The sequence below is a fragment of the Dermochelys coriacea genome, chromosome 1 (genome assembly GCF_009764565.3).
Source record: "Dermochelys coriacea isolate rDerCor1 chromosome 1, rDerCor1.pri.v4, whole genome shotgun sequence".
NCBI lineage: Eukaryota > Metazoa > Chordata > Testudines > Dermochelyidae > Dermochelys > Dermochelys coriacea.
The window spans coordinates 4270118-4340986 of record NC_050068.2 but is presented as its reverse complement, the minus strand read 5'-3'; the positions used below and the strand labels follow the sequence as shown (position 1 = coordinate 4340986).

General features: G+C 46.7%; 4 protein-coding genes and 3 non-coding genes across 8 annotated transcripts; 1 reads left to right on the top strand and 6 right to left on the bottom strand.

Moving 5' to 3' along the window:
* Positions 1–6903: 6903 nt before the first annotated feature.
* Positions 6904–8466, bottom strand: LOC119846307 (putative olfactory receptor 52P1). The gene is made up of 2 exons (XM_043502936.1): positions 8337–8466; positions 6904–7877 (listed from the first exon to the last, which is right to left on the bottom strand). Exon 2 carries the CDS (start codon positions 7831–7833, stop codon positions 6904–6906), a length of 930 nt encoding a protein of 309 aa, XP_043358871.1. The 5' UTR covers positions 7834–7877; positions 8337–8466.
* Positions 8467–20487: 12021 nt separating this feature from the next.
* On the bottom strand, positions 20488–45539 carry LOC119860936 (olfactory receptor 52B2-like). 2 transcript variants are annotated; one of them, XR_006277524.1, is made up of 3 exons: positions 25606–26358; positions 22449–23663; positions 20488–22267 (listed from the first exon to the last, which is right to left on the bottom strand). XR_006277524.1 is itself a non-coding variant. In XM_043503974.1 (3 exons), the coding sequence occupies exon 3, from the start codon at positions 23617–23619 to the stop codon at positions 22669–22671; it is 951 nt and encodes a 316-aa protein (XP_043359909.1). In that variant the 5' UTR covers positions 23620–23663; positions 26374–26496; positions 44600–45539; the 3' UTR covers positions 20488–22668. The 2 variants fall into 2 exon arrangements, 1 of the variants encoding a protein (XP_043359909.1); XM_043503974.1 differs by lacking the exon at positions 25606–26358 and adding exons at positions 26374–26496; positions 44600–45539 and having other exon boundaries at positions 20488–23663.
* Positions 40770–41839, top strand: LOC119846261 (putative olfactory receptor 52P1). The gene is given in 2 exon segments (XM_038379678.1): positions 40770–41019; positions 41022–41839. Coding segments are annotated over 2 exon segments (1068 nt in total).
* A 3105-nt stretch (positions 45540–48644) lies between the features above and the next one.
* Positions 48645–53932, bottom strand: RPS11 (ribosomal protein S11). Its single transcript, XM_038415132.2, has 5 exons — positions 53806–53932; positions 53239–53370; positions 52284–52359; positions 50673–50802; positions 48645–48818 (listed from the first exon to the last, which is right to left on the bottom strand). The coding sequence occupies exons 1-5, from the start codon at positions 53818–53820 to the stop codon at positions 48695–48697; spliced, it is 477 nt and encodes a 158-aa protein (XP_038271060.1). The 5' UTR covers positions 53821–53932; the 3' UTR covers positions 48645–48694.
* Positions 49763–49857, bottom strand: LOC119850284. The gene has a single exon (XR_005290809.1). It is a non-coding gene; the product is annotated as a small nucleolar RNA SNORD35 (small nucleolar RNA).
* On the bottom strand, positions 51763–51853 carry LOC119850285. Its single transcript, XR_005290810.1, has one exon. It is a non-coding gene; the product is annotated as a small nucleolar RNA SNORD35 (small nucleolar RNA).
* On the bottom strand, positions 52531–52624 carry LOC119850286. The gene has a single exon (XR_005290811.1). It is a non-coding gene; the product is annotated as a small nucleolar RNA SNORD35 (small nucleolar RNA).
* Positions 53933–70869: the final 16937 nt, after the last annotated feature.

Below are 70869 nucleotides of genomic sequence, written 5' to 3'. Positions count from 1 at the left end.
GACACTCGCCATGCTGGACAGCAACCTTTATGATTCTCCTGAACAGTCCTTGAGGACTCTCAGGTTGGCCAGGACTCCCAGACATTCCCTCAGCTCCATGAACAGCAGGTGGAGCAAAAAATAGAGCATGGAGATCTTGGTCAGTTTTATTGCCAATGAGGCACTGTGCTAATGCCCCAGATCAGTGGTTACAGGTGCACTAACACATGTATGCTAAAACAATGGACCGGCTCAGGGAAAGGTGGGACTTTCTATTCTCCCCTCATTCAGAGAAAGACATTGCCTCTGAGATACATCTTTATACACAGATGCAAACAAGTTAAGTATTACTCCTGATGTATCAGGGTGCCACCCTCTAATGTATTGAGGTGCCACCCATTGACGTATCCAGGAGCCATCCATTATCTTGTACATGTTAGTTTCATCAAACATCTCTATCCATTATGCCATTATCCTGACCTTATCCTTAAGATGGGTCAGCGCCTTCCTGTTATCTTTGAGTAATGGGTTTGGCATCGAGGTATTCTGGTATCAGCTTTCTGGAATGTGTTTGCATACATATCTAGTGCCTAGCACTACTTAGGAATGTGTGTTTCTGCAATATCAGCCCTGTTGCTGCCAGATTCTGTGAGCCGGGCCTGCCCCTTTCTCACAACGTAATTTTGCTTTATAGCTGCAAAGTTTTGACTACTTTAAACCAGGTCTCAGGCCTCACACCACGCCTCTACTGCAAGGGATCACATTTCAGGCCCTTTTCCTACTACACAGCCTAGCAACTGATGATGGCCTTCTTTTATGTGTGTAATGTACTGCCATCTGCACTATGTGTGGGAAATGATTCCATAAGCTATGGAACCAATAAGATATGGGACCAAAAACCATTTTCAATTGATCGTTGCAGCATAGTGCTGCATACCGCCGATGCAGTAGTAATATTTAGTCGATTAGCCTCTGAGAAGTAACTGCCACCCTGTGGAGGACAAATGATGTGACCCAAAATTAATTCAGGCCAAAGGGCACGGAAAAGGATTTCTTTTCCCAGGATACTGCCATCAACAGTATTTGCCAGTATCTCTTTGTGAGGTCTAAAGTGGATATATGTCTGGCAAATGTTCCCAAATGTTCTAGTAATTCATCTACTCTCTGCATCGAGTAAGCATCAAAGTTCAATATTGTTTTGGTCTCTCAGAAATCAGTGCGGAAACCAGTTGTACTATCCTTCATCAGAACTAGTACTATGGGACTTCTTTACTCACTGTGTGATTTCTTCACCACTCCCAGGGCCAAAATCACCTGGAGTTCATCTCACAAGGTATCCCACATTTTACAAGGGAACAGCCATGGAATTTCCCTGATCTGTTGCCATGGGGCCATTTCAGTATGGTGGTATTTTAGGTAGGTGTGCCCTGACGGGGTGAGAACACAGCTGTAAAGGAATCAAACAACTTCTACATCTGGATCTTTTCTTCGGGCTACCGTCCCTCCCCCATGCTTTCAGATGTTTCCAGGAGTTCTCTTGTGTGGGGAGGGAGGCCACTAGATAATGTCTCACCCCACCTTATGTAGAATTAACATAGAGTGGGAATATTTTGTTCCAAAACCAGTTCCCAGTCCACTACAGGTAACCAAAATGGAGTTCAGTGTCATGTGGTCTGTTCACATTCTTTTGCATGCCCTGTTGAATCATAGCAGCGATTATCCACAGGCCATCTGGAGTGATCTCAGGAAGGCTCACCAGGTGGGGGATAAGCTTCTCCAAACACCTATTGTTTCCCCTAATGGCCCATTACCCTGAATAGGCCCTTCACAACTCGTTGTCTATACTGGAAGCATTTTGCCTAGTAGGTGTCATTTAGGTGTAACTACATTTGAAATACAGATACACAGTCAATATTCATACCTTCACATACATAAATGGTACATGCACACCAATAGGATAATCCTTTTCAGCAAATCATAACTTTTCCAATGACACCTGACAAAACATATCTTGAACAAAATATATCATAACTATATCATAATAATACAACTATGAAGTATGTGGGGCACAGTGTCACAATGAGGTCATGAGGAGGATCCCCTCCTAGGCTTTTAAAAGATTCAAATGATAGCAATAAAGCACATTAGAAAACAGAATATCAACTATACATACAAAATGATACAGTCTAAATTATCTGTTACCACTCAAGAAAGAGATCTTGCAGCCATCGTAGAGAGTTCTCTGAAAACATCTGCTCAATGTGCCACAGCAGTCAAAAAAGTTAACAGAATGTTAGGAACTATTAGGAAAGGGACTGATAAGAACACAGAAAATATAATAATGCCTCTATATAAATACCACACCATGAATACTGCATGCAGTTCTGGTCACCTCATCTCAAAAAACATCTATTTGAAATGGAAAGTGTGCAGAGAAGGGCAACAAAAATAATTATGGGTAAGGAACAGCTTCCATGTGAGGAGATATTAAGAAGACTGACTTTTCAGCTTGGAAAAGAGACAACTAAGAGTGGATATTATAGAGATCTATAAAATTGTGACTGGTGTGGAGAAAGTGAATACGGAAGCTTTGTTTACTCTTTCACATAACAAGAGAACCAGCGGTCACCCAAGGAAATGAATAGGAAGCAGGTTAAAAACAAAGAAAAGAAAATACTACACACAACACACAGTGAACCTGTGGAACTCATTACCAGGCATGTTGCACTGTGAGCCCACATATAGAGTATCACATCCAGTTTTGGGCCCCCCACTTCATAAAGGATGTGGACAAACTGGAGAGAATCCAGTGGCAACAAAATGATTAGGGGGCTGGGGCACATGACTTATGAAGACTGGCTGAGGGAACTGGGCTTATTTGGTCTGAAGAAGAGAAGAGTGAAAGGAGATTTGATAGCAGCCTTCAACTACCGAAAGTGGGGTTCCAAAGAGGATGGAGCTAAACTGTTCTCAGTGATGGAAGATGACAGAACAAGAAGCAATGGTCTCAAGTTGCAGTCGGGGAGGTTTAGGTTGGATATTAGAAAAAAACTATTTCACTAGGAGGGTAGTGAAGCACTGGACTGGGTTACCTATGGAGGTGGTGGAATCTCCATCCTTAGAGGTTTTTAAGGCCTGGCTTCAGAAAGCCCTGGCTGGGATGATTTAGTTGGGGTTGGTCCTGCTTTGATCAGGGGGTTGGACTAGATGAGCTCCTGAGGTCTCTTCCAACCCTAATCTTCTATGATTCTTTGATTCTAAGGCCAAAAATATAACTGGTCCAAAAAAGAACTAGATAAGCTCATGGAGGATAGGTTCATGAATGGCTGTTAGCTAAGATGTTCAGAGATGCAACCCCATGCTGGGTGTCCCTGGCCTCTGACTGCAAGATGATGCAACTGAATGACAGGAGTTGGATCCCTCAATAATAACCCTGTTTTGTTATTTCCCTCTGAAGCACTTGGCATTGGCCCCTGTCAGAAGACTGGATACTGGAGTAAATGAACAATTGGTCTCACCCAGTGAGGCCATTCTTATGTTCTTATCTGAGTCTCCTTTTTATTCTCTGCTTACCGGACCTCATAACCGATGGGACCCACATGCCCCACTATCTCAAATGGTCCCTGACATTGAACCAGTAATTTTAACAGTAAACTTGGTGTTAGGGGCTTATTCCTTCACCCGCTCACTTCCCTGGTCCTTCTTGCATGAACAGAGAGCAATAATACCTGAAGTCCAAAGGTGCGAACAATTCGATGTTTATTGGGGTGAACTTTCAGCAAGCATGATTCCAGTTTCCTTCCTTAGTGTCCCCCTTCCCAGCTCTGACAACAAAGATCCTTACCTGTGTCCCTGTTCCCATTCCCTATTCCCATTCCCCCCTTTAGCAAAACATGATTCCAATTTCCCCACCCCCATTCCCCATTCCCTTTCCCCCCCTTTCTTCCTGATTGACTGCAGACTATATAGTAAAACTTGAGTTCTGCTTAGTTATACCATAACCAATCATTTTCCTGAAATTTAACTAACCAATCCTAACATATTGTAACATGATTAGCCAACTAATTATATCCCACCACCTTAATTAGTTCACACCCAGCAAAAGTAATTATACAGCAGACAGGAACAATCACAGAACCAGACAGAGATTACACAGACAAACAATAGGGAAGTGGAGACTACAGTGATAGAACAAACACAGAAATGAGGATTTCACATCCCAGCTATATGATAAGTGAGTTCTTGCCAGGCAGGATGCTACCAAACTAAGTTTCCTTTTACATTTTCTAGGCACTTCCCTTTCTCGGGAGGCGATAGGCGTTATCAGGACAGGATTGTATCCTAACAGCCCAATAGCACCTGATTTCAATGTGACTAGGTTGGGATGTGAGGAGGTGACCGGTCGCTTCCCAGCTTATGGCTGCCTCTGTTGTTTAGCCAAAGGCCTTAGTCTAAGCACAGGGCCTCAGACTGTTGCAGTGAGACGAGGCCCTTGCACCGGCAGACAGTGATTTCGATTCTTTCTTTTATTCCTCTAGAACTAGCCAAGTGATAAGGATACACCTACATTCTTAGAGTCTAGGCCTTTGCAGACAGGCCTGAATATCTATATCCTAACACTTGGTAATAACAATAACACCCAATCACTCAGTCTGAACACTTGCAGCTGGACCCCTTGATTATAGGCCTTCTCTGTACCTGTTGTGCATTTAGCAAAATTCTTCTAGAAAATGCCCACAGAGGCTTGAAGAGATTTCTCATTTAAAGAATGTATTGTACTATGTTCATTGCCTGGGGTCTTTGCTCTTTCATATTTCTGCAAGCAGGTCTGAAAAGCCTCAAGGCTGCTTCCCAGACAGCAGTTCAAAGGGAGAAAACTTGGAGCCTTGAGGCCTTCGTGATAGCAAAAAGGAGTTCGACCTTCACGGCCCTCCTGTCAGGCAACGTCTTCTTCCACTGGGCCTTCTTCCCATGGCCCCACCTTGCTCTCCCAGCTGCTCATCACGCTCGGCTGCCATGTTACAGTAGCATGGCCAGTGTCCACTACAGTGGCTCTTGCCCAACAGGTCCCTGCTGTAGCTCATCCCTGGCTCCCTGCTGGTTTGTGATGTGCTAGCTCCCGGCTCTGGTCTGCTTCAGCTCCACCTCCCCAGCCATGCCTCAGTACTGCTGTTCTGCCTCTGGCCCAGCTCTGCCTTCTGGGCTGCTTCTCTGGCCCCTCTGGTTCTGGCTGGGGTGGCCAAATTCCTACTGCATTAATAGCCCAAAGTCACTAAAAAATTCACCTAAAAGTCTATACATCAAATAACAAATGAAAGCTTTCTTTAGATACCTAGTACACGTTTGATTTTTTTAAAAGCTAGAAGCCCCAGTAGGAGTTCGTCCACATTATCAACAAACCTTTGAGATGACAACCAAATTCAAAATCAAAACCCCAGTACTGATACCTGTATTCCAATTGACGGTTGGCAGGTGTTTCAAACAATAAATGGTAAAAGATGGCATTAAAAGTAGCCCAAAATATATGTAATGAAAAAAACCCAATAACATTATTATATTATTTATTTCTAAATGCATTCAATGATGGTAATCAATGTCCACATTTTGTGTTGAATTATTTTGTTACTGTTAGTCTTTATATGGTTTATCCTCCAGGTTTCCTGACGGATTGGATGTAAAATAATCAGATAAATTTTGCTCACTGGATCACCATACATGTGATAAAGAAGTTCATCATTGTAGAGTTTCTTTCTTTTCTCTTTGGCTATCTGAAAGTATAGCTTCTGTTCATCAAACTGATCAAGAACCCTGTTCTCACAGGAACTAATGGAAAGCCACTTTGCATCAGAAAGCTGCAGTATCTTCTGGTAGTCTATGAGTTAGGGAAAGGCCGAGTGACGGGATGTGTGTGGCTGTGCGGATGAAGGGTGACAATGAAAGAGGTCAGGGGATGGTGAGAGAGAGGGAACTCAGCAAAGGAGATATTGCTATATAGTCTTGCTTGTCAGCCAGAGATAGAATTTTGAGTTTGACTTTTTGATACTCTTATATCTTATACTAATATGTGTGAACAAAGCAAAAAGACCTTGTGTGTGTTACTTCTGCCTGGCCAGATGGGTTTGTTAGTAAAATGGGAAGAGATAAGGGATAGAACTAAAAATGTTACAGGGTATAATGGGAGTATAATATCTGAGCATACACTGAAAGGCTGCCTGGCTCCTTTCTCAAGCCAAGGTCAAACAACTCATTAGAAGGGGCAAGGGAGATTGAGGGGGGGAGGCATAAAAAACACTAAAGCCAAAGAAAAGACTGGTGTTGGCCAGAACTCAGCCTCTCTCCTTACCCCTCCGATGGGATACAAAAGTAGTTGGATGAAGACCCAAATTCATGACTTTCCAAAACAGAACATGACCATAAGTTGTAAGGGGTGGGATTAGGGGTGTGCACTGCAGGTATATTTGGGCATGCGAAGGAGGAGGAGGTGGAAAAATGGGAATGGGGAACGGGGACACAGGCAAGGCTCTGCGGTGTCAGAACTGGGAAGGGGGACACGGGATAAAGGCTCTGTGGCATCAGAGCTGGGAACGGAACACTGGGTAACGGATTCTACCAGTGTGTAGAGCTCTGGACATGCTTGCTTGGAACTAACCCCAGTAAACATTGTATTGCCTGCACTTCGGACTTCTGGTCTTCTGCTTTCTGTCTGCATGACAAAAACCAGGGGACGGGTGAAGGGAAAGCCTTCTACAGGAGGGAGCAGTGTTTGGTGAGGAAGTGATAAGCCATTAGGTGTAAGGAACTTCTCAGACAGTGAACTTCCACAATGCTCCTCTCAGACAAACTGGGATAGAGCACACTTGATTAATGAGGTGGCATGCTTTCCCCCTTTTGTCACATAGGTTTAAAGTCAGTGGCCCCCGGTGATCACCTTTTGCAAGTGTATTTGCCCACTTTCTCGCAAAGCTCTTTGGTTTTGACCCCATAAATGATAGAGTTGAGCATGGTGGGGATGAGGAAGAAGAGGTCGGCCAAGATAATGTGAATGTGGAGAGCGATGCCCTGACCAAATCTCTGTGTCAGACTGGAGAAGAGGAAAAGAATACAAGACGTCAGCATCACACAGATGTGTGTTGTGCAGGTGTTGAAGGCTTTCGGGTAGGCCTTCTTGGAGGAGATTCTGAGGATGGCCCTGATGATCAGACCATAGGACAGGGCAACAAGCATCAGATCTAACCCAATGACAACAAAAGCCATCACCAGGCCATAAGTCCTGTTGACTGTGATGTCCCCACACGACATCTTCACCACAGCCATGTGGTCACAGTAATTGTGGGGGATAATGTGGTTGGCACAGAATGGCAGCCTCCTCAGGAGCAAGGGCAGAGGAAGAGCAAAGAGAACAGCTCTTACTAAAGCCACTAGCCCTAGCTTAGCTAGTCTTTTGTTGGTGAGGATTGTGGAATATCTCAGAGGGCTACATATGGCGACGTAGCGATTGAAGGCTATTGTCACGAAGATGGCTGAGTGCATAACAGAAACTGCATGAAGGAAGAACGTCTGGGTGAGGCAGTTAATTCCTTTCAAATTGAACCAAAATATACACAGTGCCTTTGGCACGACAGAGGTAGATATGCCTATATCTGTGATTGCCAGCATGGAAAGCAGCAGGTACATCAGCTTGTACAGGGTCTGCTCTTTACCTACAACAAACAGAACCGTGAAATTTCCCAAAAGACCGATAATGTATAATGTAGAGAAAGAGATGGAAATCCACATATATGCATCTTCCAGGCCAGGGATGCCCATTAGGATAAATGCTGAAGGGTCAGAGTGGGTGAAGTTGAAAGATGCCATGAGGTGGTCGATGCATCCATCAGGCTCAGAAATTCTCAAGGTGCCTGTGAAGTGAGAAAAGCACAGCAAGAGTGTTACACACTTTATAACAAATAGTTCAGTAAATATTTTATAGTTATTAACAATCTAGAAAGGGGTTGAGCAGTGATTGGCAACATTTGCAGATAGCTCCAGATTATTTAGGTGATAGTCAAGTCCAGAGAAGCCCTCAGAGGGAGCTAATCAAGCCTGGTGAATAGGCAGCATGATGGCAGATGAACTTCACTGGCAATAACTGCAACGTGCATGCCCATTGGAGGGAAAAGCTTTAACTCCTCAAGCATTTTACACGGTTCTAATTTAAAGTATGAACTCTGGACATGGACTGGGGTGTCATGGTACACAGCTCTGTGAAACCCTACTCACAGTGCAGAAACTAAGCAAAACATTGGGATCCTTGAGGAGTTGAATGGGGAATCATACAGAAAATGCAATGCCATGAGGTCTGTCAGTCAATTCTTTACCCTTCTCTGGACTCCTCTGTGTAGTATTGGACACCCTTCTCACACAGGATATTGCAGAACTAGAGGGGTCCAGGGAATGATCAAGGGCCTGGGAAAATTCTCATATGGAGACTGGGATTGTTACCTTACAAAAGAGAAATAAGAGCCGGTATGAGAACAGTCTATAAATTACTTGTAGAGAGTAGATCAGGAATGTTGTCTCCCTGTCTCATAACACAAGATCAAGAGGACATTCAATTAAACTGAAATGTCGTAAATTCAAAACAGATAAAAAAAAGAATGCTTTCTTCACTCAATGACTAATTAGACTGAGGAACCCATTACTACAAGAGATAATTGAGGCCATGAGCTAAGCAAGAATCAGTAAGGTTTGGACATTTACATGGATAGTCAGATTATCCAGTTATAATAGTTAGAGCTAAATAAATATTTTTGAAAGCCTATACACCCATGTTTTTCAGGGCACAAAACAATCTCTAGCTGTTAGGCATTAGGGTGACACACTCATGACCTTTTACACTCCATCCACCCACTGCTGGGTTTCTTACACCTTCTATTGCAGCACCTGGGGCTGTCACTGTCAGAGAGAGGAAACTGGACTAGATGGACAATAGGTCTGATCCATGATGCAATTCCTATATTGGAAAAGAGCCAGTCCCTCATGGAAACAGACATTATCCTGCTTGGCTATGACTTTGTGCTCAACAGAATGGACACTAGGGGCACAAGGGGTTTTGGTATTTAGGGATACAGGTTCCTCCCCCTCCAGGTCCATATATTATTTAAATGGTGAGAGTAATTAAACATCAGGACAATTTACCAAGGGTCTTGGCAGATTCTTCATCACTGAGAATTTTTATATCAAGATTGGATGTTTCTCTAAAAGATCTGCTCTATAAATAATTTTGGAGAAATTCTTAGGGCCTGTGTTATACAGACTAATTGATCACAGTGGTCCCTTCCGGCCTTTGTCCCCAGGAGTCAGCTGGAGGCATTTTTCCTGCAGGATTGTGCCTGAGCTTACGGAAGGCATTTTTATCTATTCATGACCATGTTGAATTTAACCTGACGGGGAGAAATTCTTATTTGACTGTGGAGCCTTGGAAATGTTACACTAGGTGTGTATTTCACGAGGCTGAGGGATCCCATGAGGCTCTGTATGGATGAACATTTTAGGTGAGAAAAATAATGACTTGACCCCATAAAATCTCTGCACTGAGGAATGAATGTACAAGTGTCACCGTGAATGGCTAACAGAGCTGGCTAACTAATGGTCCCAGAGCATCCTAGGTTTAACATCTGTGTTCCAGTGGCCCACTCTTTCAGACAGCTGCCAGTGGCTCCTGCACATGGCAACTGTATTTACCTAGCCCCTCACATGTCCCAGAGTTGCCTGCTCTCATTATACAATGTGCACGCTTCTCAGCTTGCTAGTTATTCCTGTGTAGCAGTCCCTGAAGCTGCACACGGTGTGTATGGGTGTAGCCAGAGCAAGAGCACAGGTGCCCTAGCATTTGCCACTCCCTGTGTGAGATTTCTCACAGGTGAGACACAGTCACTGATCTTCCCCACGCCAAGGGAGCAGGCATGACGGGAGACACCTCAAACCCTACAGAGGAAGACGTGTGGGGAGCGTGGGGCGGCTCGGAGGTGGTGGGAGCCAGGGGTGACTGGTGAGCATGGAGAAGACTCTGGCGACTAGCGTGTTGTTGGAATTGGGGGAGCCTGGAATGGGGAAGAAGAGTACAGACAGGGGGTCAGAATATGATGGGAGATAGGACCACCTGAGGAGCAAAGATCAATGGTTCTTTCCATCAGTGAAATGCCTGAAGTTACGTAATTAGCATTCAACAACAGCAATTGGAAACACTCAGACTGCCGTTCTGTGGCTTGCCAAGGCAAAGAGACCCTGAGACACCCCCCCCCCCAAATGCACGCAGGGCCAGGAAAGGTCCCAGCATTGGCCTTGGACCAACAATCACAAAGAAAAATTCAATTTCACCAGCGCTGCCCACCTGTCCGTGTACATGCTGCTCTGTGCTGCTACAACCACCAGCGCTGCCCGGTTGTCCGTGTGTCCCCCACCCTCACAACTTCCAGCCCTGCCACACAGTGATACCCCTCACTGAGGACCAAATCCAGGTGCCAGACCCCACAGTGACAGCTCACAGAAATATCTCCTCAGACTAGGTTAACTCAGTGTCTGCCTGCACCGGGAAAAGGGGTAGATCAAACTGAACTGCCTGTCTGGGGGCAAAAGGAACCCCAGCAGCAGCTCAGCCTGTGCTGGGAAGGAGAGAGGGACAGACCCTGTGGGAGGGAGAGAGGACATGGAGACTAAAAGGAGCCAGCATGAGTAACTCTGCCTCAAAGTGACACAAAGCTTTAATGTATTGCAGCCCGTTAGAAATCCAGACACCCCTTCCTGAGGCTGCTTTTTCGTGCTGGCATTTGCTGATGTTACCACGAGGCTGTAATGGGGCCGCTCAAGGGAGGAGAGATGGTCCAAATGGGGGACATTGGCAGAGACAATCTATTACTGTGTGGTTCTCGTTACATTACAGTCTGAGACACACACACACCTGCCCCAGGAGGCCTCGTTACCCTCTTCGGTCTGTGCATGAGGCAGGATGTCCATTCCCTATTTCACCCAGTCTCAGGACTCCGTGCCACTGTGACCTGGCTACTGCATGTCCCCCCACCCTCCTACAAAGACACACACACACTTTGTTCCTGGACCTCCCCTAGTGAGATTTCCAACACCGCCTGGTTTCCTCTAAGCCACAAACATGTTTTTCTTTTCCCTGATTTTTGGTGCTTCTCGTCCTCTCCAAAACCAGATATGCAGGGGCACAAAGAGAACAGACCCCTCTCCCCCCTGCCAAGTAATTGTTTTGAACCTCTAATCCTGTGAGTTTGAGATTTCAGCAACTCTTCTGTCAGTTCCTCTGTGGTCCAAACAAGCTCACCTGTCCTTAGACACCACTGGATGACTCCAGTTGAAGTCACTGGAGGCTCATGGCTGGTGTAAACCAGGCCATTTCTTTAACTCCCTACAAGTGGATTGAGGGTGAAGTCCTGGCCGAGTTCGGAGTTTTGCCATTGAACTCAATGGGACCAAGATTTCACCCTTAGTGTTTAACTTTTAGCTGCCAGCTGTGAAAATCATGGCTTCAGGTCCTCCTGCAGAAAGCACTATTCTGTTAGGGTGCTGAAAGAGTCTGAAGGAAACCCCCAGTTCATGTGGCGTTCTGAGACTGGGCATGAGAGATGGGGATTCCAAAACACATGGGCTCTGATATTGCTCTCAGAGAGGCCAGTGTCAATCTGGAGTGACCCACTGAAGTCAGAATGTGAGAGTAAAATCTGGCCAGTGTGTGACCCACTCTCATTGTGAACCCTCTTTTTAACATAGCTGCACTTCTTAACAGGACCGTGACATTTGGAAAACTTGAGCGAACCAGAGGAAAATCCACACAGCCCAAAAAATAGAGAGCTACAAAACAGATAGAAGGACACATGCTAAGTTTCCTAAAGAAAGCTACTTTAGCAGGCATAACCCAGATGTTCCCTCATTTGATCAACTCCAACTAACTTAAGATGTGCAGAAGGGCTTAAATATCCAGAGTAAGCCACATGCAACATTTGTTACTTTGATCAATTTTCCAAAAAATTATCAGAACAATGACAGTAAGATAAAGGGAGTAAAACATGGAGGAATGGAATTCTAATTACTATACATGCATATTCTTTTGACAGTAAGGGAAAAACCTTTTACAGATAAGTTACAAACAGAAGGCAAATAAACAATTTTGTACAAGAAATTTAAGTAAGAGACAAGGAAGTAATCTTAAAAACGAATATTTGTCTAAACTATATACAATAATTGTTTTGCTCCAATTTTACCTGGTAAATTCCTTGGTGTTTCTGACAATACTAAACAGTTCAAATTGCCGTGCTGGTGAATTCCTGCCCAGATGGTTCTTGCTTTGAACTCTGAATGGATCGTGCTCTGGCCTGGAACTCAGGAGACATGGTAAATTCCTGACTTGGCCACAGACGTCCTGTGTGACCTTGGACGTGTCATCTCAGAAGCTACTCTGTGCCTCAGCTTCCCCTCTGTAAAACAGGGATAGCACTTCCTTTCCTCATGGGGTTGTTAGGATAAAAAACCTTTAACTATGATGCCCCCAGATGGGGACCAACAGTGATGAGGGTCATATGAGGACCTGGAGGTAGAGCTGTGCTTGTTAATCTCAAAAGGCATTCCTGCCTATTTCAGGACTTCACTCCATAGTCATCTGGAGACTGCACACACTGCCCCACACACTGTGTGTTCCAGTACCTCCCCCAGTCAATGCAGGAACAAGGGTGTGGAGTCCTGCACCCCTATTCTCCCTATCCCCTTCCCCACAGCTCCTGTTGATAACACCTATCCAGTCTTGTGGGAACTTTATTTAGTCTATAGCTTTGAGAGTGTCCGTGTATCATTTTCATTGGCCTCCCAGCATACATGCTCCCATTTTCAACTGTCCATAAAGTATTGCTGTGGAGAGTCACATATCATCTATACATATGAGGTGACCAGTCCAGCAAAGTTGCACTTTTGTGATGAGGGATTCAATACTAGTCATATAGCACCAGTCCAGGACTTCGATGTTTGGTATCCTCCTGTCTGACCACTTGATGTTACAGATGAGATGCCGACAACGCATGTGAAAACACTCCCGTTGCTTCAGGTGCCTGCTATAGAGTGTCCCTGCTTCATAGCTGTAGAGAAGTAGAGCTGGCTTTGGAAATGTGCTACACGATTCCATCACTGATCATGGTATCATTAGATAAAGTGCTGCCAAGATACTGCATTTTTTCTACCACATCGAGCAGTGGGCCATCAATTGTGATTTCGGGAGCAGACTACATTTTCCCTGGAGGAGGCTGGTAAAGCAGTTCAGTTTTCAAGAGTCCAAATTGCTTTGCTGATCTAGAAAAGCAGTTGATTAGAAGCTGCATGTCTTCAACGGTACGTGCTACCAGTGCACAGCCATCAGTGAAGAGGAACTCCCTAGCAAGCAAATCCATCACTTAAATGTGTGTATGAAGGTGATGACGGCTGAAGATGCTGCCATCTGTGTGGCATTGCATATAAATACCCTGGTCGAAGTCTTTCAAAATATCTAGTAGCGTAGCACAAAAGCGAATGGTAAATAGTGCAGGTGCGAGCACACCACCCTGTTTAATACCATTCATGGCATAAAAAGGCTCTGATGAAACACTCTCACCAGCATGCCAGCATGGAATGAGCGTGCGATGGTGATGAATTTGTGCAGGCACCCAGCTTTGTACAAGATCCACCAGAGACTCTCATGATTAATAGCATCAAAGGTCTTCATCAGGTCTACAAACACCATCTAGAGGTCCCAGTTTTGTTCCCAGCACTTTTCTTGTATTTGGCGAGAAGCAAAAATCATATCCGCTGTTCTGTGTTCCACGCAAAGGCCACACTGACACTCTGAAATTATGTTATTGGTGCCAAAATCTTCCCAGCAATGGAAAGAAAGGAGATACCATGATGGTTGTTGCACATTGCTCGCTCACCTTTCAGTTTGTATATATGAATTGCTGAGGCATCCTCGAAGTTTTGAGGCATGGTCTTCTGCCCCCAGACAGTGTTGAAGAGCCACATGAGCACTGGAGACACATGGTAGCTACCATGCTTATAGACTTCTGGCAGTATTCCATCTAAACCAGGTGCCTTTTCTTGTGACAATTATTTGATAGTATCTTCTGTCACCATAATACTTGGCGGCATAGCAAAAATTATTTAGGGTATGGAATAGCTTCCATATGAGGAGAGATTAAAAAGACTGGGAGTTTTCAGATTGGAAAAGAGACAACTAAGAGGAATATGATAGAGAGCTATAAACTTGTGAATGGTGTGGAGAAAATGAATACAGAAGTGTTGTTTACTCCTTCACATAACACAAGTACTAGAGGGCACCAAATGAAATTAATGGGCAGCAGGTTTAAAACAAACAAAAGGAAGTATTTCTTCAGACAACGCACAGTCAATCTATGGAACTCATTACCAGGGGATGTTGTGAAGGCCAAAATATAATGGGGTTCAAAAAAGAATTAGATAAGTTCATGGACGATAGGCCCATCAATGGCTATTAGCCACATGTTCAGGGATGCAACTTCATGTTCTGAGTGTCCCTAGCCTCTGACTGCCAGGTGATGGGACTGGACGACAGGAGATGAAACCCTTGATTGCCCTGTTCTGTTCTTTCCCTCTGAAGCACCTGGCATTGTCCATTGTCAGAAGACAGGGTACTGGACTAGATGGACCATTGGTCTGATCAAGAATGGCCATTCTTATCTGTGTCTCCTTTTTTCTTCTCTGGGTACTGGACCTTGTAGTCAACGGGCCCCACGTGCCTCACTACCTCAAATGGTCCTTGCCATTGTACCAGTAATTTGAACAGCAAGCTTGATAGTAACAATAACACAAAATCACGCAGTTTGAACACTCACTGTTGGACCTTTTGTTATAGGCACTTCTCTTGTACCTGTTGTGCAATTTTTTTCTAGCAAATCCCCCACAAATTCTTGAGGCGATTTCTTAATTGAAGAAGGTATTGAACTATTTTCATCATTGTTCTTTCATGTTTCTCTTAGCAGGCCTGGAAAGCCTCAAGGTTGCTTCCCATACAGCAGTTCAAAGGGAAAAAATTTGGAGGCTTGAGACACCTCTCTGATAGCAAAAAGGAGGTGGGAGAAGAGTTGGTCCCAGTATTTGGGATCCGAAGCTACAGACTTCTTTAACGTCACCATCAAAGTTCTGTGAAATCACTCCACCAACCCATCAATTTGGGGATGGTAGACTGATGTTCCTACTGTTGTTATCTTCAGTAGATCACACAGTTCTTTCATTGGTTGTTAAGTCCTTGATCAGTAAGGATTTCTCACTGTATTACCTCCTTGGAGAAGAATTTCATAAGCTCAGTTGTGATGTTAGGTGTGTAACCCCTCTCCTCTTCACTGGCCTAGTATGAGGTTGCTCAAGATAGGGGAAGCCTGCCTTGTGACTTTTTACACAAATTTGGAAAATGGACCTGAGGCTCCTTTTTGTGTTCTATTTTGTGTGTCAGTGTGTGTTCGCCTCAGGCCAGACTCACTCAGACAAACCATCAGGAGCAAGGCTTTGTTCTGTTAAGAACATAGAATAGGATTAAAGTCCAGCAGCTTCCTCTCTGCTTGCCTGCTATGTAGTCCCGGCTCAGTCAGTGCTGAGACCTCCTCTGGAAAGGCAGAGGGTATGTCCTGGCAGGAACCAGGAAGTTTTCCCAACATGCCACAGTTTGTAGTCCACAACTGGTAGTTCCCAGGGCTGCTGTTGAAGCACACTGGACCTTGGGCTACAGATGCATTGGTGGGTTGGCTTTGGGGTATGTAGCATATAGTCAAGGATAATGAAGACATATTGATACCTCATGGCACTCTTTTCTACAGTCACCACAAAGTCCATGCCTATCATTTCAAATAGGTTATCAACATGGGGGAGTGGGATGAGAGGGACTTTAGGTATTCCCCTAGGGCTGGCCAGTGTAATAGAGACAGAGAGTCTGGAGCACTGGGCCTGGTGCAAGATCTGAGGCCTGAACAAGAGGCTGTGAACCAAAATCAGGCTATGTATTAAAGCAGATGCTCAAAAGTTCATTGTCCAGTACGTGGACTTGGCAAAGTTGTTGCTAGTGTACTAGGCCCTAAATATTTACCTAAATATATTCCAGCTAATGCAGATACATCCCAGTCTAGTACAAGATAAGATGCTTTGACTAAATAATGAATAGGGATATTTTGTCTAAGATATCAGGAACAAGAGAAGGTAAAAAACAGGTGTCCTGAAACACAGAAGGTGATATGTAAGCTGTTTATCCCAGTTGTTTATCTCAGTCTATAAATGTTGGGGTATCTCACCTTAACTCTTTGTGTGGCCTAGGGGACAGCAGAGACTCCTGCTGCTGACTGAACCACTCCTTGCCCCAGGCACTCATGTGTAAATATACTTGTGACCACTGAGCTAGGACTGTGTCTTGAGGGCAATAAACCTGGCCGAGTACCTTTGTCACCAAACTGTGCCTGTGGTCTTTCTGAATGAGTAACACTGAGGTCTGTTTGAACGAGCAGGCTGCCTTGTCTGCTAATACTGGTAACACCGGAGCTCCAAGGACACAAGCGCTGAGCAGCCTGAACCGCGTTACTGAGGCAACAACATTCCAGCCGTCGGCACCTAACAGCAGCCCGCGGGCACTGGGCAGGAGGCACAACAGTTGCTGACTTGCTCCAGATGGTGGCGTTGTTCACCCCTGGGCTTAAAGTGCGGCCCCTGCCTCAGTCGCTGGGGTTCCACCACTTCCCCAGTCACCACAGCGAGTTCTTCATAGGCCTGGCTAAGGATAAGATTATGTCCCCACGGAAGTCACGGATTCTGTGACTTTCAGAGACCCCCGTGACACATTCTGCTTCAGCCCCAGGGTGCCAGAGCCACAGCTGTCATCCGGAAGAGGCCCTGGAGCTGTCAGCTGTCACAGGTGGCTGGGGACCCCGCAGCTCTTAGCCACTGCGAGCAGCGGGGGAACCTGGTGCTCCAAGTTGCCACGGGCAGTGGGGGGATCTGCAGCTCTGAGTTGCTGCAGGTAGTTGGGGGACCCGGAGCTGTTGGGGCTGCAGCAGGGGCCACAGAGCTCTCAACCACCGCGGTGGTGATATATGCTGGACCCCTGCTTGGGCTCTCATCCCCTGCTCGGGCTTCAGTTGTCCACCCTTAAACCCTCCCCCATTATTTTTAGTAAAGGTCACAGACAGGTCACAGGCTTCCGTGAATTTTTGTTTTTTGCCCACGACCTGTCTGTGACTTTTACTGAAAATAACCCCATCAAAATCTTAACCTTAGGCATGACTGATCATCTGGTCTGCCCCTCGTTCCTGAACAAAATTGTGTTGCAGGCCAGCATAGCCATTCCCTGGCTTAACACATTCTGGACACTGTCGAGGGCTGTGGTTATTGCAGGCTCACTGACCTGACTGGACATGTCATCCACAGCACCATCTTTTTCTCCCCTGTTCCTACCAACTCTGTCAGTTCTATGCATCCTCTCACTGAGGTGTCAGCCTCCATCATGTCAGTTGGCCATTCCCCCCATTCTTTCAGGACTTCACCAAAGTGGTTCTAGTCCCTCCCCAATGTGACCAGAAAGGCCAGATACTGGAAATAATTTCCCTAATAAGTTTATTAAGGTTTAGCACAATTAAGTTTCCACACAAGGATTCCTTTATTAGTCCCAAGGGCACTTGGTGTTGATTACACCCAAAATATAATTACAAGCAGATACACACTTACGTGTTATATCCTAGCAACAATACAGTTATATGCATTAACCTAAATATTGACAAAAGGATCAGGCTAGGGAAATACCTTCCCATCATGACGTGACTCCAGAGGGGTAGGGAAACCTCTGACAAAGGAACCTCTAAAATAATTTGCTCTTTATACACTATAGCTGCATTTCTCAAACTGGGGTCCGTGGTATTCCAGGGGGTCTGCGGGCCCCGTTGATCAACTCCTCCCCCTCCTTCCCTCAACTTCTCCCTCTCCCCCCGGCGCCTTCTTCGTGCTGGGGAACAGCTGTTCCTCAGCATCAAGGAGGTGTTGGGAGGGAGGGGGAGGAGTAGGGACTCTGGCTCCCCGCTCCTCCCAGAAGTGGCCAGCACATCCCTGTGACCCTTGGGGGTTTCCAGGGGGGCCTCTGCCTGCTGCCCCACCTCAAACGTCGACTCCACAGCTCCCATTGGCTGGGAACTGCAGCCAATGGGAGCTGCAGGGCAGTGCCTGTGGGCATGGGCAGCGTGTGGAGACCCCCCGCCCCCCCACCTAGGAGCCACTGCCAGAGAAATGTGCCGGTCGCTTTCTGGAGCCACCTGAGATAAGTGCCGCCTGGCCGGAGCCTGCACCCCTCACCCAACCCCCCTCCCAGAGCCCACACCCTGCTCGCCCTCCTGTACCCCAACCCCCTGCCCCAGCCCAGAGCCCACACCCCACACCCAAACTCCCTCTCAGAGCTGGCACTTCCTCCTGCATCCAAACTCCCTCCCAGAGCCCACACCCCACAACCACTCCTGCACCCCAACCCCCCTACCCCACTCTGCTGAAGGTGAGTGAGGAGGGGGAGAGTGAGCAATGGAGGGAGGGGAGGTGGAGTGAGCGGCGGGTGGAGCCTCGGAGAAGGGGGGCAGGGGTGTGACCTTAGGGAAAGGGTGGGGCGAGGGCTGAGTGGGGCTGAAGCCTGCCCTTTGACCCAGTTAACACAAGACTAATGGCTAGGTCCCTCTTTTCAAGGTTTTCTTATCTCATTTGCCATATTTCTCCCTAACTACTGGACTAAGAATTTCTTTTAAAACAAACTTACATAATTATTTACTGCACCTGGTTCCAATTAACCATGTTTTCTTTCTTTTTATTATGTCAACCCAAATCTTAAATAAGATAGGTTTCAGAGTAGCAGCCATGTTAACGCTGGTAATTCAAGGGTCACTATAAGCCAGCCCTGATGGAGCGTTCCCAAAAGTGAGGGGCCAGGGACCCCACCCCTCTGTGGCCGTACCTCTGCCTCTTGCACCCGAGGCCCCGGCCCTGGCTAAGTCGGAGCGGGCCGGGAGCCATGGACCTTCAAACTGCCCATGGTGGGGCGACCAAGAGCAGCCCCCGACTTGTGGGCCTCCTACCCAGGGCAGGTGGAGGGTTCGCGGCTCCCCACAGCTGCCTCTGCGGCAGCTGTCTGGATGCATGGCTCTTACCCTGACCCGGCTCCGGATGGGGGACGGAGCCTCGGAGCCACAGCCCGGCCATGGTAAGAGCCATGCATCCAGGCAGTTGTTAGGAGCTGCAGACCTGCCACCTGCCCTGGCTGGGGGGCCCCAGGGGTGGAGACATGGGCCAGGGCTGCTCTCTGCCTCTCCCCCACCCTGGGCAGGTGGAGGGTCTGCGGCACAGCACCCCCTGCTGCCCGGGCTCCCCGGCCAGGCTCCAGCTGTCAGCCTGGCCGGGGGGCAGAACCTTGAGGGGAAGAGGATGGGCTGCGGGCCTGTGTCGATGGTGACCATGACCCCTGTCCCGTCACCCCCACCCCCCATTCCGGCACCGATGCTACAAACTTAACCCAAACTACCCCTTTCTTTCTCACAATGTCATTCTTTTTGGGGCCTACAGGAGCAGGAATGGGGGTCACAGTGGGGAGGGGAGTAGCACGCTGTGCCCTGTCCCAGGGAGGATGTGCCCAGCACAGTGGCTCTGGAGTTCTAATGGCAGATTAACCATTAGGTCGGTGCGGCCTGCCTGCTATGACCGCTTTGAAACCCATCTCCCTGTCTTTCAATCCCTGATCGCCTATCCCCACCCTCCGGCTTTCTGTTTGTAACTGTTTCTGTTTCCACAGTTGTACTTCACAGGATACTGACATTCCTGGCCCAAGGCCTGGGCTAAGCTGTTGGTCAAAGCGCTGCACACCAAGAATAAGGAAACTCCTTTCTTTTACTCCCATCTCTGACTTCAATGTGTGAGTGTGACATCAAGTTTCAGGCCCTTAAACTGAGAGGTCTAATGGGGATAGACTCCCGCCCCATCCTTCTACTGCCGCCCCATACTTCCACCCTGCTGCTCTGGTGGCTTATAAATAGACTTGGTAGAATTCAGTTTTTAGTTTCTTATAACTTTGATGGGTAGTATCAACTGTTTGTTTTTAAGCTTTTTGGTATTTTTATAAATTTTAATTTTCACAGTTGTGGGAAATTAATGGGGGGAGGTCAGATAATTGTTTAATGACAGTAGAAGTTGAGATTCAAAGAGTTCAAGCTTTTATACACAGAGAGACAAGGTGCGTGAGGTAATATCTCTGTTTGGGTCAACGTCGGTTGGTGAATGGGGGGAGGGATAGCTCAGTGCTTTGAGCATTGGCCTGCTAAACCCAGGATTGTGAGTTCAATCCTTGAGGGGACCATTTAGGGATCTGGGGCAAAAATTGGGGATTGGTCCTGCTTTGAGCAGGGGGTTGGACTAGATGACCTCCTGAGGTCCCTTCCAACCCTGATATTCTATGAATGAAAGAGACAAGCATTTGAGCTCCACAGAGCTTATAGGCACTCAGACCTGGAGAAGAGCTCTGTGGCACTCGAAAGCTTGTCTCTTTCACCAACAGAAGTTGGTCCAATAAAAGACATCACATCCCCCACCTTGTGGCTCTCATATCCAGGGACCAACAGGACTGCAAAAACCACAAAGTGTCAAGATATACAAAATAAATATCCTAAACCCAGAAATGATTTGCTGAGTTATAATTCACTAGTCCATTTGTAAAAGCCTAATTCAGAGTCTAAATTACTGGATTTTGACTCTAAGACTATGTCTACACTTTTGTTGGTATAACTTATGTCACTCAGGGGGTGTGAAAAAAATACACCCCCGGAGCAACATAAGTTTCACCAAAAGAAGCATCAGTGTGGACAGCGCTATGTCGGCAGGAGAGCTTCGCCCACCAACATAGCTACTGCCGCTCGTTGGAGGTGGTTTAATTACGTCAAAGGGAGACCTCTCCATAGGCACGGAGTGGCTACATGAGTGATCATATAGTGGTGCAGCTGCAAGCTCACAAGTGTAGACGTGGCCTGACAGGTTCTCAAGCAACATTTTTCTTGCTTTCTCTTCCTGTAAATTTCAATTATGATCAATGGAAATATTTTTGTGGGTTTGTGTGTGTACAGTAAAATCAACAGCTAATTTCTAAGTTATTATCTGCAAAAAACATAGAGTTTTCAGGTGCGAAGTTATCTTAGATAACAGCCTAAGTCTTCAATAAACATTTAATTAAAAATGAAAAGAATTGAAAATATTTTGGATAGGAAGAGCTAACACCTCCCATCAGATCCTTATGGTGGAATTCAGCTAAGAGCTGAACACAAAAGGGGCTGTACAATGGGAATGTTTATCTGGTAGGTGCTTCAAAGCGCCAAATAAGTATTTACAGATGCTCTTCTTACTTCTGGACTGCGGTAAATGGATTGTCAAAAGGAACCATTTTGGGGAGCCACATGTGGGGCCCAATCCTGCATTCCATGCACCCTCAAAACCACCCTTAACTGATTTAATGGGGGTGCAGTGACAGCTGAAAGGCCCCTTGATGGAAAATCCTGGCTGTCGGGTTACTTGTCTCTATTTGTCAGGTGCATAGTTCACATAGATGAGGTCATCTCTTTCATCTTCATCAGACCATGTGCCCGATTCCCCTCCTGCTGGTACAGGGAAGCGAAATCACACCTCGGCTGCAGCACCCCAGAGAGGATTCACTGCAAACCCTCTCTCAGGGATTCTATTTAGGGCAGCAGCTTTTTATTTTGCCAGAGGCTCCACAGGAGTCCGGATGCCCCAGAGACATGCTGGCTGGCTGTGGATCCCGGCCTGACACAAACCTCCCCACTGGACTTTCTACTGCAGGCACCTTGTGCAGGGCTTAATTTGTGCCGGGCCTTTCATTACAAATTAAGCCCTGGGAGGAGGCAGTGGGGCCCAGGGCCAATGAGGGGGTGAGAGCCCAGGGTGCTATTTTCCTGAAGGCCAACCCTGGCTCTGTCCAAGTCTATAGTTAAGAAAACAAGTCCAATATTTTTGAAAACTTTGAGATACAAGAGTAAAAGGCATGACCCAACATAGAGTTCAGCAGGGCAGAATGTAGGTAAAAATGTACCTCTCAGAAATACAGTAAGGGCCACATCTTCAGCAGGTGCTTATCAGCGTAGTGACTCTGACTTTAATGGAGCAATGCCGGTTTACACACATGGAAGATCTGGTCCTTAGGTCCTACCAGCTTCACATTTGTGATCCTCTGTTTCTCTTTAAAAAGAAAAGGAGTACTTGTGGCACCTTAGAGACTAACAAATTTATTAGAGCATAAGCTTTCGTGAGCTACAGCTCACGAAAGCTTATGCTCTAATAAATTTGTTAGTCTCTAAGGTGCCACAAGTACTCCTTTTCTTTTTGCGAATACAGACTAACACGGCTGCTACTCTGAAATCTGTTTCTCTTTGTTTTCTAACTGCCATGCTTTAGTCTTAGGAGAGTCTCACAATTCCTCTGATCAGCAAACGCTACATCATGGAGCCTGAGATGAGAAAGAGACCATCTAAAATGGTCTAACACAAAGTTGCCATTTCCTGAAGGGCCTCACTGGAGCCCACAATTTCCATCTGGTTTATTTCTAAGGGGATAGCATCCCAGTTGCAGCATTCAGCACCGCTGCCCTGCCTTGAAGAACAGGCGGACCATCTTTTCCCAAATTAGCCTCGTTTTCACTGCATAGATAATGGGGTTTAACATGGGTGGAAGGAGCACATAGAGATTGGCCAGTAGGATGTGAATGTTGTGGGGGACGTTGTGGCCAAACCGATGTGTGAAAAAGGTGAAGAACGCTGGCATGTAAAACATGAATATGACACAGATGTGGGAGCTGCAGGTCCCAATAGCTTTGAGCCGGGCGTCCTTTGACGGGAGCCTAAAGACAGTCCTGAGGATGAGAACATAAGACACAACAATGAGCACAACATCCAATCCTGGTGATAAAAGAGTTGTAGTAAAACCATACCAGATGTTGACAGCTATATCGGCACAGGCCAGCCGGGCTATGCCCATGTGCTCACAGTACGTGTGAGGCATAATGGTGTGGCCGCAGTACGGTAGCCTCCAAAGGAGAAGAAGTGCTGGGAACATTACACAAAAGCTTCTAGCTAGAGCCACCAGCCCTATTTTGGCTATCACTGAATGTGTTAGCACAGTCGTGTATCTCAAGGGATCACATATGGCAATATACCGATCGTACGCCATGGCCAGCAGGATTGTTGACTCAGCAATAAAACTAATATGTGTAAAGAGCATCTGGGTCAGGCAGGCATCGAAAGAGATTTCCTTGGAATGTGCCCAGAATATGCTCAGAGTTTTGGGCACTGTAGAGGAAGACAATATTAGATCAGAGATGGCCAGCATGGCCAGCAAAAGGTACATGGGCTCGTGGAGGCTTCGCTCGGTTACAATGACAAATAATAAGGTAAAATTTCCGAAAAGTGTGACGATGTACATCAGGCTGAATGGGATGGAGATCCAGATGTGCAGCTCCTCCATGCCTGGGATGCCAATCAGGAAGAAGGAGGCAGGATGAAAGCTGGTTTGATTGAGAGCTGACATGATGTGACGAGGCTCCCTGTCTGAATTCACCCAGGGTCCCTTCCCTATAGACAAAGAAAATATCATATGCCATCAATAATGAGAAGTACTTTGGATTTCTATAGCACCTTTCCTCTGGGGATCTGTGACAAAGTGGGAATGTTCTTAATGTTTTCTCTGAATACTGTGCGCCTCAGTTTCCCCTATGTGTTACTCAAGTATCTAGTGGTGGGACAGGGGTGTGTGATCATTACAGAGACCCCTAGAGGGCAGGTGTGACTGCAAACTGGCTGCCTTGGCACAGACAATGGGTGACACTCTGTATCCTGGCAACTGATAGCCAGAGCCCATCCTCTGCAAGGAGCCAGCTGAAGGTGTTGGAGAATAAAAGGAGAGGTGCAAGCCAGGTGACCTGTTTGCCCAGGACAGATACAAAGCAGGGAGGCAGGGCAGCTGGGAGTGATGGAGGCTGGGCTGTTGGAAGCGAGCCCGTCTCCTGGTTTGGGACTTGGGGGCAGAACGCAGGGCTCTGGATCCCCCCTCAAGGTGAACTTTGCTGTAACTTCCTGCTTTTTGTGCTAACAAGATCTGTTCTATGCTGTATTCCCAATGACTAATTAACCCTTCTGTTTTACAATGGTGGCTGGGTCCCTGCTGATTGCAAAGTTGGTGTGCAGGGTCCCTTTGGGGGCATGTGAGGCTTCCCCAGGTATCCCATTCAGGTGGACTCGCTGCAGGGAGCTCACAGGGGCTCCGAGGTCAGACCCAGGAGGTGTGGAAGAAGAGCAGACTTCTTGCCCTGGTGACAGATGCCCTGAGGGGAGACGCTGCCCCAGAGTCCTGTTTGACTTCATTCAGATGGTGCCAGAGCACCCAGCCTGTCACTTCGTGACAGGATCCCAAAAGTGATTTACAAATATCATTGAACTAGCACTCACGACCCACATCTGAGTTGAGGAGCCATCGATGTACAGATTTTCACTATATAAAGTAACAAAGGCAATGCAAATATGTGCATTTTACTGATCGGGAAATTGAAGTACAGAGAAGATCATCAACTTGCCATGTGCACTGAGCAAATCAGTACTAGAGAGCAGAATAGAACCCAGGAGTCCTGACAGTTCCCTACTCTAACCAGACCTGCTATTATTATTATGAATTTGTTTTCTAGTACCCAAAAGTCTACCTGACAGGTGGCAGAAGATGATTACATAATAGTGGTGCATTGGAACTGATTGCTATTTACTATGCATAACATGTTAATTCTGTTACCTATTCATCCACCCACCCTCTTTTGACTCATGTTTTTATCTGTTTCTTCTGCCTCTCATGCCTTATCTTTGTCCCAGAGGGTGAGCCCTTCGAGGCCGGGACTTTGGTTGTGCGGAGCCCAGCCCAAAGGAGGCTTGATCATTGATTCGCAGCTCTTGGCACTGCTGTAACACAAATAATGACAATAATGCAAGGGTCTTTGCAGTACATATAGCAGACAAGGACCCTGCCCTAAAGAGCTTGCAGTCTCAGACACCAAACCTGTAAAGGCCACAAATAGAGGGAAAAAATAGCTGAACTTTGAGGGCTAAATTCAGAAGCAGAGGTGTAAGGCGGTACAAGTCTGATGAGATGTGTCAGTTACACCGCTCAGGCAAAGTGAGCCGGCAAAGCAATTCAGGGGCTTAACATTTACATTAACATTAACATTTGCCCACCCCCAGTTTGTGCAGTCGGGGCTCGAATGGCAGCCTGTTGTCTAAAGAGCTGCCTGGTGGTTTGCATCACTGCCCTGACTGAGTGCTCTGCAGCTCTTTGCACGCCATTGGTGCAGACAGTCCTACCTTTCATTTAATCTGCCCCTTGCATTTCATAACACTTTCCTGCATGGTCTCTGAATGTGCTCAGCTGACCAAGCCTGTACATCACACTGGCCAAATGTGTGTCACATTCCCTTCTAGTGACTGGTCCACTGGAGGATAAGAGCCTACTATTGCTCCCACCTAACAGAGTTACCTCTTCAGTTCAGATGGTAACCGTTCTGATGAGCCAGGCAGGGAGGTGTTACACCTACTTTCCTTTAATCCACACTCCAGTCCTTTTCGGTCTTGTCTACACAGGGGAGTTAATTTGCACTGAGTTTGTTCACTCTAAGTGGTGCATATTAGATAGTACACACTGACTGTGTGCACATTGTCAACTGTTTTCTTATTCAGTATGTATCGGTGCATCTCGATGGCTGGGCAGCGTAAATGGTCAGCATTCTGGGTGAGTATCCCATGGTGTTTTGCTTCACTGCTGGGCTCTGTGTATTCTGGGCCTTTTCTTTTTGCACGTTGTGGGATTCGTAGCAGCAGTTTGTCAGAAGGGAGTGGAATCCTTAGACCTCCTTCCACCTGCTTTGCCAGTTGTTTGCACTGTCCCCCATGGTTGCAAGCACGCCTCTAAAAAATAGCAAAACCACTAATATGGACAATATTTAATTAAAGTAATAAAGTTCTGGTGGTTAAAAACTGTGGTATAGAGAGATTTAGGGACTCAACCAAGGCCACACAGGATGTCAGTTGCAGAGTCTTGACTGGAGCTCAGACAGTCCAGGCTCCTAGTCCCTTGTCTATCTATCTGCTGCTATTTGCCTGCCGCATTGAAAGAAATATCCTATTCCTATCCTAACTTTACAGTGAGGACAAAAAACAAACAGACAGATGATGTGGTCATATTATATGGTAACACTCTTTCCATTCCACTAGAATCTCAGGAGGACATTAAACAGAAGATACTAACCACCGAAATGTTTAAATCAACAGCTCCAGATAACTTGCCACCAAGAGTTTTCACTGAGCAGTTCACTGGACCATTAATATTGATTTTCAAGATGTCTTGGAACGCCAGGGAATTTTCAGAAGACTGGAAGAAAGCAAATGTTGTGACAATATTTAAAAAGGGTAAATCAGATGACTGGGTAATTATAGGCTTGTAGGTCTGACAGATCCCAGGTGAGATAATGGAGCAGCTGATATGAGATTCAATTAATAAAGGAGGTTAATATAATTAATGTCAATCAACACGGGTTTACAGAAAACAGATCGTGTTGAACTAACTTGATATCTTTTTTTGAGTTTGGTTGATAAAGGTAATAGTGTTGATGCAATAGACTTAGACTTCTGTAATTCATTTGGCTTGATACTTCATGACATTTTGATTAAAAAACTAGAAAGATAGAAAATTAACACTGCACACATCAAGTGACTAAAAACCTGGTTAACAAATAGGTCTCCAAATGTAATGTAAATAGGGAATCATTATCAAATGGGTATGTTTCTAGTGGGATCCCACAGGGATCAGTTTTTGACCCTACGCTATTTCACATTTTTATCAATGGCCTGAAAGAAAACGTAAAATTATCACTGATAAAGCTGGCAGACAATACAAAGATTGGGAGAGTGGTAAGTAACGAAGAGGTCAGGTCAATGATATAGACTGATTTAGATCGCTTGGTGAGCTGAGCGCAAGCCAACACTAGATGTAAATGTATATATCTAGTAACATAGCACGCAATCTATACTTACAGGATGGGGGACTCTATGCTGGGAAGCAGTGACTCTGAAAAAGATTTGGGGGTCTTGGTGGATAATCAGCTGAAAATGAGTGCCCACTGCAACACTGTGGCCAAAAGGACAAATACAATTCTCGGATGCATAAATGGGAATCTAGATTAGGAACCGAGAGGTTATTTTACTCCTGTATTTGGCACTGGTGCAATAACTGCTGGAATCCTGTGTCCAGTTCTGGTACCACAATCTAAGCAGGATGTCAGTACATTGGAAAAGATTCAGAGCAAAGCCACAAGAATGATTACAGGACTAGAAAACATGCCTTATCATGATAGACTTTAGGAGCTTGATCTATTTAGCTCAGCGGTTCTCAAACTATGGAGCAGGGTGTGGGAATGTGTCAAAGGAGGCACAAGCTCTGTGGGGGCTTTTTAAAGAGCTCTGGCTGTCAGCCCTGGGTGGCTGGGGCTCATGCAGAAAGGCCGTGTACACCCAGGCGGTGAGGATAAAGGGGACAGACAGAGCCCCACCACCTGGGCTCTGACTATTCTACCCCCCAATCACTCACCCCCCAGGTGGCAGGACTCCAGCTGTCAGCCCTGGGTGTGGGGTGGTGGGGCAGCAGGAGTACAGAAGTAAGGGTGGCAATGAAGCGCTAAGTCTGCTGTAGGGTGACCAGATGTCCCGATTTTATAGGGATAGTCCTGATTTTTGGGTCTTTTTCTTATATAGGGTCCTATTACCCCCCACCCCCCTCTCGATTTTTCACATTTGCTGTCTGGTCACTCTAGTCTGCTGTGAAAAATTTCACATTGCCACCCTTACTAACTGGCGCAGCACTGCCCTTGTAACGCCGACAGATCCCAGGCATCGGTGGGCAGGATCGAACCAGGGACCTCAGTGCATGAGCCTCTACAGCATGAGCTCAAAGCCAACTGGCTGCTACTTAAGGCTGTGAAGCAAACTCATTAATCTCGCTCTCTAAGTGGTCTCGGTGCCACTAGATGGGGCAGAGCACCACACCCAGGAGGTGTGTGGGTTACAACTTCACAGCTGGGCACCTAGCCAGCAGCCACTGCTCTCCACTCTGCCTTCACAGCTGGCTGGCAGTATATGTACTTGGGAGAAGGGCATGAAGGACTACAGACACAAAGAAGGGGAGTCCGATCAAATGAGGTTGAGAACCACTGATTTAGCTTCTACTCTGAACTGGAATTTCCAATGGTCCCAAAATTTGACTGGCCGTTTGGGTCAAAAAGGGGCTACGTTATGAATCCGTCGGAAAGCCAGGACTGAGTTCTCTCTTGCATGTGTTTGGGCAGCACATGGCACAAAGGGCACTAAGCCCAGCTGGCACCTTTGGTGATATAAATATTAAATGATAATGAGCAGGTCAGAAAATGGCTGTGTGTCCCCCTGGGTGGGCAAGTGACATGCCCCCTAGCTTTGGGCCTAGAAGCTGCATCTCCCAAAGGCATTAGCCTCCCATCTGCAGATCCCTGCCTCTCTAATCACTATCCCCATCCCACTGAACCCTGTTGAATGCCGGAGACCTGCCCTGAACCCAAACGTTTCTTGCAATCGACTCACCAGGCTCCTGCCCCGGCCGGGGGTGAGGAATCTCTGCCTGTGATCTGGGTGGAGAGCGGCAGGCAGTGAGGAATCTGCACTGACCAGGGCTGAGACACGGATATTTATACTGCTGCCCTGGGGATCCAAGCAGGTGGCTCAGAGCCAGTAGGGAGCCCAGGGTCAATATGACTTTAACCCTGACTCAGGTGGTGAAGTGTAGCAGCAAATTAACTGTTTGAGCCTGAACTCCCTTTTCGCCTGGCTGCAAGATACCTCCTTGGATTATAACATGGAACATGAGAAGCAGGCCCCAGAGTCATCCCAAAGCATTACACCGTGCTGTGCTTCACATCAGGCGTGATGCAATGTACGAGCTTAAAGTGAGCAGGTTACATTGCCTTCCTTCAGCTGGGCCCACAGAGAGGATAATGGACCAAATGTCATCATGGCTTGCAGGGGATGTTGTTATTTTTTCACCTCATGTGCTACAGGCCTGTGATTTGGAGCCAAAGGGTGCCTGGTTCTAGTCTCAGGTCCCCAAGTGTGTACGTGCGATTGTGTCTGTTATCTGCTGCATGTGATTTTGTTACCATGGGCTTGTTGGTATGAAGGTTCAGCTTGAAAGTGAATATCGTTAGGTCTCTTTCTGCTTAGGAGACACTGCTGTGAGAGCAGAGATGCGAGAAACAATCCAATGGAGAGCCAGGGTGGGAAATGGAGAACTGAGGGCTGGGCCATGCAAGAAACAAATACAGAGAGGTTGTGCAAAAGGAGCAGAGAGCAATTCTGATGAAAAAGGAAAGAAGCCCACATCTGGATTCCTAACATTAGGCATCTAAAATCTGGTAAAAGAGGCCTGGTTGCCCTTAGCTCAAATGTCATACTTCTTACTTGCTCAAATTGAATCAGAAGATGGTGAGTTTCAATTTTCAGGAAACAAAATTGCAAAATTAGATTTGCCCAAAGAATCAAGCTGTTCACAGAGTGTTGAACTCCTTGCAGTTTGTTTATTCCTAGCTCATATCAGCAGTAAAACGCTTCTAACAGCTGTGTAAATGTTTAGCAGAACAGGATTCTGCCTGTAGATGTAGAATCACAGAATCAGAGAAATGAAGAGCTGGAAAGGACCTCAAGAGGTCACCTAGTTCAGCCCCCTGTGCTGAGGCCAAGAAAACCTAGATCATCCCCAACCGGGGTTTGTCCAGCCAGTTCTTAAAAACCTCCAGTGACAGGGATTTTACAATCTCCCTTTGACGCCTATTGCAGAGCTTAACTGCCCTTAGAGGTTTTCCTAATATCTCACCTAAATCTCCCTTGCTGCAGATTAAGCCCATTGCTATTTGTCCCACCTTCACTGGACATAGAGAACAATTGATCAAAGTCCTCTTGATAACAGCCTTTCACATACTTGAATACTGTTACCTGGTCCCATCTCAGTCTTCTCTTCTCAAGACTATATATGCTCGGGTTTGTTTTAACCTTTCTTCACAGGTCAGGTTTTTAAAAACTTTTATCATTTTTTGTTGCTTTCCTCTGGAATCTCTCCAATTTGTCCAATTCTTTCTTAAAGTGTGATTCCCAAAATGGATGCAATACTCTAGCTGAGGACTCATCAGTGCTGAATAGAGCGGGACAATTACCTCCTGTGGCTTACATATGACACTCCTGTTAATACCCCACAGAATGATACTAGCCTTTTTTGCAACTGCACCATATTATTAACTCATATTTAATTTGTGATCCATTTTAGCCTCCTGGACCTTTTCTGCAGTATGACTGCCTAGTCAGTTCTTCCCCATTGTGTAGTTCTGCATTTGATTTTTTTTCCTTCCTAAGTGTAGTACGTTGCACTTCTCTTTATTGAATTTCATCTGGCTGATTTCAGATCAATTCTGTAATGTGTCAATGTCATTTTGAATTCTAATCCTGTCCTCCAAAGTGCTTGCCACCCCTCCCAGGCTGGTGTTGTCCGTGAATTCTATGAGCACACTCTCCACTCCATTATCCAAGTTATTAATGAAAATGCTGATTAGTGTGGGACCCAAGACAGATCCCTGCAGGAACTAAGCAGATATGTCCTCCCAGTTTGACAGTGAACCATGGTCTTTGAGTGCAGTTCTTCCACCAGTTGAGTACCAACCTTAGAGTAATTTCATCTAGAACACATATCGCTAGTTTGCTTATGAGAATGTCATGTGGATTGTACAGAAGCACCCAGAGGCCCCAAATAAAAAAAGGGCCCCCTTGTTCTGGAGGCTGTCCAAACATCTAGTAAAAGACAGTCCTTGCCCAGAAGAAGACAAGACAAAGAGCTGGAGGGGAAGTGACATGCCCAATGTCCTGCAGCCGTTCAGTGACAGAGTGAGGAATAGAACCCAGGTCTAGTGCCCTTAGCCACCCTGATTTCCAGCCTCCTTTTCCCTGGTGTGATTCTCTGGCCTTAACAAATGCAGTCTGACCCCCACTCAGCTCCATTCAGAAGATCTTTCTCCTAACACGTAGCCCTTACCTTGTTGCTGTTGGGGACACTGGGCATGGCCACTAGGTAACTCAAGGGGATGGAAGACCACGAGTGTCGAAGAAGCCCCCTCGCTCTAGGCCCAGATGGCCCCCCCCTTCCCTTTTCTGCCCAGAGATACTCACAGCGGTCACGCTGAGAAGTTTGCAACAGAGTATTGCAGGCGCCGACTGGCTGGAGCAAGATTAGGCCAAGCAGGACAGGAATGTTAGATAGTGCTGAACAAACAACTCCATATATGGGGGAATAGATGATAAGAAGAAAAAGGGGAACTGGCTGGTATACCGGATTGGCTATATGGATACTCAGGGCAGCTTGCTATTGGATAAGTATGCTAAAGAATGAATGTATAAAATATGTGTAACTGCTTGCACTGGTGTGCAGAATTTGAGATTGTTGTCTCCCTGTACCGCTTGAAGCTTCAAATAAACTTTTCTACTTCTCCACCCCATTGTGATTATTGGGCAACACACACTGGGCAACGAATCCAGCTGTTGCTTGCCTCGGGCTTTTGTGCCAGCAACAGTTTTTGGAGTCCCTGGGTGGGCTAGAGGCTACAACACAAGCCTTGCCCGGATCCCTTGCGGGGACCGGAGGGTGAGGACTTCGACCAACGTCCAGTGCACACCAGTGTGATTCCCGGGGGCCTCGCAGGGGCATAGCCCAACCGGCCCTGTAGGGCACAACGGTGCAACGCGCCTGATAAGTGGAGAAGTGCCGCAGGCGACGGTGGGGAACCGGTCCTTCGGGTAAGGTAGGAACCTTTTGAAATCCGGATTGTCTGCTCTGTTTTGAATACCCTGTAGGCATGGGACAAGGACAGAGCTCGGGAAGGAGGGCACAGTGTACGCCCCTAGAGTGTATCCTAGCAAATTGGAAGGTATTTGGATTGGATCCGATGACTAAGAATAAATTAAAACGATACTGTACAGTTGACTGGCCTCAATATCAACTAGAGGACCAGGAGCGGTGGCCACCAGGAGGGTCAATTAATTACAATACGATCCTCCAGTTACTTTTGTTCTGTCAGCGAACGGGGAAATGGAATGAAAATCTGTATGCTCACTTGTTTTTGGCTTTGTGTAATCGATCAGATGTCTTACAGTGATGTAATTTGACTCCGACTGGTTCGGTAGTGGCTAATGTTAGTCCCCAGACCCCCACCCCAACTGTGATGGCAGGTACGGTGTCCCCTTCGGTCCCCATGTCCCCGCCTGATAGGGCCCCTACAGTGGGCTTATATGCTTTACTTACTGAAACTAAGATCTCCCGTACTGGCACGGGTGAGCGTCTGGCCACGACTATGCAGATCTATACCCATGTGCACTTTAACCCTATGGATTTGGCTGCTTTCAAAGTACAGGCAGGGGAGTTTTCCACCAACCCAAGTAGGTTTATTTCAGTTTTTGAGGGCTGTCTTAGCAGCTATAAACCGGATTGGGATGATTGCAACGTCCTCCTGCGCACCTTATTGTCTGAGGTCGAACAACAACAGGTCGTGTCCAAGGCAAGGGAGGAGGCACAGAGATGGTACGACCAGGATTGTAATAATGTCCCTGACCCGGATGAGCAGGTCCCCCGAGTAGACCCTAAGTGGAACTCAAATGATCCTGCGGGTATGACCCGGCTTACCACCTATAAGCAGTTGCTTTTGCATGGACTCCGTACTCGGCTGTCCGACATAATAAATGGGCAAAACCGTATGAGGTAATGCAGGATCTAAAGGAAAGCCCAGGGGCCTTCCTACAGCATATTAGGGATGCTATTTGACAGAACACCAATGCAGACCCCGATGATCAGGAAACTAAGGCAATCATGAAGGGAATTTTCATGAGCAGAGCAGCCCCTGATATTAAGAGAAAGTTACAGAAAAAAGAGGCTCTAATGGGCATGACCATGGCACAAATCTTAGAGACCGCAAACCGAGCTTATAGTCTAAGGGAGGCCGAAAAGGAGAAAAAGCGAGTTAGAATGATGGTAGCGGCGGTACAGGCCGGCGCTACGGGAAGTGGCCGGGGAGGAAGGGGCCGTGGACACGGACGTCCGGGCCCACAGGAGAGATGACTGGGTCGCAACCAGTGTGCCTTGTGTAGACAAGAGGGACACTGGAAGAATGAATGCCCAGAGAGGAATGGAAAGGGGGGCGCCCCTATGATGGCAATGGAGGAACAGGAATAGGGGTGTCAGGGGAGATGGACCGCCCTGCCCCTGGAACCCCGAGTAAAGATGCGGGTGGGAAGTTCGGAAATAGACTTTTTAGTGGACTCTGAAGCAGCACGAACTGCCGTGAATCGACCCCTTCAGTTGCCGGTAGCAGACTCCCTTACCGAGGTGGGTGCCACAGGCAGAGGCACCAAGTGCCCAGTGTATGCCCCAGTGGATGCGCTTTGGGAAATAGGACTATATCTCACAAGCTGGTCTATCTCCCCGAGTGCCCGAGGCCTCTGCTGGGACGGGATCTGCTTTGTCGCCTAGGCGCCACCTTGCAGTTTACTCAAGATAAAATAACCCTTACCCTACCCCCCGAGAATGCATGGATCATGACCCTTACAGTTGAGCCTCAGCTATGCAAGCCCCAGAATTGAGCCTGTGGGAAGACGGGTGTACCCTCTAGTGTGGGCAGCGGGGATCCCAGAAAAGCTACCCATCAAGTCTCTGTTAAGGTTCAGCTCCTGCCAGGAAAAGGCCCGGTGCGAGTTAAACAGTATCCAATTGCGAGGGAAGCCAGAGAAGGTTTACAGGACACTGTAGATCGGTTCCTAACATATGGAATCCTCCCGGAATGCCAGTCAGCCTGGAACACTCCCATCCTGCCCGTACGAAAACCTGATGGCACGTATCGCTTGGTACAGGATCTGAGGATGGTTAATGAACGGGTTAAAACTCTGCACCCCCAGGTTCTGAATCCGTATACCTTGCTGGCTTCTGTAGGAGGCCAGTATACCCATTTTTCAGTCCTCAATTTGAAAGATGCGTTCTTCGCTATTCCCGTAGATACCTCGTCCCAAGAAATCTTTTCTTTTGAGTGGGAGGACACAAAAAGGGTTAAAAAGCAACTATGCTGGACAGTATTGGCCCAGGGATTTAAAAATTCCCCCACCCTTTTTGGCCAGGCTTTGGTCAGGGATCTGGAAGAGTGGAGCAACGAGGAGGGGGCTCTTCTTCTTCAATATGTAGATGATTTGTTAATTGCTACACTGGGCCTAACCCCATGCATCAAAGCCACTGTGGCTCTCCTGAATTTTATTGGCCTCCGAGGATATCGGGTATCGAGAAGCAAGGTTCAAATTGCCCTCCTGATGGTACAATTCCTGGGGTTCCACATAAGGCAGGGGGAGCATCAGCTTTCCAATGAGAGGAAGGAGGCTGTCTGCCAGGTTCCCGTTCCCATTAATCATAAACGCCTCAGAGCCTTCCTGGACATGGCGGGGTTCTGTCGGATATAGATCCCGGAATTTGGACTGTGGGCTAGACCCCTGTATGATTGTGTAAAAGGAGCAGATCATGACCCCTTCTATTGGGCCCCAGAGGCCGACAGGGCATTTAAAATCTTGAAAAGGAAGCTGATGGAAGCTCCAACTCTGGGCCTCCCGGATCTCACTAAGCCATTTCAGCTGTATGTACATGAACAAAAGGGGGTGGCCCTAGGAGTGCTCCCACAGTTGCTGGGAGCATGAAAACATCCCCTGGCCTATTTCTCTAAGCAGCTGGACCAAGTGGCAAAGGGATGGCCAGCGTACCTGCGGGCAGTTGCAGCCACAGCCCTGACGCTGGCTGAAGCTGGGAAACTAACTTTGGGAGGGACAATACAGATATATTCCCCTCATATGGTCTGAGCCTTTCTGGATGCAAAGGAAGGCCTTTGGCTCACCCAGGCTCGGATGGCTAAGTACCAGGCTAAACTTCTAGAGAACTCTGAAGTCACCTTACAGTCTTGCCCCTCCCTTAACCCCGCCACCCTCTTACCGGAGACTGAGGAACAGGAACGTGATTGTTTAGAGATCATAGATGCCCAATACTCTAGCCATCCGGATTTCCCTTCCCCGATTATGCAAAAACCCAGTCTTTTGAAGCTACTCCCTGAGGAGAGGTCCATTGTGTGCTGATTGCCTGATCCCTGAGGCTTAAGGACAAAGTCTCAAGCTATATAAGGGAAAGACTGAACTATTCATGGGGTGTGAGTTCTGAGCTAAGGCTGTTAACTGGTGAACTCTTTGTGGGCTTTGAAGTGTGATCAAAGGCTGGGGGTGTGGGGTGTGTGATCTTTGATAAGCTTATTATCATGCCTGGGTTTTTAATGTTTTCTCTGTGATGCTTTCACCTTAAAATAAATGTGCTTGCTCAAAAAGGGCCATTTGGTAACTTGTAACTGCTGGCAATTGCCCCTGTTCATAGCCTTCGAAGAGGAAGCAATGCACAGATGCTGTTTTAATTTATGCCCCTTTCTTTTCGATCCACTTAGGCTGGATTTCCACCTCCAAATCACATGCATCGATTCCGTGGGTGCTCTGGAGCTGGAGCACCCATGTGAAAAAAAGTTGGGTGCTGAACAAAAACAACACGGAGTCCTTGTGGCACCCTAGAAACTAACAAATTTATTTAGGCATAAGCTTTCGTGGGCTAAAACCCACTTCATCAGATGCATGGAGTGAAAAATACAGTAGGGAGGTATAAAAACACAGCATATGAAAAGATAGGAGTTGCCTTACCAAGTGGGGGGTCAATGCTAAAGAGTCAATTCAATTAAGGTGGAAGTGGGCTATTCTCAACAGTTGACAAGAAGGATTGGAAATCACTTTTGTAGTGCTAATGAGGCCAATGTAATCGAGGTGGCCTATATCAAACAGTTGACAAGAAGATGTGAGTATCTTCTTGGGGGAAATTAGTTTTTGTAGTGTCCCATCCACTCCTAGTCTTTATTCAGGCCTAATTTGATGGTGTCCAGTTTGCAAATTAATTCCAGTTCTGCAGTTTCTCATTGGAGTCTGTTTTTGAAGCTTTTTTGTTGAAGAATTGCTACTTGTAAGTCTGTTATTGAGTGTCCAGGGAGATTGAAGAGTTCTCCAACTGGTTTCTGAATGTTATAATTCTTGATGGCAGATTTGAGTCCATTTATTCTTTTGTGTAGAGAATGTCCAGTTTGGCCAATATACATGGCAGAGGGTCACTGTTGGCACATGATGGCATGTATCACATTGGTAGATGTGCAGGTGAATGAGCCCCTGATGATGTGGCTGATGCAGTTAGGTCCTATGATGGTGTCCCTTGAATAGATATGCGGACAGAGTTGGCACCAGGGTTTGGTTCTTGGGTTAGTGTTTTTGTTGTGTGGTGTATTGTTCTGGTGAGTATTTGCTTCAGGTTGAAGGGCAGTCTGTAAGCGAGGACTGGCCTGTCTCCCATGTCTGAGAGTGAAGGAACATCCTTCAGGATAGGTTGTAGATCCTTGATGATGTGCTGGACAGGTTTTAGTTGGGGGCTGTAGGTGATGGCTAGTGAGACAAAGACAAATACCTTCAGGATCTCTATCAAGTGTTCTTAAAACTACAGTAGCCACCTGGTGAAGTGAAGAAACAGATTGACAGAGCCAGAAGGGTATCCAGAAGTCATCTACTACAGGGCAGGCCGAACAAAGAGTAACAGAACGTCACTAGCTAGGGTGGGGATTGTTTTCTTGTGTGGGTGTGGAGAGTGCTTAGCCCATAGTAAATAATGGAGAATCACTGTTATTATTAGCTATTATAGTGCCTTTGGCACGCAGTACAGTCATTCCAATTTCCGCCAGTAGAGGGCTGTACTGCCCATATGAACTGGCCAACTCATTAATTAATGGACAGGTGATAAGCATCATTCACTGTGATCTTCTCTTGCAGCAGAATCTTTCTTTCCCCTCCAGGATTTTTACAGAAAGAAGATATTTAGGCTTTCCTTGCCTGGGGCCACAGGGTAGAATGTGTGAGTGCATGCATGTTCTTTCTCTTCATGTAGGTACTAACAGACTGTGATCAAATGACCCCTTAACTTTCTCTTCGTTAAGCTAAAGAGATTGGGCTCCTGGAGTCTCACTATAAGGCAGATTTTCCAGTGATTAAAATTCTAGTGGGTCTTTGAATTTTCTCCAACTTATCAACATCCTACTTGAATTGTGGACTCCAGAACAGGACCCAATATTGCAAGTAGTAATGGCACCCATGACAAATAAATGAGGTAGTATAACCTCCTTATTCTAATGTGAGATTCCCTTGTTTATACATACAAGGATCGACTTGAGTCTTTCACTATCAAGCATGTTTCTCAAGACTTCAAATTACGGATTCTGATGTTTAACTATCCTCACTCTTACAAGATTCCACCTTATTCTGTCCTGAATTTGTCTAGCTTTAGTGTCCAACTATTGGATTTCCCTACCTTTGTAAATCTGCGCTAGCTCTGCAGTGCAGCCATGTGTGTCCCATAAAATCTGCTCGGCCACTAGGGTCCCCCGCATGTACCCAGAGACAGAGTTCCCCGTAATTCCCCAAGCCCTGGAGTCAATCTCAAGAGGAAGCCCTGAGCTCTGGGGACACCTCAGCTGGTGAGGATGTTCCATAGAGATTTCACACGGCAGTTATAAATGTCTGTGCTATTGAAGCCCTGTAAAGGGAAGATTTGTACAGATGGTTTCCTCTAGGAGAAAGGCTCCTGTCGTCCCACAAACACCTTCCCTTCCCCGTTGCTGCCTCAGAGCCTGGTGAGTCTTTTGTATTTGGTACTCGGCTAGTATTTAATTCATTAATGCTGTGACTTAATTGTGTCTCTGCTGCAGTGTCCAGAGAGGGAATCATGCTTTGGAGGGAAATTTCCCGACCATAAGAAAGACAGAAAAGATCCACTCAGTCCGATCTTCCGAGGCAAGTGCCGGACTGGTCCCTGTTACATATCTTAGTGTATTGACCAGCCTAGTTTAAACTTCCTTGTGTTCTATGGACCCCATCACTTCTCCTGGGATGTAATCCCACAGCTTGATTGATCCCACTTGCATCAAGTTCTCCTGAACTTCAGCCTACATGTTCTCTTCCCTAATTTCATCCTATTCCTCCCAGGCACCTGCCTTGTACCTTGTAAATAACTCCCCTCCCTCCTTGTTATTTGCACCTAGGTAAGATCCATCTCCATCAGTGGCATTCTGGGTGTCCTGTAGCTCAGGCTGGGGTTAGGGTTTTCCTGCATTACTGCGGGGGTGGGGGAGGGAAGCTCAGTTATATTGACCAGAGTGACATCCCCTGACAGACTCATCCCTCGGACAGACGCACATCAGTCAGCCGCAGCTCTGCCCAGTGTGTAAATGGAGATCTAACAATACACCAGGCCAAACTATTGTGTCCCACTTCCACTGTGCGACCCCTTTGGAATCAGTGGGTGACATGGGTATAATTAAGGACAGAATTCAGCCAATTAATGGGGACAAAAAATCCACCTGGACCAACAACCAGGGAATTAGCCCCCACGCTCACACAGAGGAGACTGTGCGTGTCAGGGGGCGGAAGCCGGGGCTGGGGGTGAGAAGGGACTTGCTTTGGTGAGAGTTCTCCCTGGCAGCCTCTTTCCTGGTGCCCAGATACATCATACACCCCCCTCTCCAGGTCCTTGCAGGAAATTGCACTCTGTATTTGAAGCCCTTTGCGGGTGCAGCTTTAAAAGCTGTGAGCTGAGAGCCCCAGCAGAGCTGGGAGGTTTGGGCAGGACTGTACCTGCACCCAGGAGTGTTACCCTAGGATATTAAACATGAAGACCCACGATGCACACAGCACATAGCATCATAGAATCGTAGGACTGGAAGGGACATCGAAAGGTTATCTACTCCAGTCCCCTGCATTCATTGCAGGACTAAGTATTATCTTCTAGACCATCCCTGGCAGGTATTTGTCTAACCTGCTTTTAAAAATCTCCAGTGATGGAGATTCCACAACCTCCCTAGGCAATTTATTCCAGTGCTTAACCACCCTGACAGTTAAGAAGTTTTTCCTAATGTTCAACTTAAACCGCCCTTGCTGCAATTTAAGCCCATTGCTTCTCATCCTATCCCCAGAGGTTAAGGAGAACAATTTTACTCCCTCCTCCTTATAACAAACTTTTATGTACATGAAAACTGTTCTCATGTCCCCTCTCAGTCTTCTCTTCTCCAGACTAACCAAATCCAATCCTTTCAATCTTCCCTCAATAGGTCATGCTTTCTAGCCCTTTAATAATTTTTCTTGCTCTTCTCCGGACTCTCTCCAATTTCTCCAGATATTTCCTGAAATATGGCACCCAGAACTGGACACAATACTCCAGTTGAGGCCTAATCAGTGCAGCGTAGAGTGGAAGAATTACTTCTTGTGTCTTGCTTACAACACTCCTGCTAATACATCCCAGAATGATGTTTGCTTTTTTTTGCAACAGAGTTACACTGTTGACTCATATCTAGCTCTTTACCAGAGGATGTTGTGAAGGCCAAGACTATAACAGGGTTCAAAAAAGAATTAGGTATATTCATGGAGGCTAGGTCCAATGGCTATTAGCTAGGATGGGCAGGGATGATGTCCCTAGTCTCTGTTTGCCAGTAGTTGGGAATGGGCGACTGGGGATGGATCACTGGATGATTACCAGTTCTGTTCATTTCCTCTGGGACACCTACCATTGGCCACTGTCAGAAGACAGGATACTGGACTAGATGGACCTTTGGTCTGACTCAGTGTGGACGTTCTTATGTTTCTCATGTTCTTATACTCTATAGAATATGGGCCGTATAAGTGGGTTTGTCTACACATCCTTCATCTTGAAGTCTGTGTTACATTTTATAGTTCATTTCTGCTCCCCATCCAATTCTGAGTTGAATGGCAGGAGCTCCTTCCTTGGGCAGAAGCAGAGAAGACATAGCTGGCTGGGTCAAGTGAGCTCAGCACAGGTATGAGGAGAAGGGGAGAGCCTGCATCAGCAAGTGGGGGCTAATCGAATAAAAAGCAGAATTAGCCAGGGCGGGGAAGGGGAAGCTGAGAGGAGGCAGAACCCAGGAAGCCAGTGCCTGGATGAACCAGGTGAGGTGTGTGTGAGCCTGACAGCACCCACGCCTGAGCGTTGAACCCAGTAGGTCTGAGCTAAGAAGCCTGGTGCCAGTGAAGTCAGCACTAGCCCAGGCCTCCCTGCCAGGGGAGGGACAGGATTACGTTATGGATATTCATGCAGAGCGACACAGGGGATGAGGCCCTGTTTGGGAATGAGGTTAAGAGCAGGTCTAGCTGCTGGGTTCCCCCAGCATCACCCTCTCTATGATCAACCTCGCTGAGACCATAGAAACTAGGAGACCCAGGGTTGCTGGGTTCAGACTTCTCTGCCCCATTCTTGCTTCCTCCAGGGACAGCAATGCCAAGTGCACAGGGTGCCGTGAGCAGCACCGGGCAGCGTCCATACAGAATCGGTCTCTCCTTTGGCTTGATCTCCCCTCCCTGATTTATTGCATCCTTATTCACAGGCAGTGTGAGCTGCAGTGAACACAGCTGGAGAACCAGGGGCCGGCCATGGCTGCTGCCAACCTGACACCTTCAAACCCTGCCACGTTCCTGCTGCTGGGCATCCCCGGGCTGGAAGAAGCTCATATCTGGATCTCGGTGCCCGTGTGCACGATGCACATGGTGATCATCGTCGGGAACTGCGCTATTCTCCTAGTCATCGCCACAGAGCCAGCCCTGCACCGACCCATGTGCTATTTCCTCTGCATGCTGGCAGCCATCGACCTGGGAGCCTCCACCTGCACCCTGCTGAAATTACTCTCATCTTCTGGTTTCAGGCCAGGGAGATCAATGCCGGGGCCTGCCTGGCCCAGATGTTCTTCATTCACTCCCTCTCCATGATGGAGTCAGCTGTGCTGCTGGCCATGGCCCTGGATCGCTACGTGGCCATCTGTGCTCCCTTGCGCTACACTTCTGTCTTCACCGGCCACCTCGTTGCCAAGCTAGGCGTGGCGGCCATAGCCAGGGGGACGCTGCTCATGAGCCCCTGCCCCTTTCTGATTAAAAGACTGTCCTTCTGCTGGACCAACGTCACCCCACACACTTACTGAGAGCACATGGCTGTGGTGAAGCTGGCCTGTGGAGACACCAGCATTAATCATGCCTACGGCCTCAGCGCGGCGTTGCTAGTCATAGGTGGGGACCCGTTGTTTATCGGTCTGTCCTATTTCCTGATTGTCCGGGCTGTTCTGCACCTCTCCTCCTGGGAGGCCCGGCTCAAGGCCTTTGGTACCTGCAGCTCCCACATCTGTGTCATCCTGATCTCCTACACCCCGGCCCTCTTCTCCTTCTTCACGCACCGCTTTGGCCACCACGTGGCTCCCCCTATCCACATCATCCTGGCCAACCTCTACCTGATGTTCCCACCCATGTTGAACCCCATCATGTATGGGGTGAGGACCAGGGATATCCGGGAGTGGGTGCTCAGGGTGATCCTGCAGGGCACAGGTACCCCCAAACCTAGGCCCGAATGGGGCTCCCTCCTCCAAAGGCCATCCAGCCAGATCCCCCAGGCAGAGATTCCTGTGCACACAGTGCCCCCTCCCAGGGGCCTTATCTCAGGGTCTGTAAAGCAATAACTTCCTATGGCTCCCAGATAGATTGCGCCAGCCAGGAGGGGCCCAGATTCCGGCTGCGAGGCACGGCAGCCCTGAGTTCTCCCAGTGCCACAGAGAGTGAACCTGTCTGGGAATCCAGGGGAGAAGCCATTGCCTCTGATTCCCACCCTGACCTGGAGAGAGCCACAGGCACAGCATGAGAGATTGTATCCTGGAAAGCAGCAACTGAAAAGGACTTAAATCAGCATGGACAAGCAACTCGACATGAGCGCCCAGTGGGATGCTGTGGAACAAAGGGCTAATGTGGCCTTTGGGTATATAAATCTCAGAAGCAAGAAGGAGTAGGGAGGTGACTTTTACATCTGTAGGGGGCTTTGGTGATAGATACTGCATCCAGTTCTGGTGTCCATATTTTACAGAGCTGGTGATGAATTGGAGAGGGAAAGAAAAGAGCCACAAAAATTATTTGAGGGCTGATTACATGGCTATATAGCAAGAGAGTTAAAGAGCTCAATCTGTTTAGCTTATCGAACAGGAGGCTGAGAGGGGACTTGACTACAGTGTGTAAAGACCTTCTTGGGGAGAAAATCCTAAATACTAAAGGGCTCTGTTATCTCGTGGAGAAAGGCAGAACAAGAACCCGTGGCTGGAAGCTGAAGCCAGACAAATTTAAATTAGAAATAAGGCACAATTTTTAAATAGTGAGGTGCTTAACCCTGGAACAGTCAACCAAGGAAGGTCTGGTGCATTCCCCAGCTCTTCTTGTCTCCAGATCAAGGCTTAGCTACATTCCTGGAAAATACTCTTCAATCAAACACAAGTATTGGGCGCAATGTAAGGGTAACAGGGTGAAAGTCTGTGGCCTGTGCTATACAGGAGGCCAGACTGGAACATCTAATGGTCCCTTCTGGCCCTAAACTCTATGAAGCAGTGGCCCAGCGTGAATCCACCCCACCTGCTCCATGAGCAAAACACATCACAGAAGGAGGCACTTGGTTCTGCATTCAAAGGGAGACAGCTCGATGCCTTACTCACATGCATGTCAGCCCTAAGCATAACTACTCCTGCTCTGATATCCTCTCCCTCCTTTCATCATTCTGTTTTCACACGTTTGTGACAAAGCGGGAAATTTCTGTCATTTTTTATGAATCCTATACGTGCCTCAGTTTCCTCTATGTGCTGCATGGTTACCTAGGAGATGGAATAGAGTTGTTTGTCTTCAGGGCAGGCTGAGACACAGTTGTGAATAGTGCCTAGTTTTCCGGGACTTGGGCCCCATATCAATGGAGTTTTTGAATATGTCTACACAGCAACTAGATACCTGCAGCTGGCCTGTGCCAGCCGACTCAGGCTTGCAGGGCTGTTTCATTGTCCTCTTCATTTACCTCTTCTGCAGTTTTTGCATTTTCTGCAAACTTGATCAGGGATGATTTTATATTTGTTTCCAGCTCATTGATGAAAGTGTTACATAGCATAGGGTTAAAAACTGATCCTTGCAGGACCCCACTAGGAAAATACCGCCTCAGTGATGAGAGGTTTCAGAGTAGCAGCCATGTTAGTCTGTATTCACAAAACGAAAAGGAGTACTTGTGGCACCTTAAATTTGTTAGTCTCTAAGGTGCCACAAGTACTCCTTTTCTTTCTACTGAGTGATGATTTCCCATTACATTTTGAGACCTATGTATTAGCCAGTTTTGAATTAATTGAATGTGCGTCATGTTGATTTTGTATTGTTTTAATTTTTCTATCAAAATGTCACGCAGCAAAAGTCTAAGTATATTATGTCTGCACTATTACCTTTACCAACCAAACAGTTAATCTTGTTTAAAAAAAATCTGAGACCTGACAAGAGTAATGGTCTCAAGTTGCAGTGGGGGAGGTTTAGGTTGGATATTAAGAAAAACTTTTTCACTAGGAGGGTGGTGAAGCACTGGAATGGGTTACTTAGGGAGGTGGTGGAATCTCCATCAATAGAGGTTTTTAAGGTCAGGCTTGACGAAGCCCTGGTGGGGATGATTTAGTTGGGGATTGGTCCTGCTTTGAGCAGGGGCTTGGACTAGATGACCTCCTGAGGTCCCTTCCAACCCTGATATTCTATGAGTCTAAGATTCATTTTCATAAACCCACATTGATGGGCATTAGTTACATTACCATCCTTTATATCTTTGTTAACTGAGTCCCATATCAACCATCCCATTGTTTTCCCAGGATTAATGTCAGGCTCAGCGACCTCTTAATTATCCAGGTGTGGCTTTCAGTCACACCAGTTCAGCCAGTTTACGGAAGCTATCCTGAGCTGCTGGGCTCTTTAGACCACAAGAATAGCTTTGCTTGCTGATGGGAGAGACCTTTGCCTGCAGCATCTCTGAGTGGGTGCAGCCCAAGGCCGGCACATGGAGCGTGCAGGCTCAGGGCTCCAGCCCAGCCAAAATCCCCTCACTGCGAAAACATCCAGAGCGCTAGCACTAGTGGGCACTCCCTCTTTCACCTGCGCCAGACTTGAGACCCACCACAGCGAGTCAGGCATCTGGTCTTTTGCGATTACCAGACTTAGATATTTATCCTAATTGTGAGCTCAACTGTGTAAACTAAACATTCTTAATAAGTCACAATATCCTTGAACAATAAACTGTCATGGAAAAAAGGTGCAAAAGGGACTTAATTTAAGGAAAAAGGCTTCCTGATGTAACTCAAGGGGTATGTTAAGATCATGCTTTGTAAACAAAAGTGGGAGACTGGAAATCAATATAGCAAAACTGATTTATCAGAAATTAGACCTACTTGGTGAACAAAAGGATGAGTGGATGGGCTATTCCACCCATGATCACTCCCTTTCGGAGTCCTGACAAAAGGGAGTTTGAGAGGATAGACACGGGGTCACATTAACACCCTTCACTTTTTGGGCCCATATCGTCCCTCAGTCTAAAGTAATCAGTGTGACCATGCAATCTTTCCCTTTTCTCCTCCCAGTTTACACCCCTCCACCCTCAGGCTGTCTGACCCAGTAGTCTGCATGTGACAGAAACCCAACTACTCCTTCTCTACCTTTGGAGAGGCAGTTTATACTACCGGGCTCTTTCCCAGCATGCCTTAGCATGGCACAATTCCCATAGTCCCTCTGGAAACTACAAACCTCCAAATGCCTGAGTTCCATGCTGAGCCAGGGAAAGGGTGATGCAGGGGCCCAGGCCTGCTTTAAATAGGCAGCAAGTGCCTCTTCTAGAGTTTGGACACCCCTGGGCACATCACACCAACAAAGGGCTAGAAAGAGGCCAGAGCACAGGGCTCTGTGACCCACCTGAGTTCTGCAACCCAGCTCAGCGCTGTTAGCCCTGCAGCCCAAACCACGTTCAGCTTCACTTGGTGCAGCAACAATCCCCCCTCAGAAGGCCCTGTAGCAAACTTTGTAATTATGCAGTCTGGCTGCTGCGGGGCTTCTGGCCACCCAGGGAAGAAAAACGGGAGTGTCGGGCTGTGTTTACACTACTGCAGTAAGTCATCCTATGCTACACATCTCCAGCTACGTGAACAACAGAGCTGGAGCCGATGTACCTTAGGTCGAGTTACTGGAGAGTCTACCCCGCAGGGAGTCGACCAGAGAAAATCTCCCTTGACTTACCTTACTCTTCTCCTCTGGGGGCAGAGTACAGGGGTCCATTGCAGAGCAATCTGCAGTCGATTTGGTGGGTCTTTATTAGACCTGCTAAATCAACCACTAGTGGATCAATCTGCAAGCATTGATCCCAGATGTCTTGTTGACCTGCTCTCAGGGTGGAAGCCCCAGTCACTGCAACACTGAGCATCACAGCACCTAGCAAAACCACAGGAACACTGAACCCCAAAGCCAAGTTATGCTCCTTATGCAAACCCCAAAGCTAGCCCAGGGAGGGAGAAATTGAGCTAGCCCAGGGAAGAGGACACCAGGAGTGTGTGCTAGACCCCACAGCTCTCAGAGATAGACACCTAAGTCCAGGGATGCTCCTGTTTTCCAAGCCACCAATGGGAACTTGGTGGCTGACAAGCTACCTTTTAAGGAAATGAGTTATATACGGGGCCTCACTCCACAGGACATGGTGAGGAGCAAGTGTGGTGCCCACCTTGTAACTTTCAGCCCAGGCAGAGCATCCAGCTGGAATGAGAGAACTAGGTTTAATTCCCCCCTCAGCCTGATGGGGAGAAAACGCTCTCCCACCACAGATATAGGATGTTTGATGTAGGGCTCACTCATCTCTTGCTGAAGCTGCTCCACTATGGACAGAGCAGGGGGACTAGAGGCAGGGTCTCCCCACCACTTGACATAGGAACCCACTAAGTAAATATTTATCCAGAGCAAAACCATTATTAGGCTAGAGAGAGCAAGAGAAGCAATGACTGACCCTAATGTGGGCAACATGAATCCACTCTAGCCTTTCACTGAAGGATGAAATTTTATACAAAGTTTAATCTACAGCATTGGCTAGCAGCATTCCAATTTTTGGCAGGGATATGTAGGAACTGGGGAAATCAGCTTTTAGCATCAATATACAGTAGAACCTCAGTTACAAACACCACACTGCCTTAAGAACCAGAAGAAGGTAGTCAAACCGCAAAGACCAAGAAAACCCAACCAAATACAGTACAGTGTTAAACTACTTAAAAAAAAAAAGTTTAAAAAAAGAGATTTGACAAGGCAAGGAACTGTTTGTGCTTGTTTCATTTAAATTAACTTTGTTAAAAGCAGAATTTTTCTTCTGCATAGTAAAGTTTCAAAGCTGTATCAAGTCAACATTCAGTTGTAAGCTTTTAAAAGAGCCACCATGAAGTTTTGTTCCAAGTTACAAATATTTCAGTTATGAACAACCTCCCTTCTCAAGGTGTTTAACACTGAGGTTTTACTCTGCCTAAAGCACACTCATCTCTTTTTTTAAAAAAGAAAAACCTGTTTGATATTAGAAATTTTGGTCTTGTTCAGACTTTCACAGAAGACTATGGAAGTCCTGAACTAGCAGGGCTAGGACAGGAAGAAGTGAAACCTGATTGAAAAGAAGTGAATACACTTAAGGCAAACACACTTGGGAGAAGAGTTTCACTAAAAATGAAACACCCCACCTCTCTGAAATCTCACTGGATTGTTCAGCTGGCTGGTACCATAGAGCAAGCAAAGATTTCTATGTGGAAAGAGGAGTCCTACAGGGAAGCCAAAAACCCATTTATACCTTTAGATAATACAAAGCCCTCCTCCCCACCTCTTTTTGAGCACTTAGAAGTGAGATGGGCCAAGTAGCACTCCTGAAGATACCCTAGGACCTGGAGCAAGACCTCAAACATCAAAAGGTGGATAAGGAATTGGTTAAAGGGAAGACTGCAACGGGTCCTACTGAAAGGCGAACTGTCAGGTTGGAGGGAGGTTACCAGTGGAGTTCCTCAGGGATTGGTTTTGGGACCAATCTTATTTAATCTTTTTATTACTGACCTTGGCACAAAAAGTGGGAGTGTGCTAATAAAGTTTGCAGATGATACAAAGCTGGGAGGTATTGCCAATTCAGAGAAGGATCGGGATATTATACAGGAGGATCTGGATTACCTTGTAAACGGGACTAATAGTAATAGGATGAAATTTAATAGTGAGAAGTGTAAGGTTATGCATTTAGGGATTAACAACAAGAATTTTAGCTATAAGTTGGGGACGCATCAATTAGAAGTAACAGAAGAGGAGAAGGACCTTGGAGTATTGGTTGATCATAGGATGACTATGAGCTGCCAATGTGATATGGCTGTGAAAAAAGCTAATGCGGTTTTGGGATGCATCAGGAGAGGCATTTCCAGTAGGGATAAGGAGGTTTTAGTACCATTATACAAGGCGCTGGTGAGACCTCACCTAGAATACTGTGTGCAGTTCTGGTCTCCCATGTTTAAAAAGGATGAATTCAAACTGGAGCAGGTACAGAGAAGGGCTACTAGGATGATCCGAGGAATGGAAAACTTGTCTTATGAAAGGAGACTTAAGGAGCTTGGCTTGTTTAGCCTAACTAAAAGAAGGTTGAGGGGAGATATGATTGCTCTCTATAAATATATCAGAGGGATAAATACAGGAGAGGGAGAGGAATTATTTCAGCTCAGCACCAATGTGGACACAAGAACAAATGGGTATAAACTGGCCACCAGGAAGTTTAGACTTGAAATCAGACAAAGGTTTCTAAGCATCAGAGGAGTGAAGTTTTGGAATAGCCTTCCAAGGGAAACAGTGGGGGCAAAAGATCTATCTGGCTTTAAGATTCTACTTGATAAGTTTATGGAGGAGATGGTATGATGGGATAATGGGATTTTGGTAAGTAATTGATCTTTAAATATTCAGGGTAAATAGGCCAAATCCCCTGAGATGGGATATTAGATGGATGGGATCTGAGTTACTCTAGAAAATTCTTTCCTGGGTATCTGGCTGGTGAATCTTGCCCATATGCTCAGGGTTTAGCTGATTGCCATATTTGGGGTCAGGAAGGAATTTTCCTCCAGGGCAGATTGGAGAGGCCCTGGAGGTTTTTCCCCTTCCTCTGTAGTATGGGGCATGGTTGACTTGAGGGAGGCTTCTCTGCTCTTTGAAGTCTTTGAACCATGATTTAAGGACTTCAATAGCTCAGACATGGGTGAGGTTTTTCATAGCAGGGGGTGGGTGAGATTCTGTGGCCTGCGCTGTGCAGGAGGTCAGACTAGATGATCAGAATGGTCCCTTCTGACCTTAGTATGTATGAAGCTATGAATCTATAAGACCTCTATGTCCTTTTCTAGAGTCCTGCAATCTCATGCCCCATAGATAGCCATCCCTGCTCATTTCAGATCACAAACTGAACAGGTTTTTACAAAAAAGTTTTATTCATCCTGATCATCCATTTGTCACCTTTAAAACTTCTGGAACTGCTTCTTGGTGCCAGCAGCCTTTGTGACCTTGAGGACGTTGAACCGGACTGTCTTGCTGAGGGGACGGCATTCCCCCACAGTCACAATATCCCCAATCTGGACATCCCTGGAAAAAAGCACAGCTGCTTTTAGATAGCTAAACAGCAGATTCTTTGCCACCAGAAATTTGTTTCTGCAGCACAGATGTGCCAGGACAGCACTGAAGAGACTAAATGCAACTGAGCAAGACAACACTGAGAAACAGGTTTCATGAAGGCACCTTCTGCTGTTATTTAAGTGCCAAACAGGTGGCATTTCAGTAAGTGAGAGGTTCTCCATCCACTTCCAAACAAGGTCCTTCTAGCCTTTGGTTTTGGCATCTGTGAAGCAAGCTCCAATAAGCAAGACAAATAGTACACAAAGTTCCCACGGGAGACGATCAGTCAAAATTAAAAACAAGTACTTGAGGACTCATTGCCCAGGCAAAGACCAGGTGTTTCCCTTGCAATCTTCATCTAGATACTTGGAAAAAGTTTCTTGCTTGGTTCTCAGTCACCTGAATTTGGACTGAAATGCTAATCAAGGACCTCCCAGAGACAAGAGGAGGAGAGTGGTGTTAAGTTACAGGACCCCCTCGCCCTACTCTCAGTACATTTATCTTCATACCATTTGAAAGATTCCCTGTATTCTGCTCTAGTACCTTTCTTCCAAGGATCTCAAAGAGCTTTATAAATACTTATGAAGCTTTACAATCTTCAGGGAGGTAGGCAAGTAATCTGATTACAGAGGGATAAAGAAAGAACAGAGATCAAGTGACTTACTCAAGATCATAGAATAAGTCAGACAGCACCAATAGGGATTCAGTCTTTACTCTAAGTTCCCTGTCATAAGTACTGCAAGGCGGCTTCCTCCCAGGAAAACTTGTAAAATCTTTGACACTTACTAACTGGACACAGGTCATATGCAGACAGCTCACTTTATAAACTTCCCTACACATATAGGTTTGACAGTTTGCCAGAAAGTACCTACACAGAGAAGCACTGCAACTAGGGGCAGTCAGACCAGAACATGTTTTATGGTTCAGCATTGCCAGACTGGCATTTTCAGCAGTCCCCCTTCACCACAGGGGGCTCTGCAGACCATCGTGAGTTTAGACATCACCACCACCAAACAGGCTCTAGGTCAGGAGTGGCAAAAGCACAGCCCATGTAGTTTTACAGTGTTGCCTCACTTCATTTACCTTTCTAGACAGAAATGCAGTCACCATCTACAATTCTGGGTGTCTCACGCTCCCCCTTTGATCTGAACAGCTTTCTGTTTGGGTTGAGACTGAGCATAGTAGAGCTCTTGCAGCACATCTCAACTTCGAAGCATAGGCATGGTTTAACCTTAACACCACGCTAGCAAGACAGGTAAGTGATTTTTATTTTACATAGAGGAAAATGAGGTAGAAGATAACCAGCTTGCCCATGGTCAGTCTATATCAGAATGGATTAATATAAATACCCTAAATCATCTTGAGCCCATCATTGCACTCTGGGGCCTGTAGTCTCCAGGGCTTCTATCTGGGTTAGTGAATGGCACAGGCCTGGTCTACACTGGGGGGGGGAGAGGATGGATCTAAGATGCACAACTTCAGCTATGTGAATAACGTAGCTGAAGTCGATATGCTTGGATCTACTCACCATCTTCACTGCAGTGAGTCAACTGCTGTCACTCCCCCGTCGCCTCCACCTCTCACGAAGGTGGAGTACCGGAGTTGACTGGAGACCACTCCGGGGTCAATTTATCACATCTAGACTCAACCAGATAAATCGACCCCCACTGGATCAATCACTGCCCAGCGAGTAGTATAGACAACCATGGACTGACTATAATGACCTATGTAGAGTGTCATCAGGGCTCAGATTAGTGGTGCTGTGCTCTTCCCTTCAAATCACCGCTAGACCGTGTAGCCCCCCAGAACTACTCCTGCACTCACCTGAAGCAGGGGGAGAGATGTACAGACATGTTCTTGTGGCGTTTCTCAAAACGGTTGTACTTGCGGATATAGTGTAAATAATCCCTGCGGATGACGATGGTACGCTGCATCTTCATCTTGGTAACCACACCTGCGGGATAAGGGAGTGGAGGGGAAAGAATGTAAAGCACTCTTAGTTGTGGTGTTTGGTCTACAAAGTTATTCGGGTCACGTTTTTTTGTTTTTATTTAAAAAAAACACAGCTTTGCTGGTATCAGCCCTAGTGCAGACACACACCAGTCTAACTGTGTTTCTGCCAGTATACTTTTGCTGATTCAGAAAACTGATATAATTGCATCCACATTAGAAGGGCTTTGCAAGTTTAGATACACCAGTGTAAGTACAATGGCAAAATCCTCCTAATATAGATAAGGCCAGAGACTTCCCAAAAGCAGCTTTGGTCCGGAGAGTAACACAGACAATATAGACTCAGGCAGGAGACTTTCAAGGTTATATAGCAAGTTTTCCTATTATGCTACCTTGTAACTCTTACCAATGGTTTATAGTAAAATAAATCCAATACAGTACAGTGCACTTACATAACTTTATAAAGCTTAAACCATCAACCTTGACTGAACAGACTGGAGACAGAGGAAGAGACTTGTCCCCTACCTTTCCCTGGAATTGTCAATAGGACCCTATACTTGGAGCTATGATTACCTGCCCCACTGCTTTACCCATCCTCCTTCATGCCGTAACAAAGGCACTACATTCCCCTCTATCCTACCCTGTATTACATTCAGAAGATGGCAGCTAATTAGTTATTCCTAATACTTGGTAAGGATTGGTTAGCTCTCTGAAATCCACTATAGATTAGAAATGGATTATGCAGAATTTAAGCTTCAGAGGATGGTATCAGATAATTTGGGGCAACATCATCAAGTCTGTAGCCTCTGCATGCATTTTTCAACAGCAACATGCCCCCTGAAGTTGATGTTCTCCTCACTATTGGGTCAATCAAAACAGTTCTATTTCAGTGTAAAAAGCTTCTCCTAAGGAGGTGGTAGCAGCTCTCTCTAGAAGGGTACTGCCACTGTTTCCTGGGTCCTTTTGCCAGGCATCAGCAAAGCCATTTGGCAATGTCGTCAGAGTCCCTTCACCATGAGACTTGGAAGACCATCGTGAGAATAGCATCATTTGCAGCTCAGGACCATAGCAGCAATGAAAAGGGGAGACAGTAATTTTTTCTGGTAGGGAGCGTAAAAACCCAAAGGAGGCAATTACTGTCTCAGGATCCGAGATCCTAAAGAGTGGGCTCCACATTAAAGGCAAAAAGGTAGTAGCCATTTCAACAATAACCCCATATGCTAGGGTCTCTAGTTCCAGCAGGCTCAAACTCAAGGACATCAGCAACCTGCTCTAGTCTATGCAAGTTCCTAACAACCCTGTTTTCCATTAATAAGCTCATATGCCTACATTTTGTTTACCTGATGGATCCAGATCCTAAACAGCTCTACTCACAAAGGCCTGCAAAGGCCATTCCCTACAGGGTGTTCACGTAACCAAAAGGTTTTGAAATTTATCCAAAGTAATAATTCTACTCCCAGAACAGAAACATTTCTTAGGCCTTACCTGACAGGATACGACCACGAATAGAGACATTACCAGTGAACGGACATTTCTTGTCAATGTAAGTGCCCTCAATGGCCTAAAAACAGAAATCTGACATCAGTGCTTTGGAGCTAAAAAAAGTTAGTGAGTGCTGCAAAAATCTACCATCAATGAAAACTTGTTGCACCCCAGAAGGTGAAGGTGGGTGTTACAGCAGGATTGGTACTGCAAGTCTGAGGCACATTGCTGCCTTTATTCCTGTCTGTATGAACTGACATCAGCAAGGCCACTCGGCAACTATCCTCAAAGCCCCTTCACCTGTGGGACTTGGAAGACCATTGTGAGAAAACACATCACGTGTCAGCAAGGAAAAGAACTACCCTGAAGTTTGCAGAAATTGCTTTTCATAACCGCCTGGGTTATTCACTGGCTGTTAACCTGCTATTTTGACAGAAGTATTCCATCTGAAATATTGACAGTCGGTGGCTGAATTTATTATCTCCATCTTACTGGATTTTAGTCTAACCCAAACTTAATACTATTTCCATACTAATTGCATGATCATAGACTATCAGGGTTGGAAGGGACCTCAGGAGGTATCTAGTTCAACCCCCTGCTCAAAGCAGGACCAATTTTTGCCCCAGATCCCTAAACGGCCCCCTCAAGGATTGAACTCACAACCCTGAGTTTAGCAGGCCAATGCTCAAACCACTGAGCGATCCCTCCCCCCATTCCTTTCATGATGTTAAAAGGCTTAACAAGTCTTCCTTAAAGCTTCAAACCCTTCCCCCCCCCCCCCCAAGAACAAATTAATGAGTCACCCCCCCCCAAGGAACAAAAAGAACAGGAGGACTTGGGGCACCTTAGAGACTAAGAAATTTATTAGCGCATCAGCTCTACAGCCCACTTCATCGGGTGCAAGGAGGCTAGGACCCGCCGTGGCCTGGTTCACTTTTAGTCACAGGCAAACGCATACCTCTTTGGGGGTCTTGAAGCCCAGGCCGATGTTCTTGTAGTAACGGGGGAGTTTCTCCTTGCCGCCCTCTCCCAGCAGCACTCGCTTCTTGTTCTGGAAGATGGTCGGCTGTTTCTGGTAAGCCCTCTCAGTCTGCTTGGGAAAGACCAAAAAAGAGGCCGCGAAGATGAAGAAAAGCGCCGAAGGCAGCCAGCCGGCGGGCAAGGCGAGGGAACGGCCCAGCGCAGCCCGGGGAGCCCGGCTCCCGCGCCCCGCCTCCGTCCACGCCGGCGCCGACAGGCCAGCGGCGCTCAGGGCGGCCGGGGCCGGGGCTCTCAGAGGCCGGGCGCTGCGCCACGCGGGGGAGCCAGGCAGGTTGGACTCCGCGGCCAGGGCTGCGGCTCAGCCCCCGCCCCCCCCCCCCGAGCCCCCGCGGCGGCCCCGAGCCGAGCCGCCGGGCGCCGCTTCCCCCCCCGCCCTGCGGCCCAGGGGCTGGTCCCGGCGGCGGCGGCGTGTCCCCCGAGCAGGCCCGCGCCGCCCCCACCGCGCCAGACCCCGGCAGGCCCCGTCTCGGAGCGGAGCCCGCACCTGCGTGTCCGCCATCTTGCACTGCGCGAGGCAAAAGAGGCCGCAACAGCCACCCGGGCCGCTTATCCGCCGCCGCGCCGGAAGTGACCTCACTACGCACCGCCCCCCCCCCCAGCAGGGGGCGGTGCTGATTCAGAAAGGGAGTCCGGCTCTCACCCCGCCCCCCGGAACGTGCGCTGGCCGCCCCTCAGCAGCCATTGCTCTGTGGGGATAGCCCTCTCCCCGAACCCGGCAGCCATCGCTCTGTGGGGCTAGCCCACTCCCAGTTCCTGACAGCCATCGCTTTGTGTGGATAGCTCTCGCCCCACCCTCCAGCAGCCATTAATTTGTAGGGATAGCTCATTCCCCACCATCCAGTAGCCATTGCTCTGTGGGGATAGCACATGCCCCACTCCAGGCAGCCATTGCTCTGTGGGGATAGCCCTCTCTTCGCACCCAGCAGCCATTGTTCTGTGGGGATAGCACATGCCCCACTCCAGGCAGCCATTGCTCTGTGGGGATAGCCCTCTCTTCGCACCCAGCAGCCATTGCTCTGTGGGGATAGCACATGCCCCCCACTCCAGGCAGCCATTGCTCTGTGGGGATAGCCCTCTCTTCACACCCAGCAGCCATTGCTCTGTGGGGATAGCACATTCTCCCACTCCAGGCAGCCATTGCTCTGTGGGGATAGCCCTCTCTTCGCACCCAGCAGCCATTGCTCTGTGGGGATAGCACATGCCCCACTCCAGGCAGCCATTACTCTGTGGGGATAGCCCTCTCTTCACACCCAGCAGCCATTGCTCTGTGGGGATAGCACATGCCCCACTCCAGGCAGCCATTGCTCTGTGGGGATAGCCCTCTCTCCACACCCAGCAGCCATTGCTCTGTGGGGATAGCACATGCCCCACTCCAGGCAGCCATTGCTCTGTGGGGATAGCCCTCTCTTCACACCCAGCAGCCATTGCTCTGTGGGGATAGCACATACCCCACTCCAGGCAGCCATTGTTCTGTGCGGATTGCCCTCTCCCCACCCCGGCAGCCATTGCTCTGATACACTATTCTGCAATTGGATTAGTTGTTTCACAGGCGCTTCAGGCGGCCAGTAGCTTCTTGCCCTGAAGCCACTGCTGGTGCAAGAGAAAAACGAGCAATGCATGGGCGAGATGGTGGGTTTTGCAACCAGCTCTGCGAAGGGGCAGGGTTTCATTGATGGTTGTAGCTTCAAAGCCAGCCCGCCTGATCCGAAATCGCTGCTGGCAATAGACAGGGACTGAGCATGTGGGGTATCTCATCCAACCCCCTGCTCAAAGCCGGACCAATCTCCAGCTTTTGCCCCAGATCCCAAAATGGCCCCTCAAGCATTGAGCTCATAACCCTGGTTTTAGCAGGCCAGTGCTCAAACCACTGAGCAATCCCTCCCCCCTGCTGCTGCACTGCTACTGCTGCAGGTTGGGCTGCTGAGATGAGGGGAGAGGCATAGCCGCCGACTTCTACTCGCACCGATGGGTGCTCGAACCCCTTGCCTTGTCCCGCCTCCACCCCTGCTCCCCCATTCAAAAGTCCCCGCCCCAACTCTGTCCACTACCTGCCCCTATTCCAACTCCTTCCCCAAATCCCCAGCCAGGCCCTTCCTCTTTCCCGCCTCCTCCCCTGAGTGCGCCACATTCCCGCTCCTCCCGCCTCCCTCCCAGAGCTTGCTACGTCGCCAAAGAGCTGTTTGGTGGCAGCAAGCGCTGGGAGGTAGGCGGAGGAGTGGGGACACGGCGCACTCAGGGTAGGAGGAGGAGGTGAGGTGGTGGTGGGGGGGAGCTTGGCTGCCGATGGGTGCAGAGCACCCACTAATTTTTCCCTGTGGATGCACCAGGAGATTGGGGCTGCAGAGAAGTTCTGCCTTCTCAGGAGTCTGTTTCCAGGCATGAGCAGGGAAAACGTTGCCCTCACCCCCAATGCATGTGATTATTTAGGGTTCTAGATTCAATCATATAAAAAATATGGGTCTGCCGGCTGGCTGCTCAGAGTAGGGGGCTGTCTTACCCTCTCCTAACTTCTGAGGTTGGGGAACAGCCATTTTATCCCTATTCATCCTCCCACCCACTCTCCTCCCCTCCTCCCGTGATCCCCTGTCTCCTGTCATACCTGTCCCCACTTTTTCACTCCATTTTCCCTCAGACTCTCCTTGGCTTCCCCCTTCTGCCCCCCACATTTCCAGATTTTAAACCAAAGCGCCCAGAGCGTGGCTATTTTCCCTGACGGCATCATGTCTTCAATGCCATTGGAAACAAGGGTAGACAGCAGCCATCTTCCTTAGAGGCAGCCTCTTGGGAACTGTCACCCATTTAACAGCGGGTGCCCTGTAGCTTCAGTTCCATTGTAAGTGATGGGAGATGGTAGCCATTTTGAATAAGGGGCAAAATGGGGCGATTCCAGCTGCCAAAAAATCATGAGATGATGAGTAGCTTTAAAAATACCCAGCTCATTGACCAACCTCGCAATGAACATGAGCATCTTGGAACACAAAGGACCTGGGTAAATTCAAGTTCTCTGCAGCGGTCTTCATTCCCCAGCAATAGTTCTTCTTGTCCCTCAGTACGGGGGGTTGGGGGGGGTAAATACTCCCCTCCCCACTATGTGAGAGGCTCAGAAAGTGACTGATTTCTCTGTTGTGCTCAAGATTGACTAAACTTTTCACTCCTGCCCACTGTGCATAGGGCCCTGTTGTGAGATGTTCTCTTCAGGACTCTGGTCCCTGGTCTGTATGGAGCTGGTCGTGCCTGGAAACAGACTCCTGAGAGGGCAGAACTTGGGGGGGAGGGGATGGCTTCTCTGCAGCCCCCCACAGCAGAATCAATGAAATGTTTTCTAAAGAACTGAGACCCAAGACACTCTGTTCCCCCCCCCTTCTTCTTCTGCAGGTGGGGAAGGGATGGCTGGAGGGGACACTGCTCCAGTGGGGCATTTTCAGGAAGATGCTGATGGGTATGTCCAGTGACGAGAGGAGTTGGGTGTGAAAACCTGCTGGGGCCTTTTTGAAATGGAGCCTAATGTTAGGTTCAGGCTCATTGTGGGTTGGGAGGCGGAATTCCCTGCACTTTGGAACAGGAAACCTCCCCTCTGGATTAGAAAGAGAGAGTCTGAGACATGACGCCTAGTATAAGAGGCCCAGTATGAGGCCTGAGGCCTGAACTAAAGTAGTGGTCAAGGCTGGCTAATATAAAGCAAAGTTAGCATAAGTGAGGCTCTAAGCAGAAGTCAGGCTCTGCCTGTGTAACCTGGCAAGAACAGAGCTGGTATTGCAAAAACACACATTGGTAAGAAGTGCTAGACACAGGACACTCACGTAAAACATTCCAGAAGGGTGGTACCAGAACACCCGATACCAAAGATGATACAAACACACTTCCCAAAGGTGATGCTAGGACACACCACATCAGAGGGGCAGTACGTAACTTGTTTATATCAGTGTATAAAGAGGGGTCTCAGAGGGGGCCTCTTTGGCTGGCCTTGTGGGGAATGGAAAATCTCGCTGTTCACTGAGTTGGTCCAGTGTCACCGGCATTCATGTATTAGTGTACCTGTAACCACTGAACTGAGCATCTGCTGTGACGGCTATCTGTGCAGAGCTGGGAGAGCACACAGGAAGAACACACACACGCAGCCAGCAACTAACTACACCCTCCAAAGGAACCATCGGCCATTACCTGAGACCCAAGGCTTCACTCTGTGGGAGCAGCGGCTTCTGGATGTGTCTCCAGCCTTAGAAGGGTGAATAACAGTGTCACCAGGAAACATCTGACCGGGTCCCTCCGCCCTGCCAAGGCCAAAAGGTAGCCTCAGAGAGGAAGCCAAAGGAATGAAAGTGCGGGAAGGAATTCTGTTAGTGCAAAAAGCATTTTTGGTGCCATCGAATTACAGTAATAATGAGGGGAGAGAGACTGAGCTGTGCATGGACATGAGGGGAGTGTGGGTTTGGAATAAGGGACACACCCTGGGAAGGAGGGGTCAATATGGAGGTGACTCTGACCTGGGATTTAAGCGAAGTACCATATTCCTTTCAATAAGAAGCATAAGATAAAGGAGAACAGACTTGAAGTGTCATCCCAGCACATCTGAAATGCAGTTTATGGTGAATCCTGCAAGCATCAAGCTCATTATGTGGGGAGAGAGCGCAAACCATTTAGGGTATGTTGGCCCTGCAGTGTAGACATGGACTGTGACACATTTTTAAGCCCAACTCCCCGGACTTCCACACGCAATACTTGCTGACGTTCACCTGCCCCTCTTCAGAATATGGGTTTACTGGCTTACCCAGGGTTTTGGGTATGAGCCTGCTTTCCACTGTAGCACATGACCAGGCAACTTTGCAGTGAGGCTGTAGCTAAAGCTTTTGTTGACAGGTTCATGTTCAGATTGCCTGACAATGCTATCCCACAATTCCTTGGGCCTTTGCATTCCAGCCCTTCTTCCGCCCAGGAACCAGAAGCAACTTTTTGGTTCAAATACAGCCCCTTGGTATTTAATCCTTCATTTCCCATTAGCTGCATGATTTTACAAACAGCTATGCCTGGCTTGTGGAAAAAGCAGAGAGGATGCCCACCACCGAGCACACTGCTAGCTGGCCAGAAGAACACACCAGGATTCTGGTCTACATGTGGTGTGAGGACAGCAAGATCCATGGCTTTAGCAGGAGCACCAAAAACCTGCATTTATATGAAAATATCACCAAGAGGCTGGTAGAGTTGGGGATCCATTGGGCCGGTGTCCAGTGCAGGAAGAGGATCAAATACCTCAAGACCTCCCACCTCAAAACAAAGGATGGGAACTCCCTTCTATTTGCCACTCAACTTTAAGCTATTCCAATGCAGAGGAAAGATAAGAAGAGCCCCAGGAGACCAATGTGGCTGCACAAGAAGCTTTTTAGTAAACTCAAACCCAAAAGAGATACATACAGGAAATGAAAGAAGGGGCATGTCACCAAGGAATTATACATTGGAATAGCACGAGCATGTAGGGACAAAATCAGGAGAGCCAAGGCAAAGAATGAGTTACAGCTGGCAAGAAATCTTAGAGACAACAAGAAAAGGTTCTACAAATGTGTCAGACAAAAAAGAAAGGTCAGGGATGGTGTGGGTCTGCTGCTCAATGAAGGTTAGCTGGTAACAGAAGATGACAGGAAGGCAGAGCTGCTCAATGCCTGTCTTGCTTCAGTCTTCTCACAAAAAATAACATGTGACTGGATGATTAACAAAGTTACCACAGACAATAAAGGGGAAAGGATGCAGATCAAGATAAGGAAAGAACACGTCAGAGATCTTCTGACCAATTTCAGTGAATTCAAGTCAGTGGGGCTGGGTGCTGTTCACCGGAGGGTGTTGAAAGAATTAGCTGATGAAATCTCAGAGCCACAGCAATAATATTTGCAAACTCCTGGATGACAGGAGAGGTCCCAGAAGACTCAAGAAGGACTGACATGGGGCCATCTTTAAAAAGGGGGAAAGGAAGAGCCTGGGAACTATAAACCAGTCAGCGTGACCTCAATACCTGGGAAGCTACTAGAGCAATGTATACAACATTCAATGTGCGAATAGCTGGAGGATGAAGGGGTGATCACTGGCAGCCAACATGGATTTATTAAGAACAAATCATGCCAAATCAGCTTGATTTCCGTCTTTGACAAGGTTACTGTTTGGTGGATAGGGGGCATATGGTGCACATAATATGCCTGGACTTCAGCAAGGCTTTTGATACAGACCCACAGGACATTCTGGTAAGTAAGCTGGAGAAGCATGAGCTTGGCAGAACTACCATTAAATGGAACCTAATTGGTTAAACAACTACACACAAAAATTAACTATTAATGGAATGATGTCAGATGGGGGGTGGGGGGGGAGAGTCTCAAGTGGGGTTCCACAGGGATCTGTTCTGGATCCACTGTTGTTTAACATCTTTATTAATTACCTGGATATAGGAATAGAGAGGATAAGGATCAAATTTGCAGATGACACAAAGCTAGAGGGGGTTGCAAAAACTTTAGAGGGTAGAACTAAAATTCAAAGAGATCTTGATAAGTTGGAGAACTGGGCTATCGACAACAAAATGAAATTCAACAAAGACAAATATAAGGTGCTATGCTTAGGGAAGAAAAATCAAATGCACAAATACAGAATGGGGGGAAACTGGCTTGGCACAGAGACTGCAGAGGCAATAAGCAATACATTACTTGAAAAACGTGCAATACGCACACAAGACCTAAACAAAGTGTTTTCCTACTGTGATGATAATGCAAACATGAATTATGGAAAGTGACAATCAGTGTACCAGAATTTTAAAAAAACAAAACAAAAATATTGTGCCTGCAAACTGTCTGGACCATGTTGTGCACAACACCATGAAACTTGCTAGCAATACCCTGCAAGGTGACATTGAGACTCTAGTGATTAAGACGTTCAATCATTTCAGCAGTTCTGCTAAGAGAGTAGCAGCACTGAAGGATACATTTGACTTAGCGGATATGGAGCGTGCCACTTTACTGCACCATGTTCCAACAAGCTGGTTGAGTCTTTTCCCAGCTATAAACAGGCTTGTAAATACGTGGCAGGCTGTTAAAAGCTACTTTGTTTCTCTGGGCAGGGACAAGTGTCCAAAGTCTGTATGGATGCTGTTCTGCGACATGGAAAACAGTGAACAAAGTGAGGGACCTAGCAGAGTTGAGGTTCATCTGTTTTTCCTCCACAATGTCCTGAAAGTATTCAACGATATTATGTTCTGTTTGGAAAACAAGAGTGTGATGGCATATGAATTGTATGCCATAATGAATAATCTGAGAATTAAACTTCAGCAACGGAAGAATGACAAATTCTTCAGCTCCAAAGTTGGGAATGCAGTAACTGAGATGCTGCCTGTCACTGCTGAACGTCCCTGGAAAGACTTCATGAAATTTTACGATGCATGAGTCGAATATCTGGAGAAATGGTTTGATTTTTTGACAACTGGTTACTTGTTCAATACCCAGTGCTTGAACATAAAAGTTAATAGGGAATTTGAATACAGGGATCTGTCTGCATCTGTGACAGCTGGAAACTTACAGAAAACAGTGGATCTTGATCAGCTCTATGGTGAGTACTGTATCATCAAAGACCTCAACTCCAAGTTAGAGCCTGGCAAATACTCAGTTGGGGAACTCTGGTCTCAAGTGCTGAGAAACAAGGACGGTAGCGCTGAATTCCTGAACATGACAAAGCTGGTGCCACACATGCTCAGTATACCAGTCAGCAATGCATACACAGAGCATGTATTTTCAGTCACAAAAAGTGCATGGACTGATGAGCAGGGGGTTGGACTAGATGACCTCCTGAGGTCTCTTCCAACCCTAACCTTCTATGATTCTATGTCTGAAATTGAAGGAGCATAGATTTGGTGGGGTGTGCAGCCCTTGTCAAAATGAGCTGCAAGGACTTCTACACCATGTTATTTATTTAGTGTAGAAACAAATGTGTATCTTTAAATATGGATTATAACGAGTCAGCATTTGTCAAGGTTCCTTCCCCACTCTGAACTCTAGAGCACAGATGTGGGGACCTGCATGAAAACCCCCTAAGCTTATTTTTACTAGCTTAGGTTAAAACTTCCCCAAGGTACAAACTATTTTACCTTTTACCCTTGGACTTTATTACTGCCACCACCAAGCGTCTAATAAATATATAACAGGGAAAGAGCCCGCTTGGAAATGTCTTTCCCCCCAAAATCCTCCCCAAACCCTACACCCCCTTTCCCGGGGAAGGCTTGATAAATATCGTCACCAATTTGCATAGGTGAAGACAGACCCAAACCCTTGGATCTTAAGAACAAGGAAAAAACAATCAGGTTCTTAAAAGAAGAATTTTAATTGAAGAAAAAGTAAAAGAATCACCTCTGTAAAATCAGGATGGTAAATACCTTACAGAGTAATCAGATTCAAAACATAGAGAATCCCTCTAGGCAAAACCTTAAGTTACAAAAAGACACAAAAACAGGAATATCCATTCCATTCAGCAAAGCTTATTTTCTCAGCCATTTAAACAAAACAGAATCTAACGCATATCTATCTAGATTACTTACTACGTTCTAAGACTCCATTCCTTTCTCTTCCCGGCAAAAGGTGTGAAAAGATTATGACTGTCAACAGATGGCTTAGGCAGTGGTGCTATAAGGAGGGCTTTGGGATGTATGGCCACTGGGAGGCATTCACAGACAGAGGACAGTTCTCTTGGGATGGACTTCATCTGAGTAGGGAAGGATCTTCTAGGATCAAGGCTGGCACAACTGATAAAGAGAGCTTTAAACTAGGAATTACGGGGAGATGGTTGGGAGATGTCCAGGTAATCTCCACGCCAGATTTTAGCATTAAGAGGGAAGAAGACGAAGTAAGAAAGGATACAGCCATGGGTAGGAGAATGTATATAAGGAGCGAGGGCGGTGTGGATACTAATCTAATAGGTTATACTGGCTGTAGAATGACTGTGCCTAATAGGGTACAAAATGTGAGCAAGGCTAAACAGCAAAAATTAAGATGTTTGTACACTAATGTGAGGAGCCTAGGTAACAAAATGGAGGAACTAGAGCTACTGGTGCAGGAAGTGAAACCAGATATTCTAGGGATAACAGAAACATGGTGGAATAGTAGTCATGACTGGATTACAGGTATTGAAGGGTATGTGCTGTTTAGGAAAGACAGAAACAAAGGTAAAGGTGGTGGAGTAACATTGTATATCAATGATGAGGTAGAATGTAAAGAAATAAGAAGCGATGCAATGGATAAGACAGAGTCCGTCTGGGCAAAAATTGCATTGGGGAAGATAACTAGTAAAGCCTCTCCTACGATAGTGCTTGGGGTGTGCTATAGACCTCCAGGATCTAATTTGGATATGGATAGAGCCCTTTTTAATGTTTTTAGTAAAGTAAATACTAATGGAAACTGCGTGATCATGGGAGACTTTAACTTCCCAGATATAGACTGGAGGACCAGTGCTAGTAATAATAATAGGGCTCAGATTTTCCTAGATGCGATAGCTGATGGATTCCTTCATCAAGTAGTTGCTGAACCGACTAAAGGGGATGCCATTTTAGATTTAATCTGGTGAGTAGGGAGGACCTCATAGAAGAAATGGTTGTAGGGGACAATCTTGGCTCAAGTGATCATGAGCTAATTCAGTTCAAACTAAATGGAAGGATTAACAAAAATAAATCTGCAACTAGAGTTTTTGATTTCAAAAGGGCTGACTTTCAAAAATTAAGGAAATTAGTTAGGGAAGTGGATTGGACTGAAGAACTTATGGATCTAAAGGTAGAGGAGGCCTGGGATTATTTAAATCAAAGCTGCAGAAGCTATCGGAAGCCTGTATCCCAAGAAAGGGGAAAAAAATCATCGGAAGGAGTTGTAGACCAAGCTGGATGAGCAAGCATCTTAGAGAGGTGATTAAGAAGAAGCAGAAAGCATACAGGGAGTGGAAGATGGGAGGGATCAGCAAGGAAAGCTACCTAATTGAGGTCAGAACATGTAGGGATAAAGTGAGACAGGCTAAAAGTCGAGTAGAGTTGGACCTTGCAAAGGGAATTAAAACCAATAGTAAAAGGTTCTATAGCCATATAAATAAGAAGAAAACTAAGAAAGAAGAAGTGGGGCCGCTAAACACTGAGGATGGAGTGGAGGTTAAAGATAATCTAGGCATGGCCCAATATCTAAACAAATACTTTGCCTCAGTCTTTAATAAGGCTAAAGAGGATTTAGGGATAATGGTAGCATGACAAATGGGAATGAGGATATAGAGGTAGATATTACCATATCTGAGGTAGAAGCGAAACTCCAACAGCTTAATGGGACTAAATCGGGGGGCCCAGATAATCTTCATCCAAGAATATTAAAGGAAATGACACCTGAAATTGCAAGCCCATTAGCAAGAATTTTTAATGAATCTGTAAACTCAGGAGTAGTACCGAATGATTGGAGAATTGCTAATATAGTTCCTATTTTTAAGAAAGGAAAAAAAAGTGATCCGGGTAACTACAGGCCAGTTAGTTTGACATCTGTAGTATGCAAGGTCCTGAAAAAAAATTTGAAGGAGAAATTAGTTAAGGACATTGAAGACAATGGTAAATGGGACAAAATACAACATGGTTTTACAAAAGGTAGATCGTGCCAAACCAACCTAATCTCCTTTTTTGAAAAAGTAACAGATTTTTTCAATAAAGGAAATGCAGTGGATCTAATTTACCTAGATTTCAGTAAGGCATTTGATACCGTGCCACATGGGAAATTATTAGTTAAATTGGAGAAGATGGGGATCAATATGAACATCAAAAGGTGGATAAGGAATTGGTTAAAGGGGAGACTGCAACGGGTCCTACTGAAAGGTGAACTGTCAGGTTGGAGGGAGGTTACCAGTGGAGTTCCTCAGGGATCGGTTTTGGGACCAATCTTATTTAATCTTTTTATTACTGACCTTGGCACAAAAAGTGGGAGTGTGCTAATGAAGTTTTCAGATGATACAAAGCTGGGAGGTATTGCCAATTCAGAGAAGGATCGGGATATTATACAGGAGTATCTGGATGACCTTGTAAACTGGAGTAATAGTAATAGGATGAAATTTAATAGTGAGAAGTGTAAGGTTATGCATTTAGGGATTAATAACAAGAATTTTAGTTATAAGTTGGGGACGCATCAATTAGAAGTAACGGAAGAGGAGAAGGACCTTGGAGTGTTGGTTGATCATAGGATGACTATGAGCTGCCAATGTGATATGGCTGTGAAAAAAGCTAATGCGGTTTTGGGATGCATCAGGAGAGGCATTTCCCGTAGGGATAAGGAGGTTTTAGTACCGTTATACAAGGTGCTGGTGAGACCTCACCTAGAATACTGTGTGCAGTTCTGGTCTCCCATGTTTAAAAAGGATGAATTCAAACTGGAGCAGGTACAGAGAAGGGCTACTAGGATGATCCGAGGAATGGAAGGCTTGTCTTATGAAAGGAGACTTAAGGAGCTTGGCTTGTTTAGCCTAACTAAAAGAAGATTGAGGGGAGATATGATTGTTCTCTATAAATATATCAGAGGGATAAATACAGGAGAGGGAGAGGAATTATTTAAGCTCAGCACCAATGTGGACACAAGAACAAATGGGTATAAACTGGCCACCAGGAAGTTTAGACTTGAAATCAGACGAAGGTTTCTAAGCATCAGAGGAGTGAAGTTTTGGAATAGCCTTCCAAGGGAAGCAGTGGGGGCAAAAGATCGATCTGGTTTTAAGATTCTACTCGATAAATTTATGGAGAAGATGGTATAATGTGATTTTGGTAAGTAATTGATCTTTAAATATTCAGGGTAAATAGGCCAAATCCCCTGAGATGGGATATTAGCTGGATGGGATCTGAGTTACCCAAGAAAGAATTTTCTATAGTATCTGGCTGGTGAATCTTGCCCATATGCTCAGGGTTTAGCTGATCGCCATATTTGGGGTCGGGAAGGAATTTTCCTCCAGGGCAGATTGGAGAGGCCCTGGAGGTTTTTCGCCTTCCTCTGTAGCATGGGGCATGGGTGACTTGAGGGAGGCGTCTCTGCTCCTTGAAGTCTTTAAGCCATGATTTAAGGACTTCAGTAGCTCAAATATAGGTGAGGTTTTTTGTAGGAGTGGGTGGGTGAGATTCTGTGGCCTGCGCTGTGCAGGGGGTCGGACTAGATGATCAGAATGGTCCCTTCTGACCTTAGTATCTATGAATCTATGAATGTTAATTACGTAACTTCAGGCATTTCACTGGTGGAAAAAAAACCACTGGTGTTTGCTCTTCAGCTGCTTCAATCTCTGACCACTTGTCTGTACTCTCCCTCCCCATCCCAGGCTGCCCAAGTCCAAGAGCACACTGGTCACCAGTGTCTTCTCCATGCTCCACAGTCATCCTGGGCTCCCACAACCTCTGAGCTTCCCCAAGCTCCCCACAGCTCTTCCTCTCCAGGGGATGAGGTGCCTCCCATCACACCTGCTCCATTGGCTGGGGGGTAATCAGAGACTGTGTTTCACTGATGAGAAATCTCACACACCTGAGTGGTAAATGCCAGGGCACCTGTGCTGCAGTTCTTGCTACACCCATACACAATATGTGTGGCTTCGGGAACTGCTACTCAGGAAGAACTCACAAACTGAGAATTATGCACATTATATAATGAGAGAGGCCAACTCTGGGACATGTGAGGGCTTAGATCAATACAGCTGCCACATGCAGGAACCACTGGTAGCTGACTGAAATAGTGGGCCACTGTGACACAGATGTTAAACCCAGGATGCTCTGGGACGATTTGCTAGCCAGCTCTGTTAGTCGTGAATGGGAAGGGTTGTATGATTTTAGGGGGTCAAATCATTTTTTTCCTCCAAAATCTCCATCCATGAAGTGTCTCATGGGATCCCTCAGCCTAGTAAAATATTTTCAAGTCTCCAAAAATGCATGAGAATTTCTATCCAGAGTGTTAAATTCACCATGGTAATGAATAGAAAAAAAGCCTTCAGTAAGCTCAGGCATGAGCTTGCAGGGAAAATGCCTCCAGCTGATTCATTGTGATCATCTAGTTTGACTTCTGGTACAGCACAGGTCAGAGAATTTCACCAACATTATTCCTAGAGCATATCTTTTAGAGAAACATCCAACCTTGATTTAAAAATCCTCAATGATGGAGAATCCCCCATGAACCTTCATAAATTGATCCAATACTTACTCTCACCATTTTAAAAATACACTCCGTATTTCCTTTCAGAATTTCCTTAACTTCATCTTGCAGCCATTGGATCCTGTTACACCTCGGTACCAGTGTAGGTACTTACAGACAGTTATCAAGGCACCCATTAATTATCTTTGTTCGACTACATAGATTGACTCCTAGAGTCTATCACAATAAGGCAAGTTTTCTAATATTTTACTAATTCTTGTGACTCTTCTCTGAACCCTCTTCAGTGTATTAACATCCATCTTTAATCCCAGACTCCAAAACTGTACATAGGATTCCAGCAGCAGTCACACCAGTGCCAAATAGAGCGATAAAATAACTTCTTTACCTTTCCTTGACATTCCTCTGGTTATCATCCCAGGATCACATTGGCTCTTTTGGCCACAGGGTCACACTGGGAACTCATGTTTAGCTAATTATCCCTTCATGCCCCCAATTCTTGTTCAGTATCATTGCGTTTCCCACAATAGTCCCCCATCATGTAAGCATCACCTACATTCTTTGAAAAAATGTCACTCAGCACTCACCACTGTTATTTGCTTAATAAAGCTTTAAACTTAGTCACTTGATCTGCTCCTTCATCTCCTCCCCTAAAGATCCTTTGGCCTCAGCCTCATCACCTGAAGCCCCAGGCAAATTGGTAACATAAATCTGTCACAATAAGGTATACATTTTGTATTGGTGAGAGTAATTAACCACTAGAACAATTTACCAAGGGTCTTGGTGGATTCTTCTTCACTGAAAATTTTTTAAATCAAGGTTAGATGTTTCTCTAAAAGATCTGCTCTAGGAATAATTTTCGGGAAGTTCTCAGGCCTGTGTTATACATGTCCTCAGGAGGCAGTTGGAGGCATTTTGCCTGCAGTTGGAAGGCAGTTGGAAGGCATTTTTTTCTGTTCATGACCGTGTTGAATTTACCCTAAGGGAGAAATTTTCATGTGACTGTGGCACCTTGGAAATGTTACACTAGGTGTGTATTTCACAAGGATGAGGGATCCCATGAGGCACTAGATGGATGAACATTTTAGGTGAGAAAAATAATGATTTAACCCCATAAAATCTCTGCACAGCAGAATGTATGTACAACCCTCACCATGAATGACTTACAGAGCTGGCTAGAAACTGTTCCCAGGGTATCCTGAGTTTAACTTTTCTGTCCCGGTGGCCCATTGTTTCAGGCAGCTGCCAGTGTATCCTGCACATGACAGCTGTATTTATCTAGGTCCTCACATGTCCCAGAATGACCCACTCTCATTATACAATGAGCAAATTCCTCAGCTTGTGAGTTGTTCCCCTGTAGCAGTCCCCAAAGCAGCAAGCATTCTGTATAGGTGCACCAAGAGCGATAGCACAGGTGCCTTGGCATTTGCCATTCTCTGTGTGAGATTTCTCACTGAAGAAACACACTCACTGATCTCCCCCTCAACCCCCAGCCAAGTGAGCAGGTGTGACAGGAGGCACCTCACTCCCTGCAGAGGAAGAGCTGTGGGGAGTGTGGGGCAACTTGGAGATTGTGTGAGCCAGGGATGACTGTGGAGCATGGAGAATACACTGGCAATCATCATGCTGTTGGAATCAGAGTAGCCTGGGATGGGGAAGGAGAGTATCAACAGGGGGTCACAATATGATGGGACATTGAACCAAGTGAGGAGCAAAGATCAATGGTTCTTTTCACTGGTGAAATGCCAATAATCACAAAGAAAAACTGAATTTCAGTAGCTCTTCCCGCCTGTCCGTTTCCACCCCACTCCCTGCCCCCACAACTTCCATCGCTGCCTGCTTCTCTGTGTACACCCCCGGACCTGCCCCCCAACTCTCTGCACTGCCCACTTTTCTGTGTAAACCCCTCTGCCTACCCCAACAAACCCCATTACTGCCTCCTTCTTTGTGTACATCACCTGCCTGCCTCCACAATCTCCACTGCTCCCTGATTGTCCAAGTACACATCTTGTGTGCTCCCTCAACCTTTTGCGCTGCTCACCTGTCCATGTATGTTCCAGGGTTGCACAGCTCCCAGCCCTGCCACACAGTGATACCCCTCATCCAGGATCAAAACCAGGTGCCAGACCCCACAGCAATAGCTCACAGAAATATCTTCTCAGATGAGGTTAAACTCAGTGTCTGCCTACACCAGGAAAAAGGGTGAGAGCAGCCTGAACAGCCTTTCTGGGGCCGAAAGGAACCCCAGCAGCTGCTCAGCCTGTGCAGGGAAAGAGAGAGAGACAGACCTGTCAGGAGGAAGAGAGGACATGGAGACTAAAAGGAGCCAGCACGATTAACTCTTCCGCAAAATGACACAAAGCTTTAACATATTGCAGCCCATTAGAAACACAGAAACACTTTCCTGAGCTGTTTTTCCATGCTGGCAATTGCTCATGTTGCCACGAGGCTGTAGTGGGATTGCTCATGAGAGGAGGGATGTTCTGGATGGGGGAATCCTGTCACAGACAATCTGCTACAGCAAGGTCCACGTTATGTTACAGTCTGAGACACCCCCCGTCTCCTGAGGCCTTGTTATGCCTCTTCGGTCTGTGCATTAGGCAGGGTGTCCAGTCTGTATTTTGCCCATTCACCACGGTGATGTAGACACAGCACCCCCTACATACACACCCAGTACATTGGTGTGATTTGGTGTGATTTCCAACCCCGCCTGGTTTCTTCTAAGCCAGAAACACGTTTTTATTTTTACTGCCTTTTGGTGCTTCTCGTCTTCTCCAGAACCAGATATGCAGGGGCATGAAGAGAGCAGACCCCTCTCTCTCCCTGAAATAAAATGTTATCCTAATTGTTTTGAGACTTTAAGCCTGTAAGTTTGAGATTTCAGAAACTTTCCTCTCCTGTCACCTCTCCTATGGTACAAACAAGCTCATCCATCCTTAGAGACCACGGGATGACTCCAGTTGAAGTCACTGGAGGCTCATGGTCCATGCAAATCAGACAGTTTATTTAAGTTCCTACATGGGGATTTAGGGTGATCCCAATGGGGCCCAGATTTCACCCTTAGTGTTTAACTTTCGGCTCTGAGTTGTGATAATTACAGCATTGGTTCTGCTACAGAGAGTGCCTTTCTGCTACTGTGCTGAGAGAGTCTGAAGGAAACCCCCAGTTTATGTGGCATTCTCAGATCTGCCATGAAAGGTGGGGATTTGAAAACACATGGGCCCTGATTTTGCTCTCAGGGAAGCCACTTTCAATCTGGAGTGACCCTGTGAAGGCAGAATGTGACAACAGATTCTGGCCAATGTGTGGCCCATTCTTGTTGTGAACCCTCTGGTAACACAGATACCCACTGCATAGGCTCTGGCTCTATTCCCTAACAGTGCAGTGAAATTGCTGAATTGGAAAGCTTGAGCGAACTAGAGGAAAAACCACAAAAAAAGGAAGCTACTGAGACAGATAGAAGGTCACAATAAGACACAAGGAACTGATCTTAAAACCAAATATTTGTATAAATTATTTCCAATACATTTGTAGTTCCAATTTTATCAGGTAAATCCCTTGGTGATTCTAACAATACAACACGGTTCAAATCACCGTGCTGGAGAATTCCTGTTCAGATGGTTTGAGCGGCAAACAGCAGAGAGGCTAACAAAAGGAGTTTGCCTGGGATCTGTCTGACAGGAGGTACGCTAAGGGCTGCATTAGGGAGACTGTGTTGGCAAGTATCTGAGTGTATGTTGTGGGGACAGTCTGACAGTTTGACCATGTGCTTGATTGGTTGTTTGTTTGAAAAGTGTGAATTTGGAGTGCTTTGTTCCAGGTGAGCCTTGAGTGGGCCTGACTGTTATAAAAAGCCAGTCAGCTGCGAACCAGCTGAGCTGCAAACAGCAGAGAGGCTAACAGAGGGAGTTTGCCTGGGAGGAAAGCCCACTGAGGCTTACATCTTGCCGACTTCTCTGAGTAGTTTCTACAACTCCTGAGGAACCTCGTAGAAGGAAAGTAATATGGATGGGGAATATTTTGCTGTTGTGACCTGCACTGGATGTGCCATGTTTGTCTTTCTTCTACAGGACAGAAGCAACTTTGTCTGTACAAAGTGCAAGCTGGTCTCCATATTGGAAGAGAAGGTTCAAGGTCTGGAGAAACAAGTATCGACCCTGCGTTGCATAAGAGAAATTGAAGATTTCCTGGACAGTCGTCAGGATATGCTTCTATGGGGACAATGTTCTGAAGATTCAGAGCAGGCTGTGCAATGGGGACAGGAGGATGGTGAAGAAATCTGGCAGCATGTAACCTCCAGAAAAAGAAAGGGGAGCATCCATGTACCAGCAGTGCAGATACAGGTAAGCAACCGTTTTCATGTTCTCTCCACAGGTACTAATGCAGAGAGTGGACTAGATGAT

Coding starts and splice junctions, on each gene's coding strand:
- RPS11 (XM_038415132.2), bottom strand. Junction 50,803..52,283: donor TCGTGGTCGTATCCTGTCAG/GTAAGGCCTAAG, acceptor CTTATCCCGCAG/GTGTGGTTACCAAGATGAAG. Junction 48,819..50,672: donor CATCTCTCCCCCTGCTTCAG/GTGAGTGCAGGA, acceptor GCTTTTTTCCAG/GGATGTCCAGATTGGGGATA.
- LOC119846307 (XM_043502936.1), bottom strand. CDS start 7,833: ATGGCATCTTTCAACTTCACCCACTCTGACCCTTCAGCATTTATCCTA.
- LOC119860936 (XM_043503974.1), bottom strand. CDS start 23,619: ATGTCAGCTCTCAATCAAACCAGCTTTCATCCTGCCTCCTTCTTCCTG.